The 61171-nt window shown below is 38.9% G+C and overlaps 4 protein-coding genes and 1 long non-coding RNA gene across 5 annotated transcripts; 4 read left to right on the top strand and 1 right to left on the bottom strand.

Annotated features, from left to right (window-relative positions):
* The first annotated feature begins 1651 nt into the window (after positions 1–1651).
* On the top strand, positions 1652–6583 carry LOC134621369 (nectin-1-like). The gene is made up of 7 exons (XM_063467837.1): positions 1652–1715; positions 3732–4070; positions 4996–5313; positions 5391–5429; positions 5512–5641; positions 5829–5879; positions 6173–6583. The coding sequence occupies exons 1-7, from the start codon at positions 1661–1663 to the stop codon at positions 6348–6350; spliced, it is 1110 nt and encodes a 369-aa protein (XP_063323907.1). The 5' UTR covers positions 1652–1660; the 3' UTR covers positions 6351–6583.
* Positions 6584–11839: 5256 nt separating this feature from the next.
* LOC134621372 (OX-2 membrane glycoprotein-like) lies at positions 11840–16874 on the top strand. Its single transcript, XM_063467841.1, has 6 exons — positions 11840–11895; positions 13624–13962; positions 14062–14376; positions 14537–14636; positions 14826–14876; positions 15900–16874. The coding sequence occupies exons 1-6, from the start codon at positions 11841–11843 to the stop codon at positions 16021–16023; spliced, it is 984 nt and encodes a 327-aa protein (XP_063323911.1). The 5' UTR covers position 11840; the 3' UTR covers positions 16024–16874.
* Positions 16875–19231: 2357 nt separating this feature from the next.
* LOC135932333 (uncharacterized) lies at positions 19232–23040 on the bottom strand. Its single transcript, XR_010573425.1, has 3 exons — positions 22942–23040; positions 19448–19582; positions 19232–19295 (listed from the first exon to the last, which is right to left on the bottom strand). It is a non-coding gene; the product is annotated as an uncharacterized LOC135932333 (long non-coding RNA).
* A 29-nt stretch (positions 23041–23069) lies between these two features.
* LOC134621166 (OX-2 membrane glycoprotein-like) lies at positions 23070–25943 on the top strand. The gene is made up of 3 exons (XM_065469755.1): positions 23070–23205; positions 25184–25522; positions 25606–25943. Exons 1-3 carry the CDS (start codon positions 23070–23072, stop codon positions 25941–25943), a joined length of 813 nt encoding a protein of 270 aa, XP_065325827.1.
* Positions 25944–28389: 2446 nt separating this feature from the next.
* LOC134621164 (OX-2 membrane glycoprotein-like) lies at positions 28390–33584 on the top strand. The gene is made up of 5 exons (XM_063467600.1): positions 28390–28399; positions 30282–30620; positions 30743–31069; positions 31228–31322; positions 33450–33584. The coding sequence occupies exons 1-5, from the start codon at positions 28390–28392 to the stop codon at positions 33582–33584; spliced, it is 906 nt and encodes a 301-aa protein (XP_063323670.1).
* Positions 33585–61171: the final 27587 nt, after the last annotated feature.

The following is a 61171-nucleotide window of genomic DNA, read 5'->3' as shown; positions in this document are numbered from 1 at the left end:
GCTAAATGTTTCTGTAGTTTTAACTGTATTTGTCACACATCGAGCTCGAGACAAATGAGATCAATGATGTAAGTCACTGTTTATCTTCTCATTTTGTTTTAATTTAGGAACCAAAACACTTTTAGTCAGACGAGGTGATAATCTGCTCAGAAAACACAAACATCCTGAGGGAGACCATCCAGGGCTCACGTCTTTATCAGGATGAAGATCTGATCTTGACCATTGTTGATTTCTCTTTAATGAAGTGTGGCATTTCTGAACAAAATGGTGCTAGAGTTTGACAAACACAAAACACAAAAACCTGTTCCATTGAAGCATTCAGAAAGCTTTCCTGGTGTTCATGCTGCAACTATTATGTTAGCTCTTTGTGCTAATTTTTACTACATTTTTTAAAGGTTTTTTTTTATACATAAATTATTAAGGAAAAGTAAAAGTTTGTGATAAAAAAGGATTTTTTTTTGGTGGATATTATTGCATTTAATTACTTTAAATGAAAACTTTGAAAATCAACAGGAGTGATCAACATAAAACTTTCACTTTAGTAATTTCTGCTCCCGTTGCTGAAATTGAAGTTCTCTGTTTGTTGTGAAATTTTACAGATTTTTACAACTCAGTTTGTCAGCATCTGTACAAAAATATACTGCATATATATGGTTAAAGTTTTCACTTAATCCAGGAATGTTGCTTCTGTCTAGGAATGAAAATCCATCAAACCATCAAATATTGTTAACATTATGTTTTATTCATATTTGATTTGATAAACACACAAACAACACTGCACTGCTTATGAAAAATATTTATTTTTTGCTAAAATGTTATAGAATTAATGTAATCGGATGTATACTCCACCGTGTACATGAAGTTGTAACAAACTGAAAGCACTTTGTGAGGTTGTTCGTTTTTGGTGAATACAGAGGAAGTCATCCCATCTTTCTTTCTTCCTTCATGTTCATCTTATTAATATTTTAATAATAATAAATATAGATAATGAACAGGGAAACCTGTTTTGGTGATTTTATTTTTGATGTTTTGTATGATTGAGAATAAAACAATTAATAAGCTGAGCAATGTTGCTTTGTCTTGTCTGGAAGTAAATAATCTCATCAGTGAACTCTGAATGAAAACTTCGGCTGGTTTGAGCCGCAGTGAGATTCAGTCATTCATTATTAAATGGGAGTTATTCCCCAATATGACTCAGCGTCTGCCGCGAGCTTCACCTTCTCCTGTTTTGTTGAATGAAATAGACAAAATGTGATCAGTACATGTAAGAGATCAGGCGTGTTTCACAGCACAGTCTGAGGTGTTGCGTCTCCTTTTAGAGAAACAAAGGAACATTCATTCTTTTTGCGAGTTCAAAACGAAAGTGAAAATAAGTCGCAGGTCTGTTCCACTGCACTGTGAAGAGGGGACAATGAGGAATAAATGTGCTGTAAAACGGCAGACAGGGTTTCCAAAATAGTAAATATTATCAGATTACTGACTTATTAGATTTCCAAGTGAACATCATCATATGACATGTAGCTGTTAGTAATAAAAGGGATAATGTTTTATTATGGTTTTTTTTTGTTTGTTTTTTTTACTGCACACCCAGAGATGGTACGGACTGGTCAAGCGGTAAGATTCAAATTTTTCTTTTTTTATTTGGCGGCATACAGACAACATGGCAGGACGTAAAATCGCACTGATCTTTTCTTTACTGGCGATCTTTTCAAAAGGTGAGAGAGATGCTTTTTTCTTTATGACTTATTGATTTGTAGTAGTCAGTTTGCTCTGTGGGGAGTGTATAAATTTAAGTGTAATTCACTGCAGACAGTCAACGTGGGTAGGTAGTTTGTTATATAGTTATAGATACAGTTAGTGAATAAGATGGAATTTGTTACTGTGACACTATGAACATCAACAGCTTAAATTCAAGTTAAGTTGCTTCTTTTAGAAGCAAATCCTGTTAGTCAGCAGGCACACTGAGGAACACCTCATTTGAAGCAATACCTAAATTAACTTTTATTTTAATAGTGAGTGGGACATAAAAGTTACATGCGCAGAACATCGAGTCAAATTTGACTGAAAAAAATAATAAAACACTTAAACATTTTCTGACTTTGCACACAAAGCTTTATAAAGTTTTACCCCTGGAAGTATAACAACCAGCATGTTTGCTGTTTGAAAATCCCCTCACGTCACTGCCCTCCTACAGGTGGGAGGGACTAAGGGGCCTAACAACAGCCCCATCCTGGCTGCCAACCAGAAGTAATTTCTTCAGTTTTATTTTCAGTTTTTCAAATGTGCTCTCCTTTCTACAAATGTAAAAGCATTTATGAAGTTATCACAGGTGAATTCTGAGCGATCATAACAGGCCATTTTACACTGACAAATACCTCTCAAATCTAAGCAACTCAGTTATCATGTAAATTATTAACTAATAGGTCACCTGTAATTGCTGGATGTGCATTCTTGCATTTTCTTTAGTGGTTTACACAGTTTTTTTTTATTTGTTTGTTTTTACAGCACAAATGGGCTTTACATCAGTTTTTAATAGACTGCTGGCAAAGAGTCTATTATTAGTCTATTAGAGTGACAATAAAGTCACTTCACACAGCAAATACATTTTATACTGAAAGTATAAAAGTATAAAAACCTAGAAAAACAGGAGTGAGAGCTTTTCTTTCTCTTTCATTTATAAGATAGTTTATTTATTATTTGTATTTCGGATCTTGGTGTTTAAGTGAATGAAAATCCTACATTCGTGGAAGCTGAAGAAGGAAGAATTCTGTACAGCATTTGGGCTCTGGGTGTTAGGGAAGAGTTACCAGCTGGAGTAACATAAGAGTGGAGGAAGGTGCACACAGGTGGAGTCCATCTCATTCAAAGGTGCAATCTAAAAGAGGCAGGAGACTGCAAGGTGATGTCAGGGGAAGCATCGCAGGGTCGTCTGTAGGGTGACTTTGGACATCAAGAAGAGAAATGAGACAAAGGAAAATCAATAGAGTAACTGAAATAATAACAATAATTATAATAATAACAAGAGGGTAAAGATGAAGCCTATATAGATCTTTACAATACAATCCACTGTTTTGTTCATTTACAAGATTATTTAAAAGATCCAGCCCAAATTACACTCTGGCCCATCCAAATCTGGGCACTGCGCCTGGTACCACATCTCTCCTATGTCTCTGTTGTTACCCAGGACCTAACCTAGCAACAGTCACTGATGCTACAGTCTGTCACTGTGAACTGTACCACAATAGTGCAAAACACAAAGCTTAGTCTTCACTGAACTTCCATTTTAGCCTTTGCATATCATGAAATTATTATCATGTGATTTACTTTGAAAGATATTCCACAATGTGACATAATTAGATAACTTCAGCAGCACATTACATACAGATCTGCTGTCTGGTTACAAACATCTAAGTTGATTTAAGAGATTACATGTAACCTTTAAATTCCCAGTTTGTAAAGTTTAACGTGCTGAGCAGTCAGAACAGCGTATTTGTCTTTATTTTGAATTTGTCTGCCACTTCAAAAAGTTTCTCCATTTATGCTAAATCCTGTTCTGTAGTTCTAGCTAGAAACAGAAGAAGTCTGGAGAAGACATGTATGATCATGTCAGGGTAAAGGTGGTCCATGTGGTGGCTTAAATGTTTCTGTGGCATCAGCAGGGATAACCACCAGCCTGTGGCTCATATGCTGCTCAAGCCATTCATAATTTTCGTGTCATTTTCTCTGTGCAGGTCATACATCTGGGATACAAACACAGCACACTGTGCTGGCAGCAGTGGGAGATAAGGCCCGCTTAAACTGTGAGCTCATGCTTTCTAAAGACGTACTTCAAGTCACATGGCAGATGATCTCAGGAAGTTCAGAAAAGAATATGGCAACCACCAACAAGTACTTTGGCCAGAGAGTGAATCCTGAGTTTACAAAGAAAGTGGAGTTTAAAAATCCTGCACTACAGAACTGCTCCATAGTCATCAGGAATGTGACGGAGCAGGATGAAGGCTGCTATCGCTGTCTGTTTAACACTTATCCTGAAGGAGCCTTCACAGGTAGAACCTGCCTCCAAGTCTACGGTAAGGACACGTGGTCTAGAGTTATAGAGGAAAACTATCCACAGCTAAAACAAAATCTCTACCTCATCTCTACACCCACAGTGCTTGTGGTATTTACTGTTAATGGCAATAATATTGAAAACAAAACAAATGTGAAAAAAAAATACAAAATATATTAAAAATATGAATTGCTCAGTACAGTTGGGAAGTATCAGTTTTACCTCGATACAATATTATCACAATACTTCACTCACAAATTTATATTATTGTGATTCCTAACATTTTACAATATACTGAAAAACCTTTCTCTTCTATATGAATATAACTAGAATACATCCAGCCAGTTGAGTCCCCATTAGTTGTGCTTATTGATAAAAACTCAAAAGTGTCTTTGTATTAGGAGATAGCTTTGTCAGGATAGGTGCGTTGAATGTTTTTTCGGTTGAGCTGATTTAATGTAATTTTGCACAGTAGTGCATGAGATGAGCCGTTTTATGTAGTATTTCCAGACATTTTTTTGTAATTTATTCAATAACATTTTGATATTTGGTGTCCCTGTAATGATATAAGATCACCATGCAAAATATTGAAATACTCTTCTGTATCGGGTTTTCCTCCACCCTTAGTGCTTAGTATACAGAGTTTCAAAAGACAGGTAAGGAAAGAGACTGTTAAAATTTGTATTTTCATACTTTATTCACCAATACTCTGTTTAGAAATTAAAATATTTTATTAAAAGAATAATATTTTGTTTCCTATCCCCAATGTTAAATCATTTTGTAGAAGTTTTTACACCACTTTTCACAGTAAATCTATTTATATAGAGAATGTGATTGCCTAAAACACTGCACAGCTATAGTATACAAATCAGCAACACACACAGGCTTATTTGGATTTTTATTTCCACATTTAATGGTGACTTTTCTTAAATATCTTTCCTTCACAGAGCTGCATGAACCTGCTGTTGATGTCAGAGAGACAAACTCTGCTGAAGAGTGGGTTGTTTCCTGTTCAGCCACTGGTCGACCTGCTCCCACTGTAACACTCAGTGTCTCACAACAAGACCTCAGCTTCTCACAGTACAACACTGTCAATGTGTCCAACACCAACGCTACATTCACTGTCACCACTACAGCTGTGCTCTCAGGTTCACTTAAACACAGCACACAGGTGGGATGTGCAGCACGAGTGCTCTCTGCTCCTCAGCGAGGGGTGATGGTGATGATTTACGAGGTCCAAAAGACACCTGATGCTACTGAGGATGGTGAGAAACGTTCAAATTCACAGATTTATAGATTGATGACTGCCCTGCCACTCTAATATTTGGGTTCCTGTTTTTAGGCTCTTATGAGAAGATTACATCCCATAGCAGTGAATCCAGTAAGTTTGTCTTTCCATGTGTGTAATTTGTAACTGCTTTATGAATGGTGCTCCAAGTCACAGTTTTCCTCTTTTCTCCCAGATTTCACCTGGATCATTGTATTAGCTGTGGTGTCGGTGGTTGCAGTGTTACTGGTGATGTTGTATGTGGTTCATCGCGATTGGATCTCTGCTGCCATCACTGCTCATTTCAAACAACAAAACAAGACTGGGTAATTTTCACTTTACTATAGTCTCCTCGTAATGTAAGTTTGTCACTGTTAATATAGTAATGATTTACTGACATTAAGAAACTTCACATGAACACCTATAAATCTTTTCAGAAAAAAACCCAGTAAATACCATTTATATGTTTTTGCAGTATATAATTTAAATCCTTTAAATGTTTTCATCACTCAGGGACCCAGAGAAAACCAAAACACCACTAAAATCAAAGCAAGACATTGATGAGTAAGTAAATTTCATAATTATTCATATTTTACAGGATTTTTTCTTTGTCAGTTTTGTTTTTTCCATTTTCTTGTCTGTCAGCTTAACTTCATCCTGATGAAACTGAAGTGTTTCAGTGAATCACATCACACACTCAAGTTAATCACACTTAATTTTTTCATCTCCTTCATGTATGCATTGTTCATGAACTTTAATCTTCATGTATATATACAGTCATCATTTGCTCATATAAATATGTTGGCATACTCTAATAATATGAGTGGAAATGAACTCATGTCTTGTTTTGTCTGAAGGAACAAAACACCTTTAATAAAGCACGAGAACGAGCAGCTCAGGCAGCGGACGTCTACAAAGAAAACTCCAAAAAACATGAACAGGAAGGTTTCACCTTCAACAGCAAAAAGACTGTTTGAAGAAGATCAATCAATCAAAACTAAAAGAGATGAACAAACTGCATCACTGGCTGATTAAATAAAGAGGACTGTGTCAAAAACAAAGATTCCTACCTGATATTTCAAGCCAACACTAATAAGAATTCAATGCAGAGAGATCAGTTGGAAGAAATGAACATGATTTATTGAAATAGAGAATTTAATGTACTTGGTGATTAGACTCTGATGACCCGTCACACCGGGACGGAGGCTTGGATGGAGCTCTGACTGAGCTGTCTGTGAGGTGGAGATAGGGAGGAGGTGGGCTGAATGAATAACATGTACAACTGATAAATAATGGTTATTCTGCTTTATAGACATTTGTTTGTTATATCATACTGTTAAAATGTAATTGGTTATAAAGTTTTGATATTTTGTAACATGGATTGTAATAGAGTAAAATAAGCTGTGAAGTGTGTTAAGTTCTTTCTTCTTGACTTGAAGTCAGTGAGCTCATCAATGCAGATTAAATGAGAACCCTGCAGTTTTCAGCAGCAGTGCGATTCAGTCAGTTCCTGCATAGATGTGATTTATTTCCAAATGTAACTCAGTGTGTGCTGCAGATTTGCATCTAATATACACAAAATGAGCACATGATGGCACTGCTGGTTCAAACTAACTGAGGAAGTTTTGCAACTGTCAAAAGACCATGTCTTTAAACATTACTCTAAGAAAATCAAATGATAACGGTGTTTCTGGTTAGTTATTATTATATAAGTACAATGTTTTTATTATCTTATGGCAAAACTCTAAATAAATATATTTATATCCCCTATTTTCCCCTGCTTATGAGCTCATGTTTTGTTTAAAGTTGCATAGACTCCAAGTGCTTGTCTAAACAGATTAGATATGTTTCACAACTTAATCCGAGGTATTTGAAGCGTTTCATCTAACATTTGTCAGTCTGTCTGTGCGTGAGTTTAAAACGAAAGTAGAAGTAAGTTGTTGGTCTGTTCCACTGCACACTGAAGAGGGGACAATGAGGACTAAATGTGCTGTAAAATAGTAGAGAGGTTTTACAAAAAAGAAAAATGTTTATCAAGTCAATGACTTATTAGCTATCACATCAAACACCATGAAGTGTTATGTAGCTGTTATTAGGAAAAGGATGACTTTTACTTTGCTGTTTTTCACTACACTCCCAGTGACATTTTGGACTGGACGAACGTTCAACATAAGTTCAAAATTGGGCGTTGTTTGTTAGCTTTTTAAATTTGGTAATATGCAGACAAAATGGCAGCACGCAGTCACAATTGTCCTTTCATTGCTGGCAGTCTTTTCAAAAGGTGAGAGAGACGCTGTTTTCTTCATTATTTTTAATGAGTTTAAAATGACTTGCTCTAGTCACTTTGCTCTGTGGTAAGTGTCTAAAATGATTTGACAGACGGTTCCAGTGTAACGGGGCGAAAGAGAGAAGAAATCCTCTAAGCTGTATAAAAGGTAGAATTATGAAAGTGTTACTAAAGAAAGCCATCGGCTTAAATTGAAATTGATAAAACATAATCTTAATAAACGTTGATTTTCATGTTCAGTGGAACATAAAAGCTCCATGTACTGAACATCCAGTTAAACCTGACTTAACACAAATAGACTTTAAAAGCTTTCTCCTGGATGAACCGCAGACAACATTTGAATGCGAGTTCATGAGTTAAGCTATCACACAATGCCACTCAGCAAAATAAGTCTGTACGTTTCATTTGGCAACCTGTGCGAAAGTGTAATTTACCAAGGTAAATACAGGCAAAGATTTGACAATACCAATACTAATACTGACACAAATAATTTGTACTTAGAAAGGTTTTATTGGATATTAATATGAGCCCCTTTGTCTCAGTTATATAAGTTTTATTCTTTTGAAGATCATGTTTTCACATTAGTCATTTTATCGGTACACCTAGAGAATATTTAACCGTGGCTACGCCAGGTGTTAAAGTCCACAGTTGTTTTGCAGACATTTAAAAACTGAGTTTTATTTTCTGCTTTTGTCTGTGTTGGGAGTCATTTTTAAAGGTGAGAAAAATATACAGTTTATTTATTCATGATATTATGTGTTTTGAGTTTAAGGTTTAATTTTATTTGCTGTTCAGCTTTACCGTTGACAGAATTGTTTTGACAGTTTCAGTTAAAATGACTATGCTTAGTTTACTGTATATAATAATAACAAGAAAAACTATTAAGTTTACTGTAACTTAATAGTTTACTGTTGTTTAGTGGTGATCAATTTTCAGGCACCAACAGTTTAAGACGCACATCTGTAACTCATGCTACTTCCTGTTTAGGTCTATCAGCTGTAATCCAAACACAGCAGACTGCTGGCAGCAGTGGGAGGAGACGCTCAGTTCATGTTGTGTTTAGGCTGCGTGCAGGTATGGAGGACCCACAGTGCAGACTCCAGAGACAAAAAGTGGACTCAACAAACAGCTTTAATGCTGAACTCAATGTAACAAACTTCAAAATACAAAAATAAACTCAGGCAGGCAGACAGAACACACAGCATGAATAAGGGTAGATCACGACACTGATGCAGAGAAACAAAATAATAATAATAATAGATTGCATTTATATAGCTCTTTTTGAGACCCTCGAAGCACTTTACAATTCCACTATTCATTCACACACTGGTGGAGGCAAGCTACAGTTGTAGACACAGCTTCCCTGGGGTAGACTGACAGAAGCGAGACTGCCATATCGCACCATCGGCCCCTCACCAGTAGGTGAAGTGTCTTGCCCAAGGACACAACGACCGAGATTGTCCAAGCCGGGGCTCGAACCGGCAATCTTCTGATTACAAGATGAACTGCCAACTCTTGAGCCACGATCGCCCTTAAATACACAGAGGGAGCAATCAGGGCTGACGAGACAAGGGAAGCAAAACTAGATACATTAACATGAGACACGGACTTTCAAAGTAAAACAGGAACCATAACACAGAGACGTGGACTTGACAAGAGGACACAGCAGACAGGGGAGACAGAGCAACTAAGAACCACAGACAGAAACCAGAACATTAACAAAGAAACCAGAAGACTAGAAACAATAAATATTGGCAGAATCAAAGTACAATAGTAAAGAAAACGCAAAACTCTGGGTCAACTGCAGAAGTTAACAGTTCAGCTGTCTTCTGCAGTCTAAAGATGTACTAAAAGTTGAATGTAATAAACTGTCACCTGAGAGAAAAATTTAACTTCTTTCCAAAAAATGTACGATCAATAAGTGAATCCTGACTTTAGAGATAAAACAGAATTTAAATTCGCTGGACTGCAGAACACCTCCATTCTCATTATAAAGGTGACAGAGCAGGATGAAGGCTGTTATCAGTCCTTGTTTAACACCTCTGAAGAATCTCTGACAGCTAGAACCTGCCTCCATTCTATGGTAAGAACTTCACAACACAACAACACAAGGTTTCCTGTTTTTACCTTTTCTCAGGATGAACCATTGTCACTTTGACATAAACAGTGATGGAAACTGAAATTTGACTTGTCAACATTATCACTTTAACAGTTAAATCACTTGTCAAAACAATTATTGTATTCAAGTAAGGTGTATCCAGCACTTGTAAGTCAAAAGCTGAGCTGTTTGTGGAAATTTCCCCACACAACATTGTAAACCTTCATACTTTGAATCCTGTTCTTTATGTCAGAGGGTCCTCCTGTTGGGTGGCTGAATTTATTTTTAGAACTTAAAATTACACAAATGACTGCATATCTTTATTCACTGGCAGTGCCAATGTAGCATTGTTAGACATTCACAATTAATGCAATACATAATTAAAAATATATGCATTATATTGCAAAATCTACAATGCAGATGAAGGGGAAATGAAATGGAAAAAAAATAAAATAAATAAAACTAGTGCATTTCAGTTTGATTTCCAAATAGCTGATGAGTGACTAATTATTGTGCTTCTAAAAACTGGAGAGCTGCTCTATGCTCCAGAAACTCAGAAATTATGTTCTTAATAGCATTTTTTGCTTTGGGTCCATCTCTCTCTCTCTCTCTCTCCCTCTCTCTCTCTCTCTCTCTCTCTCTCTCTCTCTCTCTCTCTCTATATATATATATATATATATATAGATAGATATATAGATATATAGATATATATATATATCTATCTTTCTATCTATCTATCTATATATATATATATATCTAGATAGATAGATAGATAGATATTCAAAACACAGAAACAAACCCCACCCCAGAGGGATCAATCAATTGTAATTTGTAAATTCTAAACACATTTCAATTACTTTTATTTTCCACAATAATTAGTTAACACAGTAAAATACACCTTTCAGCCTGTCATGGATTTTGAAACTGAAATGTAAGTATGCCCTAAAACTAACCCAATCAAACTACAAACATATATAGAAACAAGAGCACAGGTGTTCTTTCCACTTAATTTAAATAAAGGAGCTACAGTCTAACTGATGCACCCTGGTGGCCACATGTTTTTATGAATGGTCAAATCCTTAAATCCATTGCAACAATGGACAAATCAGTCTGCTGAAGTAATAGCTATAGCCACCAAAAACACTTTAGACACACATTAAATAATGTTCAAGATTCTCTATTAGTCATGACTGAAACATTATTTTCGCCACTACAAGAGCTATGTGGTTCTTTGCCTCTCTGAAAGGACTGTGACAGTGACCTCTGTCTCTGCACTAGAACTCTGGGTCTTCTCTGGGATTTTCTCCCTCCTCTCTTTAGTCTTTTTGCTGTTCGTGCCAAGAAAAAGTACGCTTTTTCGTGGTCTTTCATGTATTAAATACTCCTTAAATTTCTTGATACTTCACAAAGCTGTTTTAATACCATAGTTTTACTAACTAATGGAGCTTTGCACCACTTCATAATGTCTGTATAACTCTGATAAATAATAGCTTCTACTTCTGTTTCATGGGCAAATCTTAGTATCATATTGTTAAAAACAATTAATTAGATATAGTGTTTTGATATTTTGTAACATGGAGTGTAATACAGTAAAATAAGATGTGAAGTGTGTGATTTTCTTTCTTCTTGTCTTGAAGTCAGTGACCCCATAAGTGCAGATTAAATATGAACACTGCAAATTTGAGCAGCAGTGAGATTCAGTCAGTCCTGCTTATGTGGAAAGAGCTCATGTTTTGTTTAACGTTGCATAGACTGCAAGTGCTCGTCTAAATACATTAGACATGTTTCACAACTTAATCTGAGGTGTTTGAAGAGTTTCATCTTACATTTGTCAGTCTGTCTGTGCGTTTAAAAAGAAAGTGAAAGTAAGTTGTTGGTCTGTTCCACTACACACTGCAGAGGGGACAATGAGGAATAAGTGTGATGTCAAATGGCTTAGAGGTTTTCCAAAATAGTAAAATGTTTATCAAATCAGTGACTTATTAGATTTCCCAATGAACACTTTGTATTTTGTGTAGCTGTGATTAGTGAGAGGGATCATGTTTTGCTTTGTCGTTCTCACTACACACCCTGTGACATGGACTGGCCGAGCTTCGCTAATGCAGTTTGAAGTTTTGAAATTTAGCGGTAAACAGACAACATGGCAGGACGCGCAATCACGTTTGTCTTTTGTTTGCTGGCGTTTTTTTCAAACGGTGAGTGAGATACACTGTTTTATTTATGAATTTATTTATATGAATTTGATCTGCTGTAGTCAGTTTGCTCTAAAGTGATCTGACGGATGGTTCCTGTGTTTCTGGGCGATAAACGGAAGAAATCACTCTAACATATATAGAACGAGTATAAAGTTAGAGTTAAGAAAGTGTTACTGAAGAAAGTCATCAGCTTAAATTGAAACTGATGAAGCGTGATCTCGACTAACTTTCATTTACACGGTTGAAACATAAAAGCTGCATTTACATCAAGTCTGACAAAAAAAGAAACGTCAGAGGTCACTAACAGGTGAACCGCGACCCAGAAGCTGTCCCACACAAACCCATACAGACCTACAGCCATAAAACAATGTTATTTAAACGTTTTAAGGGTCTGTTTTAACGGACGCAGCTTTTACAGTAGGGGTTTAGTTGATGAGGGACTGCAGAGAACAATTGGATGCAAGTTAAGCTCTCACACTGGGTACCATTCAGTCAATCAATTCTGTGTTTAATACTTTAATACTCAATACTCTAATTTTTGGTAATTAGCCAATAGCAAGTTAATACGGAGCTGGTGTTGACAATACCAGTACCAACAGTAATAATTAGAATTTAGAAAGGCAGGTTAGGTAATGTTATTTGTGTTAATTATGGGTTTTGTTTGTTTGTTTGTTTGTTTGTTTTAATTTCCAATTTAACACGTCTCACTGGGCTGAATGTATTATATTTAAAGTCTGAATGTAGTCTATAGGTAATCAGTCTATTAAAATGACAACTATGTTGAGCAGTGACTGGTGAACAGTAATTGATTAACAATAATCAGTCACAATATATATTCACTATAATAGTTAAATCACTTGTCACAAATCTTATTGTTTCCAACCATGGTGTACCAGCATTTGTGAGCCAAAAGTTGACTTGCTTGTAAAAACTGTCGCACATGTTATATTTTGAAACCTTCATCCTTTGCAGAGCTTCATGAACCTGTTCTTCATGTCAGATTTCACAGGTGGCATTGTTAGACACTGATAGGTATCACATAGTAAAACTTCCAGCATTATATTGAAAACTCTGCAGTGTAGATAAATAATTCAAACTAGTTCGTCACGGCTTGATTTCACCAGGTATAAGATGCAGATAACTATTAATAAATACTCAGATATTATATTAACCTTTTCTTCCTCCTTTTTATTGATTAAAACGCTGATCAAAAGCAGGATCATTGTTGCTAAATCTCAAACACAAAGATGTAATGTCAGAAGAGTTCCTGGCATAAACAACTGTTAGAGGAAACGTGGAGGTGAAAGAGAGAGTATCAAGGAGATGCACATTTTTTAATGTCTTTAATTATCATTTGTAATCTGTATGAGTTCTGAATGACAAACATACTGGATAATTAGAGAACCAAGTGTTTATCTTTTGAGCACATGTAGATACTACATAATACTTCTGCACGTCTTTATTAATATTATGAATTGAATTGATTTGCCAAAAAGAAACCTAACACACAGCTTACTGGTAGCACTGTTTTTGTTTTTTAAATTCCATATTAGACATCCAATAATATCAATGAAGTACATTATTTTATTCACATATGTGAAACCTGATACATTGTTATTATTTAGTGCCATAAATTAAACTCAGTGTAATCCCTAGCCCGAATTATTGTTTCAGTCCTCCCATTAAGACCACTCAGTTCATCTTTAACTGATGTTTTTCTCCATGCAGCTCTAGCAGCAGTGATACAAACACAGCAGACTGTGCTGGCAGCAGTGGGAGAAGATGCTGAATTCAGCTGTCAGCTCTTGAAGACTAAAGACGTCTTTCAGGTCACATGGCAGAAAATCTCTCCTGATGTGGAGACAAATGTCGCCACCTACAGCAAGCACTTTGGTCAGACAGTGAATGATGGCTTTACAGATAAAGTTGGGTTTATATACACTGGACTACAGAACTGCTCCATAGTCATCAGGAATGTGACATATGAGGATGAAGCCTCCTATCACTGTCTGTTTAACACTTATCCTGACGGCTCTCTGACAGGAAAACCCTGCCTCCGAGTTTATGGTAAGAACTTTTACATTAAACAAACATAGTGGACATAAATGCTTTAGCAGCTGGTGTGTTTGTAAGAACATGTTGATGATATTTCCTGATCTTTCACAGAGCTGCATGAACCTGTTGTTGATGTCAGACAGTCAAACTCTACTGAAGAGTGGGTTGTTTCCTGTTCAGCCACTGGTCGACCTGCTCCCACTGTAACACTCAGTGTCTCACAACAAGACCTCAACTTCTCACAGTACAACACTGTCAATGTGTCCAACACCAACACTACATTCACTGTCACCTCTACAGCTGTGCTCTCAGGTTCACGTAAACACAGCACACAGGTGGGATGTGCAGCACGAGTGCTCTCTGCTCCTCACAGAGAGGTGATGGTGACGATTCCTGAGGTCCAACATACGTCTGATCATGAATATGGTGAGAAACTCTTTGAGTCACTGATTTATAGATCGATGATATCTGGGTTAGTTAGACTGAGACCTAATATCAATGAACTTAGTACTTCTGCATTTCCTTTTTATCCATGATTAATGTATCCATGTTGTCCAGTGTCACATTTTTCTTGCTTTTCTCTCAGATTCCACCTGGATAATTGTATCAGCTGTAGTAGCGGTGATGATTCTTGGTTGTGTAATTCTACTCGTAACTGTTCGTCTTAAAGAAAAAGACAAGCAGAGGTAACTTTCACATGTGGTTTAATATGTGTCTTCTTGTTAATATGATAATATATGGTGTCATTCCTGGATATGTTAATATAATAATGATTTATGACTCTAAGAGCCTAAACCCACATCTATCCAGTAATATCTGCAGATATTCGTAGTACTGACTTTAAACTTTAAACCTTAAATCCCTCTGTCACTCAGGGACCATGAGAAGAGCAAAACACCACAAAAGTCAACCAATAAGATGGACGGGTAAGACTGTTTGATAATTATTCATATTCTTTTTGTTATTTTTTCATTAATTCATTGGAATATCATTTAAGTTTACTAAATGTTTTTGAACACCCAGCCACAAACATCTGCTGCACATACACTAGTAGAAGTAGACTAGTATTAGCAGATGTTTTCCAGGTGGTTGCTCCCAAACCTGTCTACATGTTTCAGCATTAATGGTCTCTTCACCGATGTCCAGGTAGCCAATACCATGTGCACAAGTCCACCCCAGATGGTCCCTCTCCTCTGTAACTTTGAGGATGTGGTCCATGATTTCTAAGATGAATTTCAGGTAGTGATCGGTCAGACCACACAGCAGTCCCAGAGGGGGGTGGTGTCATTCCTGGATCTAGTTTGGTTTTCTGTTCACTGTCACAGCGTCGTCTGTTTTCAGTGTAGCCTGAGAGTCCAAAGATGATGATCACTCAGTGTGTACAGAGATATCTTCAGATTTTCTGAATCTTTAAATAGAGCAGATGATTTACACCCTACAATGTTTGGACAAACATTGTTCCAGAAGTGTTGTTGTTTGTTCAGATTCAAATTTGTAAACCTGAGCCAGTTCAGAGAACAGAGGCTTTTGCCTGACCACACTTCCAAAGACTCACCTACCTCTGGGGTTCTTTTTATATTTTATTATATCATATCATTATATATCATTTCTGTTACCTGTTGCCAGTTTACCTCATTGATTATAATATACTTCACCAGATATTTGTATGCATTGCATAATATCTTCAGTCTTTTTTGTCTCTGTCCCAAATGTTCTGAAATGTGTTTGTGGCATGAAATTCAAATGAGATTTTTTTTCATATAATTAAAATGTCTCCGTTTTAATATTTCGTTTTTTGTCTTTGTACCATTTTATTTAAATATACATTTTAAATGTATTTTTAAATTGTTGTATATTGTTTTTACACGACAAACAGAATTCAGATGCCTTAAAAATATGGTGGCATTATTGAAAGTAGTAATGATCTCATATTTTGTTTTTATCTAAAGGAACCAAACACCTTTAATCAAGACGGAGAGCGAGGGGATCAGACAACGAACACCAAATAACAACAGCCCAACAAATGATCCCCTAAAGCCACCATCACGAGCAGTAAGAAAACTTGAGATGTAACTCATACTTATGCCTCGTGTGGCGAGAGTACACAGTCAGTTTCTGGAGAATGAAGGAAATGATACAAGCATGTGGGGTTCACACAAACTGATGAACACCATTTTGCGTTGTGGTAATGAAACTGACGAACCTGCTGCATCGTTTTTCACTTTGAGTTTTTCATTATTAACACATTATGCTGTCCATATCAGTACAGATATATAGCATGATTATTTCCCCATTGAGAGCTGATGTTTTTTCAAAGTGTTCGTTTAATTTTTGAACAATGCACACACACACACACACACACACACACACACACACACACACGCACACACACTTCAGTCTACCTATCGGGTTTTGATTTTGGCAGGGTGATTGCAAAAGCTTTGCTTTTTCAGACATTCTGTTGTAGATTTGCTGTGTTTGGGATCATCGTCCCATTGTGTGACCTAATTATTTGTCATGTCACATATTTTATTCTATTTGAAGCACAACTGTATTAAATTGTATTGAAAATGATTATATTATTGATTAACAGCAACAACATGTAACAGTACAGAGCTGTTGCTCGTTAAAACGAGTGCTGCAGCATTTTTATCAGGATGAGTTTTGGACTTTGGTTGTTGCAAATCTGATTCTTTTCTTTTTCCTGGCATTTTGCTGAGATTTGCTGCTGTGCTTGGGATTGTTATGCTGCTATCTATCACCAGAGAGTTTAGTATGTCAGCTTTCACATATTTATAAATTCCTGTTCAGTCTGTTTTACCTTTATAGGGCTTGAATTTATTATATCTTTCTCCGTCTTTTTCTTAAGATATTAATAATCGCATTTGTGGTTGTGGCCTGTGTTACTGCACGTAACTATTTAATGTCCTAAATAAATAAATAAATAAATAAATAATGTAAAATTTCTGACTTGTCTCTGTTGTGCCTTTTATCCTTCTGTTGTTAGGTCCAATCCAGTGTACCACAAACTCAGATACTTTGCTCACTTTCAGTCCTTTTACTGCACTATGAGTAATTTAATCACGCAGTTATAATTCAATAATTATCAGTGAGATCAGACAAAAAGCAGCATGACGCGTCTTTGCACAGCTATTTATTAACTTTGGTAAATAATAGATGCCATATTCACAAATGTGACAAAAGTGTGTGATGGGGATGTTCACCTGCTATTTCATTAAAAATGGCCACGAGATGGCGCTTTACATTCAAGCTTATAACCGCTTGTCTCGTTAATTTAATGTGCCTTCAATCTATTTCCCTTCTGTCAAACCACCAAACAAAAATATATTTTAGTTCCCTAACCAAAATAGTAAATGATTAAATGAACATTGATCTGAAGCCTTTTTTGCCCTCCCTGTTGTTTTGCAGAGATTAGTTCAGTCATCACATCTGTAAATTTCTGTCAGAGACAAACTCAGCAGACTGTGCTGAGAGAAGATGCTGATTTCAGCTAGTGCAGTCGAAACACGTCCTTTGAGAGGAATAAACTGTTTTTTCCCTTTTTCTAGGGTGCTCCTTTTTCAGCTTGACATATACAGAGATGAAACTGCAACAGACTTGCGATCATTGTGGTTTATGTTGACTTTAACAGTTAAATCCCTTGTCCGGTGTAGTGACTTATTTCTAACAGTTTGTTTCGCATGTTGTATTTTTGAATCTGATTGAACTGCTGTTTATATTTGAACCATTTCTGTGGAAATGGCTGATTCTCCTCAGCAAGGTGACAATGGATCACAGAAAATATTTTTCTATAATATCTGTGATTTTTTTTTTTTATTATTAATTTCTCAAGTTTGTGTCCTGCTGTTATGTCTGTGCTAACATGTGGACAGTCTTTCATTATAGAGAAAAAAAATGTCCCTGTTGATATGATAGAGTATCACTAATAAACTAATATTTTGTGCCAGAACAAAACCCTCTTTTGTGGATAAAAGGTTGCCGTCGGATATCGTGTGGATATCGTTTTGGAAATGCTTATTGCGTACGCATTTTTCCTGAGTTTCCCTGGAATCACCTGCATATTAATTCACCTCCATATTTCTGTGCTTTGGTCTGGAGGTGGTGTTGTGTGTTTGATTACATTCATACTCTTCTTACAGCCCACACTGCAAACACCGCAGTGATATTTTCTGTCTCTATATGAGCAGCCCACGGCCTACAATACCTCGATGAGGCCCGGATGATTGCCAAACTGCTACGCACATGGTGGGTGTTGAAGGAAAACTATTGTTACCTGGAGAAGTTATCAACCTGTGAAGTGTAAGTGATTTGTGGCATAGCTAGCCCTGTCTTTGGACTGTATTTTATCCCAGTGGGATACTGAATTATTGTATCCTTCCATTTTTATATGCCTATTGTAGTAGAGTTATGCTGTTGAATCATTAAGTTGTTCGTTACGATCGATTTCAAGACCATTATTATAATTTGGAATCCAAAATGCCAGTTTTAGTTCTGATCTATGGGAAATCTTTAAAAATTCAGAATTTGTAATATTTAATAAACAAATATTTATATGTTAACATATATAGCTTGTTTAAAAAAATAAAAAAAAAACCCAACCACAACAAAAAGCTTTTCTAATGGATACAGATTCTCTCCTGGTTGCTAGACTTCGTTTTGAAGTTTATTTCAATAACTTATTTACCGATTGAAAATTTAATGACAGCAATGTTATTTCTTTTTCTAAGTATTTTTTCAATTAAATATGAAATTCACAAAAAGGCTTTTCTTTATGGAGTATGCATGTTTTCCGTGGCTACTTAAAAAAAAAAAAAAAAACTCATCAGGAGTTCATATAAACCAAGTGATGACAGAATAAACTGCAGTGCACACAGAATCTAAACTAGTGCTGTTATAGTTAGAATTGTGTGCGAGTGTACAGCATAAGATAAACTTATTAGTCCCACACGTGGGATTTTTTTTTTTTTTTTTTGGCGGATAGTACCAGAACATGTCAGTCAGGCTGAGGTCTGGACTTTAATTTGTTCAGTGCAGTCCAGATGCAATCAGTTCATACTGAAATGAAGGATCGCATACGTAATATTTTTGCTTTCAAGCTGCTTCTTTATTTTCGGCCTCTCCCACACTCTGTCACTATGTCCACAGGCCGATGGCTAAACTGGACTCAAACGCAGAGAACCACAACAGAGACGGCACGTACGTTTGACAGTGTTTTATTAAGAAAAACAGATTAATTAGGAGCAAAGTGTTATTACTTATGCGGCCGTGGGTCAGAGAGAGTGAACTGGGAATTGATAGGTGCGACGGGAATCGAGCGGGTCAGTCTGGGAAGAGAAGAGAACGAGGTTAGGAAGGTGGCGGGCGCAAGACACCTAGGGAAGGTGGGTATGACTGATATTGCTTGTTGATAGCCGGGGTGAGCTTGGCTTTGAGGGAGAGGCGGCGAGAATCCGGGTGAATATTGGCAGAGGCTGACCTGAGTTCTACGGCGTCCGAGGTGGTGAGTGAAAGCTGGAGGGCAGGCAGGTGAGGTCCTCTATATTTTCCAGAATGCGGAGGTAATCCGAGAAGAGCTGGGGTTGAAGGCAGTGGCGAAGAAAGTCCAGGCAAACTGTGGCACAGGAAAACAAGGTAAGCGGCAAAACAAGTAGGAAGAGCATCAAAACCTTAGAGCCGACGTGAAGTCGTTGACGGACTGGCAGTGAAGGAGAGTCTGAGTGGACATTAAAATCTCAACCTTATTACTCAGAATCAGCTTCAGGTGTGCAGGATTGCAGGAGAGATGATGGCTCCGCCCCGGGGTGGAGACCAAAGAACTCAGGTGCCTGATGGAATTTTCCAGTCATACCTCCAGATCACGACACCATTCATTTGTGGTGTTGGGTTGTGTGCTTCTGTTATATTGCAACACTAAAATTTAGGACTACAACAGAAACAGCAGCACAGAATTAAACTTGTCAAACTCTGGCTCAGAGTGTTAATAAGCCTAAAGTGCTTCAGGATGTGCCGCTGCACAGTGACTAGGGAATAATAATGAGTAACGTGATGTAAAGTTTCTCAAATTTGCAGCTTATTAAATATTCCGGTGATCAGAGTGACGTTATTTAAATTTTACATTCAACGAGGATGAGACCGAAAGACTCAAATGACAATACTATTACAAAATGTCAGCAGGTTTCCCACGCAAAACTAGTTCTGATAAACTAGACTATAAGCCATAGAGTGAGCAAGAGGAAGTTTCTGGGTAAGCCCGCGAAACACGAGTGATAGCGTGTGTGTGTGGGAGAAAGAGTGACTCAGACCTGTTGCAGAGGAAAGACAGAAAAAAACCTGAGATGACGCAGTCTCTGTGCGCGTGATGTCCGATAACGGGCCCCAGCTGACTGAAATATTCCAGTATTATCAACAAACGAAAAAAAAAATGCAAGTCTGCAACTTAGGTGGTCACTTAAAGTCAGCTCCAGCTCTTAGAATAACTTCTGAATTTTGATGCTGACTTTAGTAAATGCCCAGCATTACAGGAAAACAAAAGCGATACATCATGTGGCTGAATCTGTAGCCGCATGCTTTGGGAGTGAGAACGTTGATTCAATGCTCGGATGAATCACTGGACTGACGGAAAAAGATGCTTTGTGTTCTTTTTCATCCCCTGCGTATCCCAGCTGTCATAGGACCAGAGGGCGGCTGCACCATGCTCTTCATTATTATAGTTTGTTAAAAATTTATTTTCCTAGTCTGATCGAATTGGGTTTCAATGTTTGTTTACAGCTCCAGATACTCAGAATGAATAAGTTATCTTAAGTGAGCTTTACTTTAGTAAAAATTTGATTTTACAGTGAGGTGACGGTAAGTCAAAATGATGTTACCGGTCAGTGGCCAGGCGCAGACTGTATTCAGTTTGAATATTGCTATAAATAGACACAGATGACTTTATGTCTTTTATTATTTTGTAAATTCTGTTTCATTGTTAATTTGGTTGTGAAAGCACGAAGGCAGAGAGAGAGGAGGATGGAGAGAGTTTATGGAGTGGCACAATGACTGTCCAGTGTTGAATAATGTTACTTTAACTACATGATTGTTTGATAGACCACATCTGTGTGTCATCCTTTTTACTACAATTATTATTTAGCTTACTTTGGAAAATTCTAGTGAACGTGACTGAGCTTTTACCTTAGATTTCATGAATAAAGGTATATTATATCGAAATCTGTGATCGTGAATTCGGAATAGATCATATAACTAAATGAGTTGATTTTAAAGCTAACATTAAGGCAATGTTGTAATGATGTCCTACGGGGGAAGGGTGGATTTTCTGGATTTTGCTTGTTCTGCATGGCTTGGGATTTGAATGGACTTTTTATTGGACTTTAATTGGTTTTAATTGATGGGCTGAGGCCATTTTAACGTTTAGTTCGGTTATTTTATATATTTAAATTCTTGTTGTCCCTGGCAAGGGTATTTTATTGTTGTTTTTATGTTAAATAAATCATATTTTAGAAACTTAGTTTTTATATTCTCCATTGCCTTGAATCCTCCACTGATCTTCCCGTTTTAGAAGGGTTTCCCTTCTCAGAGAACACCTCGTGACAATTACAAGGCGTTGTAGGCATGTCATGATTTGAACTTTATTCTCAACATGATCAATATTTTTTTTCTTAATTTGCCCCTAATAATACGTCGTAACGTTCACTACAGATTAAATATGGATTATTTTATCTCCCCTAGATAAATAAACTCGCTGCTGTAGTGAAACAACGCTTCAAAAAATGATGAGTCAGCAGTGCACGTGAACAAAAAAAAGGAAAAAACACACAGAAAAACCCCACAACTATGTGGAACCCCCACGCCCCTCATGTAACAACCACTTTATGTAATGTTCTTTTTTGTGTCTTTAAAATATCAAATGCACACTAGAAACAGCTCGTGTTACTCTCTTTACGTTATGGCGGATGGTGCGATTAATATATATTTGTTTTCTCTTCTAATGATCTGTTCTAAAGGTAAGCTGTGTTCAGTATTCTCCGTTTTGTTTTTAAAGCTGTGTGTTGTGGATGGGAGAAGAAAAAAACCTTTCACTTGTAATAATAACTGATGTCAAAGAGGTCAAATATTTTTTTCCTCTGAAGCAATGAGAGATTCTATTTACATATGAACAGTGGAGACATTAGATTTTATTTCTGTGAATATGGATTATTTTCATTGAGCGTTTACTGCAGCTGATGCTCCACATGGAAGAAAAAACTGTTCTTAATACTGGTTTAGTCAAGATGTTTATTAATGAATTTTCTCTTCCCACATTTTCTTACTCTACAATATTATCACTGGAGTATAACCAGTACACCTTAGTATTCATTAAAATCTTCAGCAGTCAGGAGATGTTTGGTACAGTATAAGTATTGTTCATTTTGTAAAAACAATGTTTTATTGATTGCCACTTTTTATGTTAGATAGCAAAATATGAGATAGGCCACTTTCATACTACAACTAAGAATTACTATTATTTTTTTGCCTGTCCTGTCCGGAACTGTAGTAATCAGAATTACTGTCTGAAAACCAAAAAAATGCCCAACAGATTTATTTATTTATTTTACTGGTCCACTTGATTGTTATAGTTTATTTGAGCTTTGCTAGTTTTTAATTTTATGTTATTACAATCAGAACATACAAGACCGGGGATGAGAAAGAGGAAGAAAAGAGAAGTTGGGAAGAGCGTAAACAGAAGGAGAAGAAAAGAAAAATAGAGGAGAAGAGGGATAGCGAGAGGACAGACACAGAAAATCTTTTCCATCACCTGCTGAAAAAAACAAACAAAAAACAATACAGCAGGGAAACCACAGCAACAACCAGCACATGCATAAGTAACAGTAAATAATAAATACTGAACGTTACTGAACAGCTAACAGTACTAAATTTACATGATATGTTTAGAGGCAGTAGATAGTGTTTGTGTGTGTGTACCTGTGTACTCACCTATGTGTACGGTAGCGGTTTTTGATACGGGCGAAACGGGCGGTTGCCCGGGGCGGCATTGTGGTGGGGGGCGGCATCACAGGCATCGGCAAAAACAACAACAAAAAAAAAAAAACTTGCTCGTACTCATGCTGCCCCGACATCAGCCAGCGTGTATTGGGAATGGCATAGGCATCAATCGGTTTTCTACCGCCCATTTGCTGGGAGTAAGGGCGCCCTCCGTGTGCGAGGTGTGCCTGCTGCTTGCGGAACAGGGAGGAGAGGGTGGCGGGGGATTCTCTGGCTGGCTGCAGCATCTAATAACCAACTCGCAAAATAAAACAAAATAAAAACAAAACAACAAACACGACAACACCAGACATTATGATACAGACTTATAATTTGTACCGATGTTTTTTTTTTCGAAATTCTATAAAGTGAGCGTGAGAGCCCTCGGTGCGCCTGCTTGCTGCTGAAGTCAAAGTAAACTTTATTGTCATCTGCGCTACATACAGTACAGTATATAGAGAGACAAGACGACAAGGCTCGAGTTACAGCAGTGCAAGGAAACAAACAATAAATATAAGAAGAGTAAGAAAATAAATATGCACTTTAGGACTAGGGGTAAAGGGATCAATAACACTTTAATATTTATAATTTACAGTCTGATGATTTAAAGTCTCACACACAACCCATGAAAAGGGGAGGGGGGGGGGGCGGGCTGCTTCCAAATAGAGCACATTTCATTTATAATGATGTAAATACAAGCCCATTATGTATTCATGATTTGAATCCTGGGTTGTGTGAAATCCCAGAAATAAACCCTAGTGGAAGATGGACAAGAAAAGTTCAAAGCCATCAGGTGCTCAGTTTAGAAAAAAGAGAAAAGAAGAGGAGGAGAAACGAGCAAAAGATACAGGTAAGCAGATGTGTCATTGGATAATGGCAGGTCATCCTGAAACAATCAGAATCTAAGGAAATTATGTGGGTTACAGCTGCTCCAAGAAGAAATGTTAAAAATAGTAACAGTAAAAGACTAAACTCCAAACAATATATTATGTTACAGATTTTAATATTAATTAGTCAGTGTCAATTGTTGATTTGTCCTGTTCTCACTGTATGACGAATTATGATGGCTGTTTGGTAGCCGTTTGCATACCATGCATACTCTCTCTCTCTTCATATGTGTGTGTGTGTGTCTGTTTCTCTGGTGAAATTCAGTATGGTTCCGACAACAGTTTTATGTTGGGGGGGGGGGGACCAGAGGGTGTATGTGTACACCTGTGTGTGTGAGCGCACTTGTATTCAAAAGGTTTCTCCATGAAGTGTCTAATAGTGGGTGTGGGGAACCATAGCCCTGCCCCCCAAGACATGAAGCAGGGATGAAGGAGAACCAGGCCCCAGACATCTAGAGGACTGCCGCAGGGGCAATGTTTTAAACATTTGTTACAGCTGAGCGGCCGTGTGTTTAAGGAACAGACCCAAAAGCAGACACAGGAGAAATGAACTGAAGCTTAACTAAAAGTGAGCCTTTATTGTGGCTGACACAAAAAACAGAAAACCAGGCAAGATGAAACTAGGGCGAAACAAAACTAAAACCTAAACTGGGAAAAACTAAAACTATCTATGAAAACGATGACAAAGGATAAAGACACGAAACTGAACAGGAACATGTAACCAACGTAACTTTGAAATAATCCAAACAAAGGTAATGAGGGAAGTGAAGACACAGCTGATACAAATGAACATTACACCACAAGGGGAAGTAAAACAAAACACATTGAACATGGAAACACTGGACTCCTCAAAATAAAGCAGGAAACCTGGAGAGACTAGACATGAGAAGACAAGCTTGATAACCTGAAGCACGCAGACAAGAACACATGAAAGACTGACACAAAAGACAGAAAAAAACTGACAAACACGGGGACATAGATAAAACCTAAACTAGACTAAAACTCAACTAAATCCTAACTAATAATAACCACACAAGAAGTAAACAGACTTCCAATATAACATAAGAAATTGAAAATTGGCTCAAAATGCTGGGTCACAGACCCAGACCCTAACAACATTTTAATTTGACGTTTTTGTAGGACTCCAACAGTTTAGCGTTTTGAGAAAATTGTCAACGTTTTTCAAGAAATATATTTTAGTGATTATGAAAAACTTTACAGTGAGATGCCTACAGGTTTTATTGCAGCTGATCAGTAGCAGACACACACTTGGCGCTCAAGTCTCACATGTCTATTTGTTTGTGCAGCTCTAGCAGCAGTGATCCAAACACAGCAGACTGTGCTGGCAGCAGTGGGAGAAGATGCTGAATTCAGCTGTCAGCTCTTGAAGACTAAAGACGTCCTTCAGGTCACATGGCAGAAAATCTCACAAGATGTGGAGACAAATGTTGCCACCTACAACAAGTACTTTGGTCAGAGAGTGAATGATGGCTTTACAGATAAATTTAAGTTTAAATACACTGGACTACAGAACTGCTCCATAGTCATCAAGAATGTGACGGAGCAGGATCAAGGATGCTATCGTTGTCTGTTTAACACTTATCCTGAAGGAGCCTTCACTGGTAGAACCTGCCTCCAACTCTATGGTAAGAACTTTTCTCTAACCAACAACAGGAGACTCAAAATAATATAGTGGATTGATGCAATGATATTTCCTGGTCCTTCACAGAGCTGCATGAACCTGTCCTTGATGTCAGACAGTCAAACTCTACTGAAGAGTGGGTTGTTTCCTGTTCAGCCACTGGTCGACCTGCTCCCACTGTAACACTCAGTGTCTCACAACAACACCTCAACTTCTCACAGTACAACACTGTCAGTGTGTCCAACACCAACGCTACATTCACTGTCACCACTACAGCTGTGCTCTCAGGTTCACGTAAACACAGCACACAGGTGGGATGTGCAGCACGAGTGCTCTCTGCTCCTCACAGAGAGGTGATGGTGATGATCCTTTCTGATGATGGTAGTGGTGGTGGTGATGATGATGATGGTGAGAAACTCTTTTAAAGTCACTGATTTATAATTGATGATTACTTTGTGATTGCAATGTTTCCTTCTTTTTCCAGGTCTAGATGAAAACTTTGGATCTAAACACAGAAATTTAGGTGAATTAACATTTGTATGTTTTTGAGTTCAGTTTTTTCCCCATCTGTTGTTATTTTATGTTTGAATTAATTTTTCCTCATTTCCTCTGTTTTTCTCAAAAGCAATCAGGATTTCAGTCATTCTGTCCTCTGTGTTGCTGGTCGCCTTTAGTTGTTTTGCTGCGTTCATCTTTGTCCGTCATAGAACAAAATCTCACAACAGGTGAACAGGTATTAAACCGTGTCCATGTCGCATCTTCTCCTGATAAATGTTTGTGCAGCTTAAGGAGTAAGTCACTCTTTATCCTGTTTTTCTGCACTGTTGACATTTTTTAATCTTTATTCAGGCTCTTTTTTATTTTGATTTTTCATTGCTTGTAATAAGTGTTCATAGTCCCCTTTTTTCATTTTAATTTCAAGCCTAATCTAACCTTAACCACAAACACTTAAACATTTTGCTCACTTTACTTTACAGTATTTAATTATGTGATCAAGTAAAACTATTTTTTATTTTCCATTGAAGGACTGAAGCATCTTTATTCACAGCAGAGGTCAGTGCGGTCAGAAACGAAGCAACGTCTGAGAGAAATCACCAAAACAACAACCTGATGTTCTCATCAGAAGCAGCAAGAAGACTAAATTTTGAGCAGTGCTGAACAAATGTATTATTGATGTGACTGGAGATATTAATGATATATCAGCATCAACGATAACTGAATAATAATAATGACCTGTCGATAAACTATTAACAAAATCATATCAGTGGTTTATAACACAAAGATTTTTTTTGATGCATTGTGTCACTTTACATGTATGAAATGAAGATTTAAGTATTGTTTCAAGTTGCCGTTTAGGTGCAGATATGATGCAGCGGGTGGAGTTCAACATCAGCGTCTGACGGCTGAAATAGTTTAGGATCATCAATCTGCAGCTGACTTACAAATAAATGTGACCAACAGCTAAAGACAGAGAGACCCCTAAGAAACCACGCGTCTAGTTCATGCATTGGTGGTTAGACTCCTATGGTCCAGCACAGCAGAACACAATAACAGCTGTGATAGCGATTAGGGCAGGACCCCCCAAAGTATAGATGCTGGTGGTGGAGATGAAGATGGAGGCTTGAATGGCGCCTGAGAGATGAGTGAGAGGTGGTGATGGGGAGGAGGTGGGTTGTACGAAGGCGTCTGAAAAGAAGAATCACAGATGCGCAGTGAGATTTTAAGCACATGGAGTGAAGGCTGATTGGCCTAAAGAAGGAGGGCTGAGTGCTGATTGGACTAGACCCGTGATGTCACAACCAACTTGACAAGCATGAGAAAGTGGAAGTGATGTAAAACTTACATTAGCTGCCAAACACCTGGGAAGCAGACAGACGTGTGACTACAGAGCTTCCTTAGTGAACTTACGCATAAGCTTCATGATGATCACATGAAAACCACTTAATGATCTTAATGTTTTTAGCTGATTTGTTAGTGTGTGTGTGTGTGTGTGTGTGTGTGTGTGTGTGTGTGAGAGAGAGAGAGAGAGAGCGAGAGCCAATGCCACTCCCTGAAGTCATATGTTATTGTGTTACTGCTAGTTCTGTTTTTGAAGTATTAGACAAATACTGGAAGAATTGACAGTGTTAAATCTTAAACCTTTTGTTGGATGATAAATAATGTCTTTTCATATTTTTGTAATCACATGCCTCATTCTAGGAGGGATGTTTGCTGTAACTCTGACCTCACACACTGACAGTAAAGCTGTCCTGTCTTAAATTGTTTGTTGGGACATGTTCGTTTGTTTATTTTGTTTTATTGTGTGGATTCTTCTTATCAATGTTTGAAGCATTTTCCAACTGTATTTAAAATACGTAATTATTTCATTAATATGATAATATTATATTTCATGTATTTCAAGACAATGGCCACACAACAACAGCATGTAACAGTCATAAATGAATAATTTAGTGATATTAGTCCATTTTACAGGAGGAACTGGAACATGAAGCAGATTTTTCTGACTTCAGAATTGAACATCTAACACTAACATTATTTTCATATTAACTAAATGATGGCAGATGTAAATACAGTGGAGACAAAATCTAAATTAGATACTAAACTCATACTGTTGTTGTTTAGTCCTGTAAGTTAGTAACAGGAAAACTGAACTGATGTTGTTGCTGTTTAAACGAGTCATGTGGAACAAAGTAATCTTTACAGGAAAACTGAGTTTGAAGCTGCTTAACTTTTCCTCTCCTTTAATATAGTGAAAGCAACATGTTACATCTACATGCATGTGCTGCAATCAGAGGACTCTTATGCATTAGAGTGTTAAAAACTACAAGCTGAGTGTTAATGAAGGAATGAAACTGTAGCGCCTCCTAGGGGATGAAACAAGGTACACAGAAGATTTTACAGTCTGTGTGTCATTCTGCAGACCCTCGATCCTCCAACTATCTAATGAAGGTAATGCGCTGTGACAGAGTTACAAAATGAGAATATTATCTCTGACAAACCCCTGATGGCATTCATTGACACGGACACTGTCCATTAATCTCTCCCTTAATTAAAAATTGCATTTTGATTTACATGAATACATTTCATCTTCTCAGGCTTTAAAACCAAGTTTGTCATTTGAGAGTCTGAGTGTGTGCAGTTCAGATAAAACCAGTTCATACCTGATGGGATGAATACTTTCTTTGAACTAATTTATTTCATGCGCTCCTGTTAAAAACTTATTTACTGAGGTTTTACTTTTACTTTACTTTATTTATATAGCACATATAATAACAACAAAATGTTGGCCAAAGACCTGTACAAAGAAGGAAAAAAAAAATTACACAGTAAGAAATAACATCAATAACAAATACCTGATAAAAGATGACTAGGTGGACAGACAGGTAACTCTCATGCGGTGTCGAAAGCCAGTGAGAATAAATGTGTTTTAAGATGGGATTTGAAAAGACTGATGGTGGAGGCCTTTCTAATGTGGAGAGGTAAATCATTCCACATTTTCGGCGCCACAACTACAAATTCCCAATCACCTCTGTGGACTAGCCTCGACTTAGAAGTGGCCAAGAGCGAGAGATCACTTGATCTTAGATCTCTAGGGGGTATATATGGCTGCAGTAAGTCGGACAGATATTCTGGAGCCTGACGGTTCAGCACTTTATAAGTCAACAACAAAATTTTGTATTTAATTCTAAAGCGGACTGGGAGCCAGTGAAGTGAGGCGAGCACGGGGGAAATATGCTCGTGTCTCTTTGAACGTGTCAGGAGACGAGCTGCAGCATTCTGGACCAGCTGGAGCCGTGCTAGACAAGACTGGCTAACACCTACATATAGAGAATTACAGTAGTCCAGTTGAGATGAGATAAATTGCTCGTTCTAGGTTTTTAAAAGATAAAAAGGATTTCACCTTGGATAAGAGCCTCAATTTAAAAAAAGGACGACTGTAAAACAAAGTTAATTTGTTTCTCAAAGGTAAACTTACTATCTAGTATAACCCCCAAATTTTTTGCATGCAGTTTAACAAAAGGTGCTAAACTGCGCAGGTCGAGATCTGGGGTACTAGAATTGCAGCTTGGTCCAAAGATGATCACAAGATGATCACGAGAAAATCTGAGGCCATCCAGGTCTTAACTTCGCAGAGACGCTAAAATAAGGATTCCAGCAAAGCGGAGGTGTTGTTATTTGTAATCTTGTCTTGAGGATCTGATTCAGATGAGGAATCAGTAATGTGAGAAATGCAAATAGCAACCTTTTCACTTCCATTTTTTTGTGGCCGTTCTGATTTCAAACTTGATACTTAACTTTTTTTTCACAGAAACCCTGAGAAAAAGCGGAAAGAAAACCATGAAAACAGAAGTATCTTCTTTAATTGAAGTTGTGTTTTTAAAACTCGACAGTCATTGTGTTGTATGTCTGCACGAAATTCTGTGTAGTACATGCATATATTTATTCAATACAAACCTGACATCTTTTTATATCCACAGAGCTCTCGGGTTCATCTCAAACTTTGATACTTTATAACAGCAATGACATATTGTCTGCTTGTCTATCTACTTTTTGTCTGTGGAGTCCTTCCAAAAGGTAGGAAACAGTAACCAGTGTTTTCTCTTTGATGCTGATTGCTTTTTGCTTTTATCATGTTTATCATGTTAATGTTTGACTTCATGTCAGGATAAGGATAAAAAGAAAAGCTAAGAAAAGCTGCTTATTTCAGTGACTAATATTTCCTCATTCTCACATCTAACCATTCATTTATTTTCTTCATACAGCTCTAGCAGCAGTGATCCAAACACAGCAGACTGTGCTGGCAGCAGTGGGAGAAGATACTGAATTGAGCTGTCAGCTCTTGGAGACTAAAGACGTCCTTCAGGTCACATGGCAGAAAATCTCACATGATGGGGAGAAGAATGTTGCCACATACAACAAGCAGTTTGGTCAGAGAGTGAATGATGGCTTTAAAGATAAAGTTGGGTTTAAATATCATGGACTACAGAACTGCTCCATAGTCATCAGGAATGTGACGGAGCAGGATGAAGGATGCTATCACTGTCTGTTTATCACTTATCCTGAAGGCTCCTTCACCGGTAGAACCTGCCTCCAAGTCTATGGTAAGAACTTTTACTTTCTTCAAGCAGATTAGACTCAATCAAATAAAGATACTATAAAATGTGTCAGAAGTTGGTTTCTTCTTGACAATGTAGTCTTTGCGATATTTCCTGATCCTTCACAGAGCTGCATGAACCTGTTGTTGATGTCAGACAGTCAAACTCTACTGAAGAGTGGGTTGTTTCCTGTTCAGCCACTAGTCGACCTGCTCCCACTGTAACACTCAGTGTCTCACAACAAGACCTCAACTTCTCACAGTACAACACTGTCAATGTGTCCAACACCAACTCTACATTCACTGTCACCACTTCAGCTGTGCTCTCAGGTTCACGTAAACACAGCACACAGGTGGGATGTGCAGCACGAGTGCTCTCTGCTCCTCACAGAGAGGTGATGGTGATGATTCCTGAGGTGCAGCAGGTGTTTGCTGCTGCTACTGCTGATCATAATGGTGAGAAACTCTTTCAAAGTCACAGATTTATAAAGTGATGATATCTGAGTCAATTTGCATCTAATAACAATGACTTCAATAGGCCTACATTTTCTCTGTGATCTATAATTGATGTATTAGCATTGTCCATTGTAACATTGTTCCTGCTTTTCTCACAGATTCCACCTCAGTGATTGTAATAGCTACAATAGCAGGACTGACGGTTTTTGCTTTAGTAGCTGCTCTCATTGCACTCCTGCTTGAAGAAAAAGTGGTAACTTTTTTTCTTTTGACTTAATATATGCCTTTTATGTGGCTCTTCCTATCAAAAGAATTATATGAATTGACTCCAAGAGTCTACATCCACATATGTCCAGTAAGATCTGCAAATGTTTGCAGCGCTGACTTTAAACTGTTTAAATCCACAGGCCTCCAAATTCAGGACCTCAGTCCTTTAGAGCAGCTGTGAGATGTATTGGAACAGGAGATTGTCATTCTTTGTGTGGAGCAGACAAATCTTCAGCAACTGTGTGATGCTATCAGCTATCATTTGTGTGTGTGTATGCTAAATCCAAACAGGCTAGTCTAACAGTGTTTTACTATTTTTGATTGTATAGACAGATGAAACCATTGAAATAGGTCATGAATTATGTAGGAAATTCAATTCAATTCAATTTTATTTATATAGAGCCAAATCACAACAACAGTCGCCTCACAGCGCTTTTTATCTTAGAAGATGTGATCACCAAACTGGTCCTCTCAAAAAGCAAAACATCAACCATTGTAATGTGTGTCTTTTTGTTTTAGTTCATTAAGTAAAAAAAAAAAAAAAAATCTGGTGATCACATATAACCCCTCCTCTTCAGTCTTTCAGTAGCATTCACATCAGTTCCACTTCCTTTTTCTAAACTATAGTGACCACATAGAAAGCACAGACTTGTGCTTACAGTTACATGAAAACCTAAAAACAGATCTTATGCATACATGGGGAATGAATTACAAAGACTATATTAAGATCTTCACAGATGACCTTGTTTTTAATTCTGTATTTTTATAATTATTCTAGACTGCATGCTGCCACTTTCCTGTTTGGCTTTTCTTGTTGCTACACATGCACACCCAGCATTGCGAATCTTACCTGCCCAGTCTCGTCAAAACATGTCAGACAGCCAAACATAAGTAATGCACCTCTTCATTAAATTCCGACAGCTGATCTTTAGTACCAAGAGGGTTTTGCTGGTGTAAAGTGTTAATTAATCGGGCCGTTATTATTGCAGGTCACCTCATTAAAGATGTATTTAGATTCATTACACCACAAACCAATTTCATGTAGTTGGTTTTTCTTCTTCTCGCAGATCTGTAATCAGTGGTGTGTCTAGAAAATTTTTTTTGGGGGGCCAGGTAGGGGCACAGATTTGGAGAAGGGTGGCAGATGTAATTGGCAGATAATGTTAAAAAAAAACCATAACTCAATAACCCTGTAAACCTAATTTTAACCATACAGCGCAAAGTTTTTAGATACTGCCTTGATAAAGTACAAGAGATACAATCAGTGCTTTGTCAGTGTTTATTCAGCTTAGAGATATGTCTAAGTATGGGAGAATTCAATTTAAAAATCAGTGAAGAATTGTTTTTAACCCTCTGGGCTCTATCCTGCCATTTGTGGCCACTTCACTTTTCTTTTTTCAACCATTTTCATTCTGTTAATGCAAATGGAATGAAACTTCCCAAAGGTGTGTATTTTTTTCCAATTTTTTAATTTTCAACATCAGCTCCTTAATAATGTCAACAATATTCACTATACACCAAATTGTTCCTCTTGATTCTATTGTGGCCATTTTTGGCCAATTGAAACCCATTATAACCACCTTTTTTGATTCCATGTTATTGACAGTAATATATCATGCGATTTAGGTATAATTGCTTTCATTCTAAACTCAACACATGGAAATTGTAGTTTTTAATGTTTTTTTTTTTTTTTTTACCAAATTACATCATTTACTCATTTTTGGCCAAACAAGCAATTTCATGTAATATTCCGAGTTTCTAGTAGCGGCCTTTGATGGCTTACCACACTCCAATGGACCAAAATAATGAAACAATTTTGACATAGGTTTGATCTTAAGGACCTAATAGTTTGTGTTTGTGCATGACATTGCAGCACAAACATGTATTTGCAAGATAGACTGGAATAAATAATGACGCATCAAACATTACATAGGCTGCAGTGAATTTCTGTGGATGCAGGCTATTGAGCTTTGAGGTTCCCAGTCAAACTTAGCTTTGAAGCACATGTTAAAAGCACTTTTTCTCTTGTATTTTCATAAAAAGATACCATACCCAAAATAGTAACTCTAGAAACAAAAACAAAAACAAAAACAAAAAAAAAAAACAATCACAGGACAGCAAGGACAGCAAGCAGTCCTCTGCCCTTGAAGAAAAGACATCTGCCCAAGATGAAGAAACTTCCTCTCCAGAAGATGAGGGGCCAATCTCCAAAGAACCTGACTGTATCACCACTGATGAAGAGGACTAGCCAGTGCCTGAATACTACTTATTGGGGGAGGATTGGGGTTGGGGGGCATGGAGGTGGAGGCCGAGCAACTGATGGAAAAGAACATAGGAGCATTTTCTGAGACCGAGGAGCCGGCAACTGAGTGTATCCCTCATGAAAGGAAAACCATGTGGGTCCCACTACTGATGAGAGACTGCTCTACAATCCAGTACCCACTGGTATCAAACCAGGGGTCACCCTGTATGCAGTTTCCTGCATTAGCAGCCTGAGATCTATTTTTGACTTTTTTATAACAAAGGAGATCTTTTAGCTGCTGTGCACCCTTACAAACCTGCACGGGAGGCGAAGGTGTGAGGATTGGAGGATTATAGATGAAGTGGAGATAAAGCCTACACCAGAATAAAGCAATACATAGCATGTTGGATGACAACACTGGAAGTTCTCAGGAAGTAAAAAAGGGAAAGGGGTTGAGACTCCAACTGACGGAGGAGCTCCGAGGACAACGTCTTTCCTTCGGTCACCTTGGCAGAGGAACTCCTCAGATGAAAACTGGCACAGGGGAAACAACCCAGAGCTTCCTCTCCAGCTCCTCCAGTTGCAACAGAGGAAGATTTGGTGTCTGTCTTTGGCTTCACCAAAACTACCATGGCGATATCCCACATGCCAAAGCAACGGAGGAATGTGATTCTTTTGACAGCAACACACAAGGAACCAGCAGTCAGTGATGGGGAATAAAGGATGCGTGAAAGCAAGAAGCAATCCTGGACTACAATAGGCACAAATATTGCTTGGATAACTTAGAGAGGATGTTGGCACCACGAGTTGTTGAAGGAAAACAACTGATGGCTCTTTTCTCCAATCTCCTGGATGTCTTGGGAAACGATGTCTTTGTCCTGCTGGAAACAACTTCACTGACGTGGGGGAGTCCTCTACAACCTACAAATGAAAAGTGATCCTGGGAGAGCTGGGGCACATGCTGGTGACCTCAACAACTGCAAGACACCCTTGTCCCTGATTCTCAGCCACTTCTGCCATTGATCTCAAGATACAGTAGTCTGAACCAGAGTCTCAACAAAATGAGAAGAAGGTGCAAAAGGTGCACCTCCAGGATTGGAACAGCAGCCCCTTGCACCAGGTGTAGAAAGTGTGCTGCTAATGAGGATGCACACAGAAGCACACACTGGAATATAAATTTTGATCATTTTATTGGTCATTTCAGTGGTTATTTAGTCATTAAATTGCCTTTCTGGCCACTAACACACCATTTGTGATTTTCTTTTTGGCCATTCATCCCCCCCCCCCCCCCCAAAGAAAAAATGTAAAAAAAAATAAAGTAAAAATAAAATAAATCATTGTTACTGAACTGCAATGATGATAAAACAATATTAGAATTATATTTTGGTTTCGGTGCTAATTTAAAAAATCAAGTCAATGAAAGAAGAAAAATGTTTTAATATATATGAATTTTATAGTATTTTGTAACATAAACAGGGGGTGGCCATTTAGCTGAGAGGGTTTTTTTTTGTTGGGATTTTATGCTTTTATCCCAATGTAAATCATTAAAATTATGTGATTTAACTGGTATTTAAAGGGTTAAAATAATAGATTTGATTGGAATTTTGGTCTTGATGAACAGCACTGATGCTAATCTAAAAAATCAAGTCAAAAAAGTGGAAACTTTTTTTTAATATATATGAATTTTATAGCATCTTGTAAACGTAAACAGGGGGTGGCCATTTTTGGCAATGAACAAGCTGAGAGGGAGTTTTTTTGTTTTTCTGTCACTGCACAAAAAAACAAAGATGCATAAAACTCATTGATACTGTTAATTATTGCTATACATCTAACCTCCACCATGGTTAGAAAATAAATCAGATGGCATGTTTTATTTGGAAAAAAAATTGGGGTTTTATTAGAGCTGGGCGATATAAGATTTTTTCATATCACGATATGTTTTTTTCATTTCAGGCGATAACGATATATATCACGATATAAGCCAAATAACTATATTTGTAAGATTTAAATGTGCCGTTGCTCACAAGTAAAATGTGAAATAATCAGCAGCTTGTCTTGATTTTAATATTTATTTCCCATAATAAGTTCAACAGGGTAGATGTACTTAAGGAACATGAGACTTCAGTTTCAGATAAATAAAGGCAAATATTGCAAACTACACAAAAGGCAGCCGCTAAAGCATTTAAGTTTCAAAATAGAACAAACAAAACAGACTACTAAATTGTCAATTCCACTTAGAAACAAAATATTAATTCTAAAAATAAATCTTAGTTTGTTTTACAGAAGAACAGACAAAATTGACTAACTTTTTTCAATATCAAATAAACTGAGAACTAAAAGGAAATTTTCGATCTCTCCTTGTTGTATAGCTTTCTCAACTTTCTGAATCCTTTATCATCTGCAACTGAAAATAGTTGTGGATGATTACTATACCTTTCTAATGTGACGTTGTTGTCCCTGGCTCTCTTTCTCTCTCTCTCCCTCCCGCTCTGTTCCTGTGCTACTGCGAGTGTAACTACCGCCCCTCCCCCCTCTTCCCAGCGCAAAGCACAAGGCTCGCCTGCGGAGTGAAGCGGAAAAAAAGTGTGAGAGAGAGGGTGAGAGAAAGAAAGAAAAAAACCCCACGGCTCGCGTCGTTCACGTCAAAAATCCGGCTCTAAGAGCCATTTTGTTCGCCACCGACACATCACTATGAAATACCTTCGCACTACGGAACTTCTATGGCCCTTCCATTCGACAATCTCTCCGGAATTGGAACCATCATCTGTTTTCTCTTCGGTAACCTGGTCACCCTCGCTCTCGGTTGATTTTTCTCTAGTCGGCACACTCATTTCCTCCATTACCGGGGCGGCTGGCTGCTTCCCAAACAACTACACATGTGCGGCTTGGCACTTGTGCTGTACGTAACAAGTCACGTGACGTGACGCTCCGGCTGTGACTGATTCGGCTCTGCGCTACTTAATTTGGATTGGCTGTTCTTCTTTTCTTTTCTTTTCTTAAGAGAGCAAGAGAGAGATGAGGTCTATCGCAATAGTTAAATTTTTCTATCGAGAAAAAGTTATTTTGCAATACTTATCGTTCTATTGCCCAGCTCTAGGTTTTATGATTTTTTTCCATTTATGAGTTCCTAGGATTATTTGATTTAACTGGTATTTAAAGGGTTAAAATTCTGAATTTGAATGAAATTTTGATTTTCATGAACAGCACTGATGCTAATCTAAAAAATCAAGTCAAAAAAAGTGGAAATTTTTCTTAATATATATGAATTTTATAGCATCATCAGTAACTAATTACTGATTACTTCCCCAAAAAAGTAATCCCGCTACTTTACTGATTACTTATTTTCAAAAGTAATTAATTACTTAGTTACTTAGTTACTTTTTAAAAACATGATTTACAACCTGAATAGGTGATAAAGCGATAGATCTTTCAGCCCAATTCTACTTTTTCTGCATAATCCATCATACAAAATGTAATCAAATGGAAACGTCTCTTTTTAAAACTTGTTTTGTTAGTTTTAATATTTTAACTTCATGCATGTATATGTTATACTGTTATATGCTCATGCATGTATATGTTCATGCATGTATATGTTATAATGTTATATGCAACATTCTCTGACTGGAAGAAATTTGTTTAACATTTAAACCTATTTTCTGCACATTCCAGCATATAAAATAAAATATTTTTTTGTGTTTACACTCACTCTTACAAATAGATGCAAGTAAAACACAGCAGAAAATAAATAAAATCAAAGACTAGTGGTCCTGTTGCTCTATTTTCACCTATAAAGCAGGAGTGGGTTAGGCGGAGGTTTGCCCTGGTGCAGGTGTGCCGCAGCGGTCAGTTGAAGAATCTGCGAGTTTCTCTGTAAATTTCCCATTACGTCGTAGCGCACTCGCTGCTTGCTTCGAAGTTTAGGGTTTTTTTTCGCTGTAAAAAGAAGTTTTCTTCCCACGCACAACGGACACTAATGTTTTTGTCACTTTTTATGGAATCAAACTCAAAATAAGGTCAGTACTTCCAGGCTTTAAACGCTGCACGCTCATACTCTCTCCCAGGGCTGGACTGGGACAAAAAATCGGCCCGTGCATTTTGATTACAGACTGGCCCACCAGGTATTAAAACCATAAAGCCTTTGAATGAAAACAAACGCTGTTGTGACAGTGATGTACACTGTCTTGTTGGTATATGTATGATTTCTATACATTTTACGTCAGATAAAAACTTTGTTCGCAAGATTCAGATAATTATTTAATAAAAGCTAGATATTTTAAATGAGAATAAGAAAGAAAAGTATTTCTTTGTGCAGCTGACACTAGAAATTAATATTAAATAAATTCTAACAACAGCTGATCAAGCTTAAACGTGCTGCTGTTGTTTAGCGCGACATCCACTGGTTTCCTCTTTCTGGTGCAAAGTGGGCGATAAACAAACAAGAGAGAAAAGCCGATCAGCTGATCATTGATCAGTTTCATGATTGAAGTAGCAACAGGAGAGGGAGGGGGAGAGAATGAGAGAAGAAGAGGCAGCTGACAAGGCAAGTTTATTTATATGGCACAATTCAACAACAAGGTGATTCAAAGTGCTTTACAGGGACATTAAAAACAAAAACAAATAAAAAGCATGATTAGAATTGATTAAAAACAAACAAACAAAACAGTATATAAAATGAAAAATCAAAACAGTAGATAAAATCAGAACAGTAGATAAAATCAGTAGTTAAAATTTAAGTTTAGAAATTTAAGCTTAAAAGTGTGGATTTGGTGCTTTATTCAAATGCAGCTGAGAATAGGTGAGTCTTCAACCTGGATTTAAATAAACTGAGTGTTTCAGCTGATCTGAGGCTCTCTGGGAGTTTGTTCCAGATATATGGAGCATAAAAGCTGAATGCAGCTTCTCCGTGTTTGGTTCTGACTCTGGGAACTGATAAAAATCCGGATCCAGATGACCTGAGGGATCTGGAAGGTTCATACTGGGTCAGGAGGTCACTGATATATTTTGGTCCTAAACCATTCAGAGCTTTATAGACCAGCATCAGAACTTTAAAGTCTATCCTCTGACGGACAGGCAGCCAGTGTAAAGACCTCAGAGCTGGACTGATGTGGTCCACTTTTTTGGTCTTAGTGAGGACTCGAGCAGCAGAGTTCTGAATGAGCTGTAGTTGTCTGACTGATTTTTTAGGTAGACCTGTAAAGATGCTGTTACAGTAATCAAGCCTGCTAAAGATGAATGCATGGACTAGTTTTTCCAGGTCCTGTTGAGACATCAGATCTTTTATCCTTGAAATATTCTTGAGGTGATAGTAAGCTGATTTTGTTATTGTCTTAATGTGTTTTTCTAAGTTTAGGTCTGCGTCCATCACTACACCCAAATTTCTCGCCTGGTTTGTGGTTTTTAGGTGTATAGATTGAAGTTCTCTGGTGACCTGTAATCGTTTTTCTTTGGCACCAAAGACCAATGTTCCCTCTAATTTTTCATGTGTCTGAGCGAACACACAAACTCCCTGAGCGAACCCTTGGACCATTGTGAGCGACATCAGACGTGTGCACTGTGGTCACGCCAGCATCGAATCCATCCAAGTTACATGGTTTATTAAAATAATCAAATTACAGCATTTACATTTATGTTAGACTGCTTTTAATTAACTGCTTTAGCCCACTTATAAATGAAAATTTAAAAATTCTTGTTCATGACCTGTGTAGTATGTTAACACTATTGGAAGTAAAAATAACTTGAACTCCGATTTTGAAAACACAACTTTCTTTTTTTCTTTTTTTTATAAAGCTCTGACTTGTATTATGAGTCTGTGGTCTGGGAGAGAGTCCTGTAACTCTCTATCTGAAAAATATAGTATATAATGATCAATGTTGGGCAATTAATTATATAGTTACTTCTTCAAAAACGTTACTGAGTTTTGCAAACAACAAAGTTTTTTGCAGCTATTTTTTTTAATGCAGCCAAGGCGTTTTTAAATAAACATTTCAAACTATTTACAGAACAATCAGCTGTTCTGCATCAAATCTGATGCCACACAAATCATTTGTGCCACTCCAAAAAAAAAAAATTTCTGTCCACTATGGGATAAAGGAGAACAACAGCCTGATACCTGCAGGCCTGACAACAGGAGATGTATCACTCCTGTAACACCTGTAACATTCAGTAGTCGCCTCATTGTTCTGACACACACAACAAAACTATCGACTACACTACACACTAACTACACAAGATTTGCGCTAAAGGTCTCAAATCTCTCACATCTCAAAACACCGCTGTCACTCCTAAAACTTCCTCCCGTTTCTTAACAACTAGATGCCGCATTGCCATATCATTTTTTGATTGGTCGACATGGTACTTTTTTCGACCAATAGGAAAGGGTCGGGGGGGGGGGGGGGGGGGTTTGCTCACAGGCGGAGAGTGCTTTCCTTATAAAACGCCGTTTTTACCGTTTCTTCCCGCAGTAAATATAAACAACGACAGTATTCAGGAAGAAAACCAAACATTGTATATATTTTTATCATAACTCTGGTTTTACGTGGCCTATCAACACAATTTAAAAACTGGTATAAAGTCCACACGTTTCCCTTTTTCAATTGTTCCGTCTGTCCTGCTCACCTCTCCAATGGTTGTACACGTTGTCATTAACGTGGCTTCACTACACATCAGCCACGCCGCTTTGCCAGCTAAAACACCGGTGTCGGCACATAAGGACGCTGTCATAGCCTGTCAACGACGTTGACTGGCTGCGTATATACGAATGTGAATCGCATCATTGGCTGGACTATGGGATAAGGTGGCATCGTTCTAATCCCATACGGGAGCAGCCAGTCACTTACTGACTAACACTGCAAAACAGAATTGTTAAAGTTTTAATTTTAATTTCAATTCAGGTTAGATTTTTTTTTGTGTGCAACACAGATTTTCTTTGCGCAGAGACCGTGCCAGCAGTGCGCAATTGCGCACGTGCGCAGCTTAGAGGGAACATTGCCAAAGACTATTACTTCAGTTTTGTTTTTGTTTAGCTGGAGAAAATTGTGGCACAACCAGTCATTAATTTCCTCAATGCATTTATCAAGAGCCTGTACAGGGCCTCGGTCTCCTGGTGACATTGTGATATATATTTGTGTGTCATCTGCATAGCTATGATAGTTTATTTTGTTGTTCTTTATAATCTGTGCCAGTGGGAGCATGTAAATGTTAAACAGAAGGGGTCCCAAGATGGAACCTTGGGGAACTCCACATGTGATACTTGTCTGCTCAGATGTGAAGTTACCTATTGATACAAAGTATTTCCTGTTTTCTAAGTATGTATTGAACCAGTTTAGTACAGTTCCTGAAAGACCTGCCCAGTTCTCCAGTCGTTTGAGTAATATGTTGTGGTCAACTGTATCAAATGCTGCACTGAGATCCAGTAAAACTAAGACTGACATTTTTCCACTGTCTGTATTCAGACATATGTCATTAAACACTTTGGTCAGAGCGGTTTCAGTGCTGTGGTTCTGTCTAAAACCTGACTGGAAGGCATCATAGCAGTTATTCTGTGTTAAGAAGTAATTGAGCTGTTGAGAAACTGCTTTTTCAATGATCTTACTTAAAAATGGGAGATTTGAGATCGGCCTGTAGTTGTTCATTTGTGTCTTGTCAAGATTGTCCTTTTTCAGTATAGGTTTAATTACAGCAGTTTTTAGTGGTTCTGGAAACACACCTGACATTAAAGAAAAGTTGACGACCTGTAACAGGTCTGACTCCAAAGTCTTTGAGACCTTTTTGAAAAAACTTGTTGGCAGGACATCTAAACAGCAAGAGGAGGAGTTCAGTTGGCCTAAGATGTCCTCCAGGTCCTTGCTGTTTATAGGGTAAAACTGTTCGATGGTGTTTAGACAGTTTTTCGGTGGACACAGTACATGTCCTGGATCTGCTGTTGATGTACCAATTGCTTGTCTAATCTTTTGGATTTTTTCTGTGAAGAATTTGGCAAAGTCATTGCAGGCCATGGTCGAATGAAGTTCAGCTGCCACTGACACAGGAGGGTTTGTTAGCCTGTCAACTGTAGAAAATAGGACCCGAGCATTATGACTGTTTTTGGTGATGATGTCAGAGAAGTAGGACCTCCTTGCACTCCTCAGTTGTAAATTATAATTGTGAAGTTTCTCTTTATAGATGTCATAATGAACCTGGAGGTTTGTTTTTCTCCATCTGCGCTCAGCTTTCCTACACTCTCTTTTTTCATTTTTCACCAGTGTGGAGTTTCTCCATGGAGACTTTTTCCTTCCAGAGATAACCTTCACCTTAACGGGAGCAATAGTGTCCATTACATTTAACATTTTAGCATTGAAGCTATTGACGAGCTCATTGACTGAACCTCTGGACAGGTCAGGTGTTAATGGGAAGACCTGGTTAAAGATCTCACTACTGTGTTCAGTTATACACCGTTTTGTGATCACTGCTGTTGATATATTTGTGTGGGCTGAGATTTTACTTTCAAAGAAAACACAGTAATGATCAGACAGGCCCACATCAGACACAGTAACCTTTGAAATGCTCAGGCCCTTGTAGATCAGTAGGTCAAGAGTGTGTCCTCTATTATGTGTGGCCTCTGTTACATGCTGAGTCAGCCCAAAGTTGCCCAGAGTGTTACTCAGGTCTTTAGTCCCTTTGTCCTGAGGGTTGTCCACATGGATGTTAAAATCCCCAACAATAATTACACAGTCGAAATCAACACAGATCACAGACAGCAGTTCACTGAGGTCATTAAAAAAGTCTGTGCAGTATTTGGGAGGCCTGTAAACATTAAGAAACACAACTTTGGATGGGGCCTTCAGCTGTAAAGCCACATATTCAAAAGACTGAAAACTACCAAGAGATAGCTGCTTACATTGAAATGATTGGAAAAGGATTGGGCCGGGGGGTAGATCTGAGCCCAGCATTGACCCGCTCCATCATCTCCTCAGTGAATTTCAGGTGTGGGGAGGAGGGAGAAAGGGAGGGGGAGGAGGGTGATGGCCTGTCAGGGGTTTGGGGGACTGAGGAAGGTTGTGGTCCCTGATCCTGGTCATTGGTGTTGTTGAGAGAGTTGGAGGCAAATAGGGACCCCTCTTCTTGCCTCTGATGTCTCTCCTTTCTGAAGCTCTTCCGGGGTGGGGGCAGATGAGGCTCCTCTTCAAGGTTTCTGCTGGGCTTTGTCTGTTCTTGGAGTACTGTTTGTTCCTCTATGTGAGATAACTCCTCGTTTATCTCAGCCTTGGCACCAAGCACAGATGGATGACGTATGGAATAAAACAGGTTGGAGGTGAACAGTTTCACCCCAGACTTGTTAAAATTAAATCCATTTGCTTTAAACAGATGCCTGCATTCCCAAAAAATATTAAAATTGTTGATAAAATGCACTGAGTGGTCAGTACATGCTGATATGAGCCATTTATTCAGTGCAAACAACATGCTGAATCTCTCGTCTCCTCCTCTGACGGGCGGTACAGGCCCACTGTTGAATACAGCTGCATTCAGAGAGTTTACAGTATTTAATAATCCAGTAAAGTCCCGTTTCAGAACCTCCGACTGTTGTTTGGACACATTGTTTGACCCTGTATGCAGAATAATGTTTGTCACAGTTGGATATTCATTTGCAATTTGAAGAATTCTCTCCTTCAGGTTGTTGACCATATCCTTAGGAAAGCAGAGGACTTTAGTGTTCTTACCGCACATCCTTTGTACATCCTTTACGGCAGAGTCGCCCACAATCAGAGTTTCAGGCCTAGCCTGTAGCTTTCCCTGTGGCCTTTTACTTTTCAACAGATTTTCACACCTTACTTCACTACTTTTAGATGGATGGTTGTCCGATATAGATCCAGGGTCCTTTGATAGTGGAGCAAATCTGTTCTGCAGTTTCACATTCAGTTGTTTTGGAGGTTTGTTGTTAGCCTTCCTATTCACGGTTGTCCAGTCCTGTTTCCTCCCGTACACAGGGGTAGAAGAGCTTCTCTGTCTCGTAGGAAGTGAAGGCCAGTCGGTTTCAGAGATTTCAGCTCGCTGTGCTCTGCCTGTGATACGTCCTCCCCCTTCCAGGAGACATGATTTATGTCTTGGTTTTGCACCAAGACAGTCCGAGGGGGGGTTATCGCTTGATGATTTATAATAATGCACAGAGTCTACTTTTTTGGTCATGTTATCTGTGCTCCTTAGCTGTGTACTAGCTTGCTCATCGCCATTGTTTTGAATCAAAGGCAAGGTTGTTTAATTTCCACACAGTCCATTTACCTCCACGTTTACTTCTAAGCGATGAATTTTTGTCTCCAGTACTGCAATCTTCTGCAGGAGTTTGTGGTAGTCATCTGTGGAGAGGGAAGGCATCTTGTTGCTAGTTAGCCTAGCGGTTAGCACCTTTCCAGGCTACTGAGGCTGTTCGGTGCCCAGACGCAGTAATCAGGTTTCAGCTGTGTCTAGGCCACAGACACACGGAGCGCTGAAGATAAGGTAACTATAAAAATGTTGCTGTTTCTGTTAAGAACACTTTAGTCCAAATGATCTATAAGTGTCCAAAAGCTATCGCAGGTAAGCTCATACGGAAAAAAGGGAAAAAATCAGCATAAAAATCAATAAAAATCAATAAAAGAAGCAAAGCATTAAAGAGCAAAGAGAGGAAGCGTCCACACAGCGTAAAGACAGAATAAATCCACCTTTGTGTCTTTTTTTCATTCTAGCTGAAGTCCGGGACAAACTGCCTCTCTTTTCAGCTCAATACGAAACTCGTAATATTTTCTCTGAATGAGGGACCATTCCATTTTTTAAGGAGCCGTTGGCAACTCTACTAACTAACCTTATGAAATAAAGTTCATTATCAGTAACATCATAGCACCCACCCAGCTGTATAGAAACTCCGTCATGCTAGCTAGCACGCAGTACGAGTTATTGTAACTGACTGTAAAAAGTCAGCACAACGAAAATAAACTACACCTAAACTTGGTTTATATCTGACCCAGATAGACTGCAGTTCATAACTTCTTACCTGAAGTTCACTTCACCTGACACCCAGACGGGCGGCCGCCTCGGGTCTCTGCTCCTCCTGCCTCCCCTTCCCTCATCCACCTGCTGGCCTCTGTGGAAGCTCCGCCATACCACCACCAAACAACTGAGTTATTTTTACACATTGGCCAAAAAAAAAAAAAAAGTCATCAGCCCACCGGGCAAATGCCCGGTATGCCCGATGGCCAGTCCAGCTATGCTCTCTCCCGCACTCGATATATTATCCATTGTTGATCTGCACACAGCTGTTGTCATGAACGTGGCACTCGCTTACGTCACTGTCATGAGACATTCTCGCAAAAAATCACGGTTTTACTAACGCAGTAACGCAGCATGCTTACATGAAAGTAACGGTAATCTAATTACCGTTTTTGCAATAGTAATCCCTTACATTACTCGTTACTTAAAACAAGTAATCAGATTACAGTAATGCGTTACTTGTAACGCGTTACTGCCCATCTCTGAATTCGACACACCTGATCGGCCATGCTTGGTAGTACTGCAACCAATCAGGGTTCCCCTTTTGGCAGCCGAAGGCTCATCTGTCCTGCCAAAAGGACCTGGTGGGATGAGATCAGAGCTCTGCCCTTTCAGAAGCTGGAGCAATGTGGCGGAGAGAGGACGTCTGAGGACGCCGCCGGCTTGGAATTTTTAACGGACTTTTTATTGGATTTTTTATTGGTTTTAATTCACTTGAACTTTTAGTTGGGTTGTTTTGTACATTTAAATTCTTGTTGTCACTGGCCAGTGTATTTTATTGTTTTTGTTTTTATGTTAAATAAATTATATTTTAGAAACGTAATGTTATATTTTCTATTGCCTTTGCTCCCCTACTGCTCTTCCCATCTTAGAAGGGTTTCCCCTCTCTCATAGAACCTGGTTGCATCTTCAGCCCATTGTTTATCCAGTAGGCTAGTTTCAGTCAGTGTGTAAAGGTACTTTTCATAAGGCTGGGGAAAACCTGCAGTCAGCTCGTCAGCTGAGACTGAATAAGTTGATTGGATGAGGATTTAGGACACCGCCCTTCCCCAGGGCAAACTGGGGAATGTTTGTTTTCTCTTCTAATTTCCTTTTCAAAAGGTAAGCTTGTTTCGTACTGTCAGTTTTCTTTTTGAAGTTATTTCTTGTTTTACAGACAAGAAAAACTTCAGTGTCAATAATTAGAAATGGATCCTAAAACAGTCATAAATGTGAGAACTTTTCTCTGAAGTGATGAAGAGACCATATTTATATATCAATTAGGGAGAGAGAGATTTATCCAAGACTTGTTTGAACACTGGACACTCAGCGTCACCGAAATGAGCAAAATCAAGCTTAATGAGAGCTGCTTTGAAGAGGAATAAAAATAAAATGTGAAAAGAAACGGGAGAAATGTACGAGTCTTGTATGTTGTATGAAAACATTTGACTTGATCCATATTTTTGTGTTAGACAAAATGTAAAACTGGACATTTTTATATTTTAAAAACATTTTTTGTGGCAACGAGAGAGGAGAGGAGGGGAATACACCAATGATGACAGAGACAGTTTAAGAAAAACCGACAACGCAAAACTAGACCAATTACCAAGAAGGCAGTAAGGTGTTTTATGCCTTAAAGACAGGGTTCAGGTCACAAGTAGTTTATTGACAATTAATTAATAAATATAAAAAAAGCTGTCAAAACAGTCACACATACTGTTCGGAGACAAAATGTAGTTGATGTCAGGATCCTGGGTCTCCTGACCCAGCGTTTTTAGTTCTTTGTGATTCTTGTATTTTGTACTCATGTGATTTAGTCTATGGTTTCTAGTTTTGATCCCTTGCCCTTTATGTTTCTCTGTGCCCCCTCTGTTCTGTGTAAGTGTGTGTCTTTGCATGTTTGATTTTCTTGTTTTCTGTCACTCTGTATTGTGAACTATGTTCTCATGGTTGGTCTTTTGTTACTCCCTCGAGTCTAGTTTCTTGTGTTCCAAGCTTAGTATTTCCCTCTATGTATTTTGGTTCTTAGAGTCCTCTGCTTTATGGTTTATGTCTTTGTGTTTCTTAGTTGCTGTCTCCACCGTGTCAAGTTCACGTCTCTGTGTCATACTTCCTGTTTTACTTTGAAGGTCCGTGTCTTATGTGAATGTGTCCCGCTTTGCTTCCTTGTCTCATCAGTCCTGATTTCTCCCAGCTGTGCCCTCCTTCTGTGTCTCAGTCCCCTCGTTACTTCCCAGTGTATTTAAACCCTGTGTTTCTCTGAGTCAGTGTCGCGTCGTCCCTCAAGCTGTGTGTTTCCTCGTGTGTCGCTCTGCAAGTGTAGTTTAGTTTTGTATGCTTTTTCCCTGTCAGCAAATAAAGCTGAGTTTTTTGAGTTAATCCCTTGAGTCTGAGGGCCTGCATTTTGGGTCCTACTCCTGCCCCACACAGCACTCCCTGACAGTTGAAAGCAAATAAACCATCTATTAGCAGTGTGAAGTTGCAGAACACACACACCAACTGTTCTGAAATAAACAATTTAAGCGTATACACTGTTTTTAAGAAGGACTTGGAGACCTGAGCTAATTTAAAAAAATAAATAAATAAAAAAATCTGTGTGCCTAAGGCCGATTAGAACACTGACTAGAGCCCAGCCAAGACGCGACCTAGAAAATTGCATTTAAAGGACAAAGCCAACAAAAGCAGAAAGGCAAAGAGAAAGTCAAACATGCTACTGCAAAGCAGCAGCACTTCTGTAGTGTAACCCAGAGTATCAGTAGCTAGTGGTGCTGCTGTAAAACTATGAGCCACCAGTCCATGTTCAACCGTTCCATAATGCACTATAAAAATAGCATTAACATTAAAAATGATAAGCCCTCGACGAGCCCTTTAGCAAACATGCTAAAGGGAAAAATCAAACACTGCTGATATGAAGAAGCGGGCAATACGGGACTTTCTAGTGGAATAACTAAGGGAAGGCTTCCGAGAAAATGTAAAAATTCACAGGAAATTTCTACAATAACAACAACAACAATAGCATAGGTGGGTGGATCATACAATTATTGATACCAGTGCTGGTATTGGATAGATACTAGTATTATGGGATAAGGTAGCTCAATATGTAGCCCACTCAACTGTGTTAAATAATTTTTTAAAGAAAAACAGCAAAAGTTGATCCAAACTCATTTAGAGACAGGCACATTTACATTCCAGGTCTCCAAAAGTGAATGAAAAGCTAAAAGGTGCCCCACATGACAATTTGTGTGTACAGCTCTAACAGCAGTGATCCAAACACAGCAGACTGTGCTGACAGCAGTGGGAGAAGATGCTGAATTCAGCTCTCAGCTCTTGGAGACTAAAGACGTCCTTCAGGTCACATGGCAGAAAATCTCACATGATCATGAGAAGAATGTTGCCCCTTGCAAGTACTTTGGTCAGAGAGTGGAGGCTTACTTTACAGATAAAGTTGAGTTTAAACATGTTGCACTGCAGAACTGCTCTATAGTCATCAGGAACGTGACGGAGCAGGATGAAGTCAGTTGGATGAGTGGCAAAATTTCTCCACTGAAAACACTACGTTCAGATAAACAGAATCAACCTTTTGGGATAGCAGCTGGTGTGTTTGTAAGAGCATTAATGATATGTTAATGATATTTGTTCATCCTTCACGGAGCTGCAAGAACCTGTTCTTGATGTCACGTTCTCTAAACTACATGTAATTTGGAGATGGCAACACTAACAAAAAGGAGGCAAAGCTGAAGATGCAAAATGACCAGGATGGACAATATTAGAAATTAGTGTATGAGAGGGGCAGCTCAGGTCTAGAGAAGCTAGACTACATCAGGACGCAGTATTTCCTACATGTTTACATATTTCAACATCAACATTATCCACCACCTATTGACCTTTTTAGTTGTCTGATTGCTGCAATGATAAAACTCTCTCGCTCTGCATACTTAAAGTGGGCATTACTAATTTTTTGTTGTTGTCATTAATTTTAAGAGACTGAACCAGAAAAATCCCCGAAGTAGCATCAAACTGACCGTTGGTTCCTAAATTTGACATTAATCTGTCGTATTAATAAATACAAAAGAGCATTATCATTTACCTTTAATTATATGTATTTTTTTGCTTGTATCAACTTGAGGTGAATATTAGATAACCCTGTTTTCTTTTTTAGCAGACTGATGCATTACTGTGACTCATCTTAAAGGGTTTGAATTTCCCCCATAGTTTTTAAAAATTTCCCTGAAAAAAATAAGTAAAAGTTTCCATGGCATACGTAAGGCAAGGCAAGGCAAGGCAAGGCAAGGCAAGTTTATTTATATAGCACAATTCAACAACAAGGTGATTCAAAGTGCTTTACAGAGACATTAAAAACAAAAACAAATAAAAAGTATGATTTGAAATTGATTAAGACAAGCAAACAAACAAACACAAACAAACAAAACAGTATATAAAATCAAAACAGTAGATAAAATCAGGACAGTAGATAAAATCAGTAGTTAAAATGTAAGTTTTGAAATTTAAGCTTAAAAGTGTGGATTTGGTGCTTTATTCAAATGCAGCTGAGAATAGGTGAGTCTTCAACCTGGATTTAAATAAACTGAGTGTTTCAGCTGATCTGAGGCTTTCTGGGAGTTTGTTCCAGATATAAGGAGCATAAAAGCTGAATGCAGCTTCTCCGTGTCTGGTTCTGACTCTGGGAACTGATAAAAATCCGGATCCAGATGACCTGAGGGATCTGGAAGGTTCATACTGGGTCAGGAGGTCACTGATGTATTTTGGTCCTAAACCATTCAGAGCTTTATAGACCAGCATCAGAACTTTAAAGTCTATCCTCTGACGGACAGGCAGCCAGTGTAAAGACCTCAGAGCTGGACTGATGTGGTCCACTTTTTTGGTTTTAGTGAGGACTCGAGCAGCAGAGTTCTGAATGAGCTGTAGTTGTCTGACTGATTTTTTTAGGTAGACCTGTAAAGATGCTGTTACAGTAATCAAGCCTACTGAAGATGAATGCATGGACTAGTTTTTCCAGGTCCTGTTGAGACATCAGATCTTTTGATCCTTGAAATATTCTTGAGGTGATAGTAAGCTGATTTTGTTATTGTCTTAATGTGTTTTTCTAAGTTTAGGTCTGCGTCCATCACTACACCCAAATTTCTCGCCTGGTTTGTGGTTTTTAGGTGTATAGATTGAAGTTCTCTGGTGACCTGTAATCGTTTTTCTTTGGCTCAAAAGACTATTACTTCAGTTTTGTTTTTGTTTAGCTGGAGAAAATTGTGGCACAACCAGTCATTAATTTCCTCAATGCATTTACCAAGAGCCTGTACAGGGCCTCGGTCTCCTGGTGACATTGTGATATATATTTGTGTGTCATCTGCATAGCTATGATAGTTTATTTTGTTGTTCTTTATAATTTGTGCCAGTGGGAGCATGTAAATATTAAACAGAAGGGGTCCCAAGATGGAACCTTGGGGAACTCCACATGTGATACTTGTCTGCTCAGATGTGAAGTTACCTATTGATACAAAGTATTTCCTGTTTTCTAAGTATGTTTTGAACCAGTTTAGTACAGTTCCTGAAAGACCTGCCCAATTCTCCAGTCGTTTGAGTAATATGTTGTGGTCAACTGTATCAAATGCTGCACTGAGATCCAGTAAAACTAAGACTGACATTTTTCCACTGTCTGTATTCAAACATATGTCATTAAACACTTTGGTCAGAGCGGTTTCAGTGCTGTGGTTCTGTCTAAAACCTGACTGGAAGGCATCATAGCAGTTATTCTGTGTTAAGAAGTAATTGAGCTGTTGAGAAACTGCTTTTTCAATGATCTTACTTAAAAATGGGAGGTTTGAGATCGGCCTGTAGTTGTTCATTTGTGTCTTGTCAAGATTGTCCTTTTTCAGTATAGGTTTAATTACAGCAGTTTTTAGTGATTCTGGAAACACACCTGACATTAAAGAAAAGTTTATGATCTGTAACAGGTCTGACTCCAAAGTCTTTGAGACCTTTTTGAAAAAACTTGTTGGCAGGACATCTAAACAGCAAGAGGAGGAGTTCAGTTGACCTAAGATGTCCTCCAGGTCCTTGCTGTTTATAGGGTAAAACTGTTCGATGGTGTTTAGACAGTTTTTCGGTGGACACAGTACATATCCTGAATCTGCTGTTGATGTACCAATTGCTTGTCTAATCTTTTGGATTTTTTCTGTGAAGAATTTGGCAAAGTCATTGCAGGCCATGGTCGAATGAAGTTCAGCTGCCACTGACACAGGAGGGTTTGTTAGCCTGTCAACTGTAGAAAATAGGACCCGAGCATTATGACTGTTTTTGGTGATGATGTCAGAGAAGTAGGACCTCCTTGCACTCCTCAGTTGTAAATTATAATTGTGAAGTTTCTCTTTATAGATGTCATAATGAACCTGGAGGTTTGTTTTTCTCCATCTGCGCTCAGCTTTCCTACACTCTTTTTTCATTTTTCACCAGTGTGGAGTTTCTCCATGGAGACTTTTTCCTTCCAGAGATAACCTTCACCTTAATGGGAGCAATAGTGTCCATTACATTTAACATTTTAGCATTGAAGCTATTGACGAGCTCATTGACTGAACCTCTGGACAGGTCAGGTGTTAATGGGAAGACCTGGTTAAAGATCTCACTACTGTGTTCAGTTATACACCGTTTTGTGATCACTGCTGTTGATATATTTGTGTGGGCTGAGATTTTACTTTCAAAGAAAACACAGTAATGATCAGACAGGCCCACATCAGACACAGTAACCTTTGAAATGCTCAGGCCCTTGTAGATCAGTAGGTCAAGAGTGTGTCCTCTATTATGTGTGGCCTCTGTTACATGCTGAGTCAGCCCAAAGTTGCCCAGAGTGTTACTCAGGTCTTTAGTCCCTTTGTCCTGAGGGTTGTCCACATGGATGTTAAAATCCCCAACAATAATTACACAGTCGAAATCAACACAGATCACAGACAGCAGTTCACTGAGGTCATTAAAAAAGTCTGTGCAGTATTTGGGAGGCCTGTAAACATTAAGAAACACAACTTTGGATGGGGCCTTCAGCTGTAAAGCCACATATTCAAAAGACTGAAAACTACCAAGAGATAGCTGCTTACATTGAAATGATTGGAAAAGGATTGGGCCGGGGGGTAGATCTGAGCCCAGCATTGACCCGCTCCATCATCTCCTCAGTGAATTTCAGGTGTGGGGAGGAGGGAGAAAGGGAGGGGGAGGAGGGTGATGGCCTGTCAGGGGTTTGGGGGACTGAGGAAGGTTGTGGTCCCTGATCCTGGTCATTGGTGTTGTTGAGAGAGTTGGAGGCAAATAGGGACCCCTCTTCTTGCCTCTGATGTCTCTCCTTTCTGAAGCTCTTCCGGGGTGGGGGCAGATGAGGCTCCTCTTCAAGGTTTCTGCTGGGCTTTGTCTGTTCTTGGAGTACTGTTTGTTCCTCTATGTGAGATAACTCCTCGTTTATCTCAGCCTTGGCACCAAGCACAGATGGATGACGTATGGAATAAAACAGGTTGGAGGTGAACAGTTTCACCCCAGACTTGTTAAAATTAAATCCATTTGCTTTAAACAGATGCCTGCATTCCCAAAAAATATTAAAATTGTTGATAAAATGCACTGAGTGGTCAGTACATGCTGATATGAGCCATTTATTCAGTGCAAACAACATGCTGAATCTCTCGTCTCCTCCTCTGACGGGCGGTACAGGCCCACTGATGAATACAGCTGCATTCAGAGAGTTTACAGTATTTAATAATCCAGTAAAGTCCCGTTTCAGAACCTCCGACTGTTGTTTGGACACATTGTTTGACCCTGTATGCAGAATAATGTTTGTCACAGTTGGATATTCATTTGCAATTTGAAGAATTCTCTCCTTCAGGTTGTTGACCATATCCTTAGGAAAGCAGAGGACTTTAGTGTTCTTACCGCACATCCTTTGTACATCCTTTACGGCAGAGTCGCCCACAATCAGAGTTTCAGGCCTAGCCTGTAGCTTTCCCTGTGGCCTTTTACTTTTCAACAGATTTTCACACCTTACTTCACTACTTTTAGATGGATGGTTGTCCGATATAGATCCAGGGTCCTTTGATAGTGGAGCAAATCTGTTCTGCAGTTTCACATTCAGTTGTTTTGGAGGTTTGTTGTTAGCCTTCCTATTCACGGTTGTCCAGTCCTGTTTCCTCCCGTACACAGGGGTAGAAGAGCTTCTCTGTCTCGTAGGAAGTGAAGGCCAGTCGGTTTCAGAGATTTCAGCTCGCTGTGCTCTGCCTGTGATACGTCCTCCCCCTTCCAGGAGACATGATTTATGTCTTGGTTTTGCACCAAGACAGTCCGAGGGGGGGTTATCGCTTGATGATTTATAATAATGCACAGAGTCTACTTTTTTGGTCATGTTATCTGTGCTCCTTAGCTGTGTACTAGCTTGCTCATCGCCATTGTTTTGAATCAAAGGCAAGGTTGTTTAATTTCCACACAGTCCATTTACCTCCACGTTTACTTCTAAGCGATGAATTTTTGTCTCCAGTACTGCAATCTTCTGCAGGAGTTTGTGGTAGTCATCTGTGGAGAGGGAAGGCATCTTGTTGCTAGTTAGCCTAGCGGTTAGCACCTTTCCAGGCTACTGAGGCTGTTCGGTGCCCAGACGCAGTAATCAGGTTTCAGCTGTGTCTAGGCCACAGACACACGGAGCGCTGAAGATAAGGTAACTATAAAAATGTTGCTGTTTCTGTTAAGAACACTTTAGTCCAAATGATCTATAAGTGTCCAAAAGCTATCGCAGGTAAGCTCATACGGAAAAAAGGGAAAAAATCAGCATAAAAATCAATAAAAGAAGCAAAGCATTAAAGAGCAAAGAGAGGAAGCGTCCACACAGCGTAAAGACAGAATAAATCCACCTTTGTGTCTTTTTTTCATTCTAGCTGAAGTCCGGGACAAACTGCCTCTCTTTTCAGCTCAATACGAAACTCGTAATATTTTCTCTGAATGAGGGACCATTCCATTTTTTAAGGAGCCGTTGGCAACTCTACTAACTAACCTTATGAAATAAAGTTCATTATCAGTAACATCATAGCACCCACCCAGCTGTATAGAAACTCCGTCATGCTAGCTAGCACGCAGTACGAGTTATTGTAACTGACTGTAAAAAGTCAGCACAACGAAAATAAACTACACCTAAACTTGGTTTATATCTGACCCAGATAGACTGCAGTTCATAACTTCTTACCTGAAGTTCACTTCACCTGACACCCAGACGGGCGGCCGCCTCGGGTCTCTGCAAACACAAACAAACAAAACAGTATATAAAATCAAAAATCAAAACAGTAGATAAAATCAGGACAGTAGATAAAATCAGTAGTTAAAATGTAAGTTTTGAAATTTAAGCTTAAAAGTGTGGATTTGGTGCTTTATTCAAATGCAGCTGAGAATAGGTGAGTCTTCAACCTGGATTTAAATAAACTGAGTGTTTCAGCTGATCTGAGGCTTTCTGGGAGTTTGTTCCAGATATAAGGAGCATAAAAGCTGAATGCAGCTTCTCCGTGTCTGGTTCTGACTCTGGGAACTGATAAAAATCCGGATCCAGATGACCTGAGGGATCTGGAAGGTTCATACTGGGTCAGGAGGTCACTGATGTATTTTGGTCCTAAACCATTCAGAGCTTTATAGACCAGCATCAGAACTTTAAAGTCTATCCTCTGACGGACAGGCAGCCAGTGTAAAGACCTCAGAGCTGGACTGATGTGGTCCACTTTTTTGGTTTTAGTGAGGACTCGAGCAGCAGAGTTCTGAATGAGCTGTAGTTGTCTGACTGATTTTTTAGGTAGACCTGTAAAGATGCTGTTACAGTAATCAAGCCTACTGAAGATGAATGCATGGACTAGTTTTTCCAGGTCCTGTTGAGACATCAGATCTTTTGATCCTTGAAATATTCTTGAGGTGATAGTAAGCTGATTTTGTTATTGTCTTAATGTGTTTTTCTAAGTTTAGGTCTGCGTCCATCACTACACCCAAATTTCTCGCCTGGTTTGTGGTTTTTAGGTGTATAGATTGAAGTTCTCTGGTGACCTGTAATCGTTTTTCTTTGGCTCAAAAGACTATTACTTCAGTTTTGTTTTTGTTTAGCTGGAGAAAATTGTGGCACAACCAGTCATTAATTTCCTCAATGCATTTACCAAGAGCCTGTACAGGGCCTCGGTCTCCTGGTGACATTGTGATATATATTTGTGTGTCATCTGCATAGCTATGATAGTTTATTTTGTTGTTCTTTATAATCTGTGCCAGTGGGAGCATGTAAATGTTAAACAGAAGGGGTCCCAAGATGGAACCTTGGGGAACTCCACATGTGATACTTGTCTGCTCAGATGTGAAGTTACCTATTGATACAAAGTATTTCCTGTTTTCTAAGTATGTTTTGAACCAGTTTAGTACAGTTCCTGAAAGACCTGCCCAATTCTCCAGTCGTTTGAGTAATATGTTGTGGTCAACTGTATCAAATGCTGCACTGAGATCCAGTAAAACTAAGACTGACATTTTTCCACTGTCTGTATTCAAACATATGTCATTAAACACTTTGGTCAGAGCGGTTTCAGTGCTGTGGTTCTGTCTAAAACCTGACTGGAAGGCATCATAGCAGTTATTCTGTGTTAAGAAGTAATTGAGCTGTTGAGAAACTGCTTTTTCAATGATCTTACTTAAAAATGGGAGGTTTGAGATCAGCCTGTAGTTGTTCATTTGTGTCTTGTCAAGATTGTCCTTTTTCAGTATAGGTTTAATTACAGCAGTTTTTAGTGGTTCTGGAAACACACCTGACATTAAAGAAAAGTTGACGACCTGTAACAGGTCTGACTCCAAAGTCTTTGAGACCTTTTTGAAAAAACTTGTTGGCAGGACATCTAAACAGCAAGAGGAGGAGTTCAGTTGACCTAAGATGTCCTCCAGGTCCTTGCTGTTTATAGGGTAAAACTGTTCGATGGTGTTTAGACAGTTTTTCGGTGGACACAGTACATATCCTGAATCTGCTGTTGATGTACCAATTGCTTGTCTAATCTTTTGGATTTTTTCTGTGAAGAATTTGGCAAAGTCATTGCAGGCCATGGTCGAATGAAGTTCAGCTGCCACTGACACAGGAGGGTTTGTTAGCCTGTCAACTGTAGAAAATAGGACCCGAGCATTATGACTGTTTTTGGTGATGATGTCAGAGAAGTAGGACCTCCTTGCACTCCTCAGTTGTAAATTATAATTGTGAAGTTTCTCTTTATAGATGTCATAATGAACCTGGAGGTTTGTTTTTCTCCATCTGCGCTCAGCTTTCCTACACTCTTTTTTCATTTTTCACCAGTGTGGAGTTTCTCCATGGAGACTTTTTCCTTCCAGAGATAACCTTCACCTTAATGGGAGCAATAGTGTCCATTACATTTAACATTTTAGCATTGAAGCTATTGACGAGCTCATTGACTGAACCTCTGGACAGGTCAGGTGTTAATGGGAAGACCTGGTTAAAGATCTCACTACTGTGTTCAGTTATACACCGTTTTGTGATCACTGCTGTTGATATATTTGTGTGGGCTGAGATTTTACTTTCAAAGAAAACACAGTAATGATCAGACAGGCCCACATCAGACACAGTAACCTTTGAAATGCTCAGGCCCTTGTAGATCAGTAGGTCAAGAGTGTGTCCTCTATTATGTGTGGCCTCTGTTACATGCTGAGTCAGCCCAAAGTTGCCCAGAGTGTTACTCAGGTCTTTAGTCCCTTTGTCCTGAGGGTTGTCCACATGGATGTTAAAATCCCCAACAATAATTACACAGTCGAAATCAACACAGATCACAGACAGCAGTTCACTGAGGTCATTAAAAAAGTCTGTGCAGTATTTGGGAGGCCTGTAAACATTAAGAAACACAACTTTGGATGGGGCCTTCAGCTGTAAAGCCACATATTCAAAAGACTGAAAACTACCAAGAGATAGCTGCTTACATTGAAATGATTGGAAAAGGATTGGGCCGGGGGGTAGATCTGAGCCCAGCATTGACCCGCTCCATCATCTCCTCAGTGAATTTCAGGTGTGGGGAGGAGGGAGAAAGGGAGGGGGAGGAGGGTGATGGCCTGTCAGGGGTTTGGGGGACTGAGGAAGGTTGTGGTCCCTGATCCTGGTCATTGGTGTTGTTGAGAGAGTTGGAGGCAAATAGGGACCCCTCTTCTTGCCTCTGATGTCTCTCCTTTCTGAAGCTCTTCCGGGGTGGGGGCAGATGAGGCTCCTCTTCAAGGTTTCTGCTGGGCTTTGTCTGTTCTTGGAGTACTGTTTGTTCCTCTATGTGAGATAACTCCTCGTTTATCTCAGCCTTGGCACCAAGCACAGATGGATGACGTATGGAATAAAACAGGTTGGAGGTGAACAGTTTCACCCCAGACTTGTTAAAATTAAATCCATTTGCTTTAAACAGATGCCTGCATTCCCAAAAAATATTAAAATTGTTGATAAAATGCACTGAGTGGTCAGTACATGCTGATATGAGCCATTTATTCAGTGCAAACAACATGCTGAATCTCTCGTCTCCTCCTCTGACGGGCGGTACAGGCCCACTGTTGAATACAGCTGCATTCAGAGAGTTTACAGTATTTAATAATCCAGTAAAGTCCCGTTTCAGAACCTCCGACTGTTGTTTGGACACATTGTTTGACCCTGTATGCAGAATAATGTTTGTCACAGTTGGATATTCATTTGCAATTTGAAGAATTCTCTCCTTCAGGTTGTTGACCATATCCTTAGGAAAGCAGAGGACTTTAGTGTTCTTACCGCACATCCTTTGTACATCCTTTACGGCAGAGTCGCCCACAATCAGAGTTTCAGGCCTAGCCTGTAGCTTTCCCTGTGGCCTTTTACTTTTCAACAGATTTTCACACCTTACTTCACTACTTTTAGATGGATGGTTGTCCGATATAGATCCAGGGTCCTTTGATAGTGGAGCAAATCTGTTCTGCAGTTTCACATTCAGTTGTTTTGGAGGTTTGTTGTTAGCCTTCCTATTCACGGTTGTCCAGTCCTGTTTCCTCCCGTACACAGGGGTAGAAGAGCTTCTCTGTCTCGTAGGAAGTGAAGGCCAGTCGGTTTCAGAGATTTCAGCTCGCTGTGCTCTGCCTGTGATACGTCCTCCCCCTTCCAGGAGACATGATTTATGTCTTGGTTTTGCACCAAGACAGTCCGAGGGGGGGTTATCGCTTGATGATTTATAATAATGCACAGAGTCTACTTTTTTGGTCATGTTATCTGTGCTCCTTAGCTGTGTACTAGCTTGCTCATCGCCATTGTTTTGAATCAAAGGCAAGGTTGTTTAATTTCCACACAGTCCATTTACCTCCACGTTTACTTCTAAGCGATGAATTTTTGTCTCCAGTACTGCAATCTTCTGCAGGAGTTTGTGGTAGTCATCTGTGGAGAGGGAAGGCATCTTGTTGCTAGTTAGCCTAGCGGTTAGCACCCTTCCAGGCTACTGAGGCTGTTCGGTGCCCAGACGCAGTAATCAGGTTTCAGCTGTGTCTAGGCCACAGACACACGGAGCGCTGAAGATAAGGTAACTATAAAAATGTTGCTGTTTCTGTTAAGAACACTTTAGTCCAAATGATCTATAAGTGTCCAAAAGCTATCGCAGGTAAGCTCATACGGAAAAAAGGGAAAAAATCAGCATAAAAATCAATAAAAATCAATAAAAGAAGCAAAGCATTAAAGAGCAAAGAGAGGAAGCGTCCACACAGCGTAAAGACAGAATAAATCCACCTTTGTGTCTTTTTTTCATTCTAGCTGAAGTCCGGGACAAACTGCCTCTCTTTTCAGCTCAATACGAAACTCGTAATATTTTCTCTGAATGAGGGACCATTCCATTTTTTAAGGAGCCGTTGGCAACTCTACTAACTAACCTTATGAAATAAAGTTCATTATCAGTAACATCATAGCACCCACCCAGCTGTATAGAAACTCCGTCATGCTAGCTAGCACGCAGTACGAGTTATTGTAACTGACTGTAAAAAGTCAGCACAACGAAAATAAACTACACCTAAACTTGGTTTATATCTGACCCAGATAGACTGCAGTTCATAACTTCTTACCTGAAGTTCACTTCACCTGACACCCAGACGGGCGGCTGCCTCGGGTCTCTGCTCCTCCTGCCTCCCCTTCCCTCATCCACCTGCTGGCCTCTGTGGAAGCTCCGCCATACCACCACCAAACAACTGAGTTATTTTTACACATTGGCCAAAAAAAAAAAAAAAGTCATCAGCCCACCGGGCAAATGCCCGGTATGCCCGATGGCCAGTCCAGCTATGCTCTCTCCCGCACTCGATATATTATCCATTGTTGATCTGCACACAGCTGTTGTCATGAACGTGGCACTCGCTTACGTCACTGTCATGAGACATTCTCGCAAAAAATCACGGTTTTACTAACGCAGTAACGCAGCATGCTTACATGAAAGTAACGGTAATCTAATTACCGTTTTTGCAATAGTAATCCCTTACATTACTCGTTACTTAAAACAAGTAATCAGATTACAGTAATGCGTTACTTGTAACGCGTTACTGCCCATCTCTGAATTCGACACACCTGATCGGCCATGCTTGGTAGTACTGCAACCAATCAGGGTTCCCCTTTTGGCAGCCGAAGGCTCATCTGTCCTGCCAAAAGGACCTGGTGGGATGAGATCAGAGCTCTGCCCTTTCAGAAGCTGGAGCAATGTGGCGGAGAGAGGACGTCTGAGGACGCCGCCGGCTTGGAATTTTTAACGGACTTTTTATTGGATTTTTTATTGGTTTTAATTCACTTGAACTTTTAGTTGGGTTGTTTTGTACATTTAAATTCTTGTTGTCACTGGCCAGTGTATTTTATTGTTTTTGTTTTTATGTTAAATAAATTATATTTTAGAAACGTAATGTTATATTTTCTATTGCCTTTGCTCCCCTACTGCTCTTCCCATCTTAGAAGGGTTTCCCCTCTCTCATAGAACCTGGTTGCATCTTCAGCCCATTGTTTATCCAGTAGGCTAGTTTCAGTCAGTGTGTAAAGGTACTTTTCATAAGGCTGGGGAAAACCTGCAGTCAGCTCGTCAGCTGAGACTGAATAAGTTGATTGGATGAGGATTTAGGACACCGCCCTTCCCCAGGGCAAACTGGGGAATGTTTGTTTTCTCTTCTAATTTCCTTTTCAAAAGGTAAGCTTGTTTCGTACTGTCAGTTTTCTTTTTGAAGTTATTTCTTGTTTTACAGACAAGAAAAACTTCAGTGTCAATAATTAGAAATGGATCCTAAAACAGTCATAAATGTGAGAACTTTTCTCTGAAGTGATGAAGAGACCATATTTATATATCAATTAGGGAGAGAGAGATTTATCCAAGACTTGTTTGAACACTGGACACTCAGCGTCACCGAAATGAGCAAAATCAAGCTTAATGAGAGCTGCTTTGAAGAGGAATAAAAATAAAATGTGAAAAGAAACGGGAGAAATGTACGAGTCTTGTATGTTGTATGAAAACATTTGACTTGATCCATATTTTTGTGTTAGACAAAATGTAAAACTGGACATTTTTATATTTTAAAAACATTTTTTGTGGCAACGAGAGAGGAGAGGAGGGGAATACACCAATGATGACAGAGACAGTTTAAGAAAAACCGACAACGCAAAACTAGACCAATTACCAAGAAGGCAGTAAGGTGTTTTATGCCTTAAAGACAGGGTTCAGGTCACAAGTAGTTTATTGACAATTAATTAATAAATATAAAAAAAGCTGTCAAAACAGTCACACATACTGTTCGGAGACAAAATGTAGTTGATGTCAGGATCCTGGGTCTCCTGACCCAGCGTTTTTAGTTCTTTGTGATTCTTGTATTTTGTACTCATGTGATTTAGTCTATGGTTTCTAGTTTTGATCCCTTGCCCTTTATGTTTCTCTGTGCCCCCTCTGTTCTGTGTAAGTGTGTGTCTTTGCATGTTTGATTTTCTTGTTTTCTGTCACTCTGTATTGTGAACTATGTTCTCATGGTTGGTCTTTTGTTACTCCCTCGAGTCTAGTTTCTTGTGTTCCAAGCTTAGTATTTCCCTCTATGTATTTTGGTTCTTAGAGTCCTCTGCTTTATGGTTTATGTCTTTGTGTTTCTTAGTTGCTGTCTCCACCGTGTCAAGTTCACGTCTCTGTGTCATACTTCCTGTTTTACTTTGAAGGTCCGTATCTTATGTGAATGTGTCCCGCTTTGCTTCCTTGTCTCATCAGTCCTGATTTCTCCCAGCTGTGCCCTCCTTCTGTGTCTCAGTCCCCTCGTTACTTCCCAGTGTATTTAAACCCTGTGTTTCTCTGAGTCAGTGTCGCGTCGTCCCTCAAGCTGTGTGTTTCCTCGTGTGTCGCTCTGCAAGTGTAGTTTAGTTTTGTATGCTTTTTCCCTGTCAGCAAATAAAGCTGAGTTTTTTGAGTTAATCCCTTGAGTCTGAGCGCCTGCATTTTGGGTCCTACTCCTGCCCCACACAGCACTCCCTGACAGTTGAAAGCAAATAAACCATCTATTAGCAGTGTGAAGTTGCAGAACACACACACCAACTGTTCTGAAATAAACAATTTAAGCGTATACACTGTTTTTAAGAAGGACTT

Source organism: Pelmatolapia mariae, linkage group LG23, assembly GCF_036321145.2.
Source record: "Pelmatolapia mariae isolate MD_Pm_ZW linkage group LG23, Pm_UMD_F_2, whole genome shotgun sequence".
NCBI classification, from domain to species: Eukaryota; Metazoa; Chordata; class Actinopteri; order Cichliformes; family Cichlidae; genus Pelmatolapia; species Pelmatolapia mariae.
Note: the sequence above shows the minus strand (reverse complement) of the source record. Positions and strands in the feature narration are given on the sequence as shown.

What these genes read in the sequence shown, in the direction of transcription:
- LOC134621164 (XM_063467600.1), top strand. An exon ending in AACCTGCCTCCAAGTCTATG is followed by an intron (nt 30,621 to 30,742) that starts GTAAGAACTTTT and finishes GATCCTTCACAG; the next exon opens with AGCTGCATGAACCTGTTGTT. An exon ending in TCCTGCTTGAAGAAAAAGTG is followed by an intron (nt 31,323 to 33,449) that starts GTAACTTTTTTT and finishes AAACAATCACAG; the next exon opens with GACAGCAAGGACAGCAAGCA.
- LOC134621166 (XM_065469755.1), top strand. Translation starts at nt 23,070, where the DNA reads ATGCTGCCCCGACATCAGCCAGCGTGTATTGGGAATGGCATAGGCATC. An exon ending in TGCGGAACAGGGAGGAGAGG is followed by an intron (nt 23,206 to 25,183) that starts GTGGCGGGGGAT and finishes TTGTTTGTGCAG; the next exon opens with CTCTAGCAGCAGTGATCCAA. An exon ending in AACCTGCCTCCAACTCTATG is followed by an intron (nt 25,523 to 25,605) that starts GTAAGAACTTTT and finishes GGTCCTTCACAG; the next exon opens with AGCTGCATGAACCTGTCCTT.
- LOC134621372 (XM_063467841.1), top strand. Translation starts at nt 11,841, where the DNA reads ATGGCAGGACGCGCAATCACGTTTGTCTTTTGTTTGCTGGCGTTTTTT. An exon ending in GCTGGCGTTTTTTTCAAACG is followed by an intron (nt 11,896 to 13,623) that starts GTGAGTGAGATA and finishes TTCTCCATGCAG; the next exon opens with CTCTAGCAGCAGTGATACAA. An exon ending in TACGTCTGATCATGAATATG is followed by an intron (nt 14,377 to 14,536) that starts GTGAGAAACTCT and finishes CTTTTCTCTCAG; the next exon opens with ATTCCACCTGGATAATTGTA.
- LOC134621369 (XM_063467837.1), top strand. Translation starts at nt 1,661, where the DNA reads ATGGCAGGACGTAAAATCGCACTGATCTTTTCTTTACTGGCGATCTTT. An exon ending in AACCTGCCTCCAAGTCTACG is followed by an intron (nt 4,071 to 4,995) that starts GTAAGGACACGT and finishes TTTCCTTCACAG; the next exon opens with AGCTGCATGAACCTGCTGTT. An exon ending in ATCCCATAGCAGTGAATCCA is followed by an intron (nt 5,430 to 5,511) that starts GTAAGTTTGTCT and finishes CTTTTCTCCCAG; the next exon opens with ATTTCACCTGGATCATTGTA.